The 69,424-nt window shown below is 53.3% G+C and overlaps 2 protein-coding genes across 9 annotated transcripts in view; both read right to left on the bottom strand.

The window, feature by feature from the left end:
- Window positions 1-35,076, bottom strand: part of Rara (retinoic acid receptor alpha) — a 36,927-nt gene extending 1,851 nt beyond the window's left edge. Inside the window, exons 1-9 of one of the 6 annotated variants that reach the window (XM_048365575.1) lie at window positions 34,856-35,076; window positions 21,013-21,556; window positions 12,256-12,349; window positions 6,269-6,417; window positions 4,889-5,030; window positions 2,775-2,935; window positions 2,411-2,587; window positions 881-1,085; window positions 77-235 (exon numbers count right to left, since the gene is read on the bottom strand). In XM_048365575.1, coding sequence (XP_048221532.1) covers window positions 77-235; window positions 881-1,085; window positions 2,411-2,587; window positions 2,775-2,935; window positions 4,889-5,030; window positions 6,269-6,417; window positions 12,256-12,349; window positions 21,013-21,141 — 1,216 coding nt within the window. In that variant the 5' untranslated portion in view covers window positions 21,142-21,556; window positions 34,856-35,076. Of the gene's footprint in view, window positions 1-76; window positions 236-880; window positions 1,086-2,410; window positions 2,588-2,774; window positions 2,936-4,888; window positions 5,060-5,197; window positions 5,280-6,268; window positions 6,418-12,255; window positions 12,815-21,012; window positions 21,557-21,787; window positions 22,588-34,855 lie in introns of those variants that run through there. The other 5 variants (XM_048365576.1, XM_048365577.1, XM_048365580.1 and 2 more) reach the window with 5 other exon arrangements.
- Window positions 35,077-53,320: 18,244 nt separating this feature from the next.
- Cdc6 (cell division cycle 6) lies at window positions 53,321-68,970 on the bottom strand. Of its 3 annotated transcripts, none has more exons than XM_048365519.1 (12): window positions 68,561-68,970; window positions 67,545-67,741; window positions 66,430-66,711; window positions 66,103-66,302; window positions 65,403-65,578; window positions 65,003-65,109; window positions 63,618-63,757; window positions 61,146-61,246; window positions 59,493-59,557; window positions 56,268-56,467; window positions 54,408-54,548; window positions 53,321-53,621 (listed from the first exon to the last, which is right to left on the bottom strand). In XM_048365519.1, the coding sequence occupies exons 2-12, from the start codon at window positions 67,726-67,728 to the stop codon at window positions 53,532-53,534; spliced, it is 1,686 nt and encodes a 561-aa protein (XP_048221476.1). In that variant the 5' UTR covers window positions 67,729-67,741; window positions 68,561-68,970; the 3' UTR covers window positions 53,321-53,531. The 3 variants fall into 3 exon arrangements, with proteins under 3 accessions (XP_048221476.1, XP_048221474.1, XP_048221475.1); XM_048365517.1 differs by lacking the exon at window positions 68,561-68,970 and adding an exon at window positions 68,202-68,335; XM_048365518.1 differs by lacking the exon at window positions 68,561-68,970 and adding an exon at window positions 68,220-68,335.
- Between the last annotated feature and the right edge of the window lie 454 nt (window positions 68,971-69,424).

Below are 69,424 nucleotides of genomic sequence, written 5' to 3'. Positions count from 1 at the left end.
CAGCCCGGCTGTGGGGGGCCAGGCCCTGGGCGGGGGCAGTGGGTCTTAGGCCAGGGGTCAGGACCAGGAGACTCACCCTTAGCACTGATGCTTCTCAGGTCCGTGATCTTCATCAGCATCTTGGGGAACATGTGGGGGCGGCTGGGCCTCCGTTTCCGCACATACACCTTCAGCGCCTCCAGCAGCGGCTCTTGCAGCATGTCCACCCTTTCTGGCTGTTCTAGGTCCTGCCGATCTGGGGAGCACAGAGCCGCCCTCTGAGCAGGCAGGCCGGTTCACTCAGGAACACCAATGCACTCCCAGCCGTGGCCACTGGAGGGCGCACCTGCCCAGGCCACAGCAGGGCAGGCTGGCAGCTCCTGGGTGCCCCCAGGAAGGGCAAAGAGTAGAGGAGGCCCAGGCTGTCCCAAGCCCTCCCCTACAGGCCAGTTGGTAGGGATGGAGCCAGAACACAGGAAGCGCCCCCCTTGCAGAGACCCACAGGAAAGCGGAAGCCACTGGCTGGGTCTTAGTCTGGGCACACCCTGCCTTATTTACCCCTCCCCCCACCTTTATGGAGAGGCCACTATTGATTCATCAGACAGGAACAGATGCTCCAAGCCCAGCAACCTGCTCAAGGTCACACGGCCACCCAGGACTTGAACCTGGGTGGTCTGCCTCTCACTCTTGATCTAGGCACCTAGAAGAACGCGGCCCAGAAAGAGGGAGCCAGAGTTCAGGCCTTGGAGTGTGGCAGAAGCAGAAGCAGATACTGCGTCCTGGACTTCCATGTCCCCTCTGGAGGGAGACCTGACAGGTACGCTTCCTCTTCTTCTCAGAAGAGGGTCTGGGGTCTGCACTCCCACCCTGGGCCCGCACGCTGTGCCAGGCCCCTACTCACCTCCACAAATGAGGCAGATGGCACTGAGCAGCCCCGTCTCAGCATCGTCCATCTCCAGGGGTAGCAGCTGGTTGGCGAAGGCAAAGACCAGGTCGGTGAGGGGGCCGAAGCCAGCATTGTGCATCTGGGTCCGGTTCAGGGTCAGCCCGTCTGAGAAGGTCATGGTGTCTTGCTCAGGCGTGTACCGCGTGCAGATCCGCAGGATCTGGGTTCAGGGGGAGCACAAATCGGGGGCTCAGTCCCACCCATCCCTGGCACTCCAGCCCCCTTGCCTCCCCAGGGCCCCTGGCAGGCAGCCAGAAGACGGCTGTCCAGCAGGATTTTCTGCAGTGATGGAAAGGTTCTGTCTGCACAACCCACATGGTAGTCACCAGCCCCATGTGACTAGGAAGCACTTGAGATGTGGCTAATGCATCTGAGCAACTGAACTGAATCTAACTGTAATTAATTTAGGTTTAAATATAGTCACATGTGGTGAGCTGCGACGGTGCTGGGCAGCGCTGATCTAAGTCACTGAGCTGGCTCCATGCAGAGAATTCAGAGGGAAAGGAATTTCCAGGACGGAGCCCGATCAACGGGGCAGCAGCCTGAATCCCGGGAACTCAATCGTGCAGGTCACATCTGTGCGCGGCCTGGACCGCACAGTCCATACCTCCCATCCCTAGCTGCGTCTGGGAGGGAACATCCCTTCCCTTCTCATGGATGACAGAGGAGAAGGAAGTCCTCCTTCCAACCTACGCTTGGGCAGCTTGTACCACCGGGTACCCCCATCTATCGCTCAGGTCACCCTGGCAGCTCCGAGTGCCATACTGCCCCCTGAATCTAGCATGGCCTCAGGAAGCAGACCTTTCTCCTGTTCCTAGGGGAGGGATGACCTTTCACCTACCCCTATAAGAACCCAAGAGGTTGGGCCTGGGAAGGTGGTTTAGTGGTAGAGTGCTTGTCTCGCATGCATGAAGCCCTGGCTTTGATTCCTCAGCACCACATACACAGAAAAAGCCAGAAGTGGCGCTGTGGCTCAAGTGGTAGAGTGCTAGCCTTAAGCACAGATAAGCTCAGGGACAGTGACAGGCCCTGAGTTCAAGCTCCAGGATAAGCAAAAAAAAGAAAAAGAAAGAAAGAAAGAAAAAGAACCCAAGAGGTACTCCTTTGAGACATCCTCTTGGGGCCCCAGCAGGGAGGGGCCAGCCCGCCCCCACCCCTGAAGTTATCAGCTCTACATCTGGGGCCTCCACCAAGGGGAGAGGCTTTCAAGAGAGGGAGGAGGTATTGTGTCCACACATTCAGCAGTGGGACTGGCCAGGAGACTCTCATTACGGACTACATGGAGGGACGGACAGAGAGGGAGGGTGGCCAGGTAAACCCACGCACACATGGGTCAGATGAATGGACAGGTTGATGTGGGAGGAGGAAGACAGCTCTTTGGGTGCTGGGCACGGGGCTGGGTAGGTCCCAGCCAGATGCACAGGAAGGTCAGATCTATGGGAGCCAGGACGGGGCGGGGGCCGGGGGACGAGGGCGGACCCTCACCAGGATGTCCAGGCAGGCAGCCTTGAGGAGGGTAATCTGGTCAGCGATCGTGAGGGTGGTGAAGCCGGGCAGCTGCTTGGCAAACTCCACGGTCTTAATGATGCACTTGGTGGAGAGTTCACTGAACTTGTCCCAGAGGTCAATGTCCAGAGAGACACGTTGTTCTGAGCTGTTGTTCTGGGGGAGGGAGGGGAGTGAGCGCCTCCTCCACGGCACCCATCCTCAGCACCCATCCTCAGCCGGGTTCCAGCCCTCCACCCAGCCGCACTTCCTGAGAGCAGCTTGGCGGAAGGGGCAGAGGAGCCCGGGAGCCCCTGGCAGGGGCGAGGGGGGCAACATGGAGGCGGAGGGCCCTGCAGCGTACCGTAGTGTACTTGCCCAGCTGGCAGAGGGCGGGGAAGGTCTCCTGGTGCGCCTTGCGCACCTTCTCGATGAGCTCCCCCACCTCCGGCGTCAGCGTGTAGCTCTCCGAGCACTCGGGCTTTGGGGTCTCCTTCTTCTTCTTGTTCCGGTCGTTCCGCACCGCTGTGGAGGGCACAGGGCCGCTTAGAGAGCGGCTGCCACACTACCCCACGCAGGGCCCACCCCGGGCCCAGCCCCAGCAACTCCCGCCAGCCCTAGCGGCCAGCTGCTGACGTCACCTGGCTGCAAGTGGACATAGGCGCACGAGTGCGTGCGTGTACACACACACACAGGCGAGGTGCCACCATTCTCTAGCCTTCCATGGTCTCCTGGCTCCTATGCCAAGCCCTGCTGCAGGGACCTCATGATCCCAGCTGTGACCAGGCACACACACACGCACACACACACGCACGCACACACGCACGCACACACGCGCACACACGCGCACACACACACGCACACACACACGGCAGCACCCATCTCTCCAGCCCACATGCCCAGGGCCAGGGCTCAGGGCCTCTTGTGCCCCCACCTGCCGGCCAGGCAGCGCTCTCCCTGGGGGTCCCTGGGACCGGCACAGAGCAGCCTCTCTGGCAGGCAGGCAGGGACTAAGGGCTCCACAGCCCGAGAGAGTGGGGGGCCCACAGGAGAATCGCTCGGCCCATTAGCCGGGGAGCTGACAAATCACCAGGGGCGCTGAGCCGCACACACCACTCGGCTTTAAAGAAGCGATGGGGTCGTTACCAGCCGATTATCCCAGACACACAATCATTCACAGGGCCGTGGTGGCGGCTGCTGACGAGGGAGGAAAGCAGGGTGGGGGTTGGGGGGCCCAGGGAGGGGGCAGCAAGGGGGGGGGAGCTGGCATAATTTGGAGATCACTCATGTCGATTCTGCAAATTCAATAAAGTGCAGGGGAGAGGAGGGAGAGGGAGAGAGAGAGAGTGGGGGGATAATTTGGGAAGAGAAAATTGCAGCTGTGACAAGACGTTTATCATTCGGAAGCTTTAATTCTATTGAAATGGCAGCTGCTCAGCTCCAGGGCACAGAGCAGCAGGGAGAGGGGAAGGAGGGAGAGAAAGGGGGAGTTGGAAGGGAGAGGGGGTCCCCACCCTGGTCCCTCTGCAGTGAAGGGAAGGTGGCCCTGAAGGAGAAGGAGGTGACAGCCTGGCAGTGAAGGGTCCCAGGCCTTCAAGTCTCAAGTGGGGACTCTGCCTGGAGGAGGCACCACTTTCTAGACTCAGCCAGGGCAGGAGGGGGGGGCGGCCCATCCCCCTCCACCCTTCCTCCTGCACGATCATCCCCCAGCCCCCTCCCCACTTACTTCCCTTTTTCACTGCTCTCCCCACAAGGGGTAGGGGGTCCTGCCGCCCCTCCCCCACCCCATCCCCCAAGGCTCAGGCTCCATGGCAACGGCCACGCAGACAAGGAGGCGTCTGTCAGCGTCATTTATCTCTGACATCATCAATCACCAGTCACCACGGCAACACCCATGATTCAACACAAGAGGGTCTCCCTGTCCGGCCTCTCCCTCCCACCCTCTCTCTCTCTCATTCGGCCTCAGCTGAGCCCAACTGGAAGTCCCTGTTCCTCTGGGGAGCTGAGAAGCCCAATTCTCTCTTCTGACTCCAGGTCTCACGCTTACCCCAACAATGACTTCTGTCTCCTGGTGCCAGCCCATGAGCACATAAACACAAACCCTGTACCCTGCAGAGATCAGGTTCCTGCCCCCACCATGAAAGATGGATGCCCCATCCAAAGAGACTCAAGTGCACCACTGAGCCTTACCCCAAAGGCAAGCAAGGGCCTGGAAGAACGCTGTCCTGAGTGTGGATACACACACACACACACACGTGCCAGCACACACAGCCAGGCGTACACGTGGAATGGTCATGCCCACTGCGCTCAAGCACTGACCCACACCTGAACACCCAGCCAGACTCACAAACAGGCTCTTTGTAGCTACACACAAACCATCACCACAATGAACCCACACGTTCACACACGCGTGCACACACACGTCCACATAGCCCTGCCCCCCCCCCCAGCCCCACCTGGGGCAGGTGCGCCACTTACACTCCTTGGACATGCCCACTTCGAAGCACTTCTGCAGCCGGCAGTACTGGCAGCGGTTCCGGGTCACCTTGTTGATGATGCAGTTCTTGTCCCGGTGACACGTGTACACCATGTTCTTCTGGATGCTGCGGCGGAAGAAGCCCTGGATATAGAGGGGGGGAGTCAGGCCACCCACACACGGGCGCAGTGCCTGCCCTGCAGCCTCTGCCACAAGCCTGGGCCCAACACCTGTCCAGGCAGAGGCGGGAGGAGGACTGACCCAGGAGGACTCCTCAGAACCCAACAGGGCAGCCAGGAGTCTTCCTCCACCAAACATCCACCTACCCAATTCTTCCCTGCTAGGGGAAAGGCTGCCACAACACCAGAGGCTGAATGGGAGGGAAGCAGAGTTCTGGAACCCACGGCCCAGGACTCAGAATGCAGGAAGAGAAGACAGCAGGAAGAGGCCAGGAAGTCAGAGATGGAGAGGCAAGACACACACATTCACCCAGATACAGAGGCCAGGACCAGTCAAGACCCGGGGGGGGGGGGGGGGGCAGGGCTGGGAATGTAGCTTAGCGGTAGAGTGCTTGCCTAGTACCACATAAACAGAAAAGGCCAGAAGTGGTAGAGAGAGTGCTAGCCTTGAGCAAAAGAACAGTGGGACAGTGCCCAGGCCCTGAGGTCAAGTCCTAAGACTGACAGAAAAAAAAACCCAGTGGCATGTGGAAAGACAGAATAGCTAGGAATAAGCCAGTAAGAACCAGAGAGAATCTGCAGACAGGCAAAGGCTTTGCCCTTGACCTTCCTCTCACACCTAGAGACAGCTACCGGCTGAGAGGTGGCCCAGAGCCCCAGGCCCTGAGGCTGCACAGCTCCTAGGCGCCTGTGTCTGGAGCAAGAAACCGGAATGGAGCAGCAGCAAGGACACCAGGCCCAGAGCTGCAGGGAAGATGCAACTACATCTGCACCTGGGACCTAGCATGTGGGTGGGAATCTGGCAGAATGGGGGTGGGGGGGAGGCTGCCCTCCATGTCTGAAGGGGAGGCCAAGGCAGGGTGCCTGTCTCCCGCCAGGCCGCCACAGAGGACCTCTTGGGTCCCCAGCCAAGAGCCAGTCGGCCGCCAGCTCACCATGGCAACCTGGGCAGCGGTGGCAGAGCCTGTGTAAGCGCCTTGCCAGCTGGGAGATGGATTCAGAGACAGCTCAGGCAAGAGGGGACCCTCTAGTCTGGGGGTGCCCTGCTCACCTTTAGAGGAAGCTCCATGACAGACACCCCTCTTCCACAGCGGCTGCCAGCTCATACTTGAGGGCCGCCCCATACCCCAAGGGCATTCCCTGGAGCTGGCAGCAGGGACCCTTCATGTATCCAGTGGGGATTCTGATGACTCTGGGGCTCACCTTGCAGCCTTCGCAGGCGCTGACTCCATAGTGGTAGCCTGAGGATTTGTCTTGACAGACAAAGCAGGGTTTGTAGATGCGGGGGAGAGGGGGCGGCGAGGGCGGGCTGGGCACTATCTCTTCCGAACTGCTGCTCTGGGTCTCAATGGCTAGGAGAGAAGAGAGCAGAGGTCACCATCCTTTAGTACTGTGCCCACCCTAACTCCTGGCCTCACCCAGGAGCCTCTTCCACCTCAATACCGAGGGTAGCAGGATCCAACGTCTGGGCAGAGACAGTATTAGCAAAGTCTCCAACCAAACTTGGGAGAGGGAGGTTGCCCCTAACACCTCCAGTCCCCCATCATTCCTGCCTGCCCCCCTAGGACCCACCTACAACCTCAGAAGGATTGGGCTGAGTACCTGTTGGGCTAGCAGGGGGAGGGTCCCAGAGCCCTGGCGCCTGGGCACCTGGCCAGGGCTCTCCCAAGTTAGGAAGGAGTTAAGACGCGAAGAGGGAGGGAAGAGGACATAAGCTGGGGACAGAGGAAACTGGGGTCAACAGGATATTCAAAGGCGGCCACTCCCTCGCCCCTCGGCTTCCGCTCCCCCTTCCACCCTCTCTGCCAGCAACCACAGCCCCTCCTCCACCCAAACAATCCACTGGCCAACGCAGGGTCCAAGGCGGGGTGTGCGAAGAAGAACCACAAATGTGGAAGCAGAGAGGGACAGAGCAGGCAGGCCCTCCCTGAGATGCGTAGAGGGATCCCCTTTAAGACAAGAAGAGTCCCCCATGGCCCCCAGAAGCCCATCACTCCACCCCAGGTTGGGGGGGGGCAAGCACAAAGGGGGTCTGTTCCCATCAATGCTCTGTCTGTCTGGCCTCAATAGTATGTCCGGGTTACTACCCCCTCCTCTCCTGTGATTCAGCTCCAAGAGGGCAGCTAGGAGGGGTAACCTAGCCAGCAGGGGCAGTGCCCCCCCATGGCCCAGGCCTTCCTTCCTAGTGTTCACTCCATGCTCATCACCCAAGACTGACGGGGGATGGGGCGCGGGGGGAGTGTCTGTATCAAGAGCCTAGACAGCCGGACATTCCCAAGAGGCCACCCAGCATCCTTCTGAGGCCTGTGCCATATACACCAAGGCCAAGGAGGGGTGAGGGTGCCACCCTGACAGAGGCCGCTTCCTCACACACTCTGCACAGAAGCTGGCACTGAAAGGACCCCAGCACCTTCCAGATGAGAGTGGCCCCCAAGGTTAGGCACAGAGGTAGGAAGCTGAGGGACACTGGGGCCTAGCTGCAGGCTACCACCTGCCCCCTTACCTAAAAACACACCAGGGGCTACCAGGTAGCTGATGACATGGGACCAGGCACCTCTGGCTCCTAGTAGGGCCTGGGTACCACTTCCCTGGTCAACGGGCTGACCAGTGCTGCTGAAGTCTCAGGTCTCCTTCCCTACCCAGAAACCAGCCTGCAGCTAAGGGACAATCTATGCCTGTCCCCCCAACCCAGGTCTAACCAATTCTCCACTGACCTCCAGTTCTCCACTGCTTTCCCCCCCCTCATAGTGAGTTGCCCTGGCTTTCTCTCCCCCACCTCGCTCTCTTGGGGCCACGCAAGCAAGCAAATCAGACAGGCGGGGAAGGCCTAAGAACAGCTGTTGGGGGGTGGAGTTGGGGGGCCTGGGTGAGGCCAGGAGGCAGAGGGGTGAGTGACAAAGGAGTCCTTTGTTGCACTAACTTTTTTCCAAGATGTAAAAGCAGTAACAATAGACAATGGGGGGGGGGGGCTTCAAGGACAGGGAGGGTCTGGCCTCGAATTCTGGTTGGCATTCCAACAAGCAGAGGAAGAGGCATCGACCTCCTTTCCCCCTTCACTCATCCTTTGCCCTGGAACCCCAACAAGCCCCCACCTCTAAAGTGAACCAGTTGAAGAGAACTAGAGAGCTTAGGGGTACACCGGAAGGAGGGAAGACTCCAAGGAGGAGGAGGAGGAGCAGTAGCAGTTGGTTCTAAGATCAGAAGAGCAAAGGCCTATAGAAATTTAGAGCTAGGGCAAAGTCCAGACGGTATTTATGGCACTGAAAGAATGTCTTTTAAGGGCTGGCTTAGTATTAGTAGAGTGCTTGCCTTGCATGCATGAAGCCCTGGGTTTGATTCCTCGACACCACATAAATAGAAAAGGCCAGAATTGGCGCTGTAGCTCAAGTGGTAGAGTGCTAGCCTTGAGCAAAAAGAAGCCAGGGACAGTGCTCAGGCCCTGAATCCAAGGCCCAGGACTGGCAAAAAAAAAAAAAAAAAAAAAAAGTATTTTAAAACTGATTTTTGGGGAGGGGGAAGGCAGGGGAAAAATGAGGAAGGAGATAACAAGTTGAACAAGAAATGTACTCACTGCCTTACATATGAAACTGTAACCCCTCTGTACTTCACTTTGACAATAAAGGGAAAATTAAAAAAAAAAAAAAAAAACAACAACAACTGATTTGGCCAGGCACTGGTGGCTCATGCCTGTAATCATGGTTACTCACAAGGCTGAGATCTGAGGACTGAGGTTCAAAGCCAGCTTGGGCAGGAAAGTGTGTGAGACTCTTATCTCTAATTAACCACTGAAAAGTCAAATGTGAAGCTGTGGCTCCAAGTGGTGGAGCACTGGCCTTCAAGCAGAAAAGCTCAGCGACAGTGCCTGCCCAGAACCCATGTTCAAGCCCCATGACTGACAAGAAAACTACAAAAAAAAAAAAAAAACACTGATTTTTTTTTAAGCATTCAACTACAAACTGAGTTTTGACAGGATAGGGGAGATCTGACTTTGGACTGACTGAGGCCTCTTTCTGGGTCAAACCCCTCCTTACCTTAGCCCCTGGCCACCTTTGAAGGTGTAACACAGTCTGCATCCACAATCACAGCATACCCAAACCTATCACCCAGGTAAGGTAGCTTGGAGGTTGCCTGCTCTGTGCTTTGAACGCAGAACCTGTGGCCCAGGCCCCACCTCCCCAGGCCTGGGGTCCCTCTCAGCCTCTGAAAGAGGGAAATCGCAGCTATAAACTCAGCACAGACAGGGGAGGGGATGCACCAGGGGAAGTATCACCCTGCCCCTCCCCCTCCACATGGGCTCCGTCCCTGAGGCCCCCAGCCACAAACCTCCCCTTTTCCAGAAGGACTCAAGCTGCAGAAGGACCACACCTTCTCAGCTCAAAGTTCTAGATCCCCAGCGAGGGCTGGCAGAGGCCCAGGAAGCCCTGCATCCCCTCTCGCAGCCCAGGCCGGCCGGGTGCCTCTCCTCTGCTCCCCCTCCTGGGCGGGTGCTCAGTGCTCCGGAGTCCCCACGCCCCAGAGCTGTTCGCAACCTCGCGCAACGGGCCAGTTTCCTGGAGGAGATCAGCAGGAAATCAGCCGGGCCCCAAGCCAGTGGCTGCTCCCCTCCCAATCCAGCTGGCGCCCGCTCCTCCGCAGCCCCTGGGGAAGCTGGGGAGGGGGCACAGGGCCCTCTCCACTGTCATTCCTCCCAGGGGTAGCTGGGGGGGGGGAGGATCACCCTGCCGCGGGGGAGGGGGGAGGGCAGAAGAAGCCCACAGGCTGCCTGATAAGCATCTCTCCCCTCCCCCCACTACGGGCATCCACGTGCTTCACATTCTTGGACGTCTGGGAGCGGGTGGAGGCGTAAGTGGCTGAGAATGGTGGGGGACAGATGGGGAGCTACATCCTGTGCACCCCTTGTCCTCTAGTGCACCAAAATGGGGACCGTGGGAGGGAGACAAGATCCCGGGGGCCTTGCAGCCCCACAGGTCCTCCCACAGCCAACATGCTCTCTTGCTATCGGTGGTAGAAGCCCACGGCAATAGGGAATTCTCCAGGAGGGGCTGGAAGGCACCTCCAATTACCAGAGAACGCCCATGCCCCAAGGGGCTCCTTTCAAGACAGACACGGGCCCTCACGCCAGGCCTAGTGGCCACCCTCAGACTTCAGATCCTTCCTATTGGCCTCAGAGAAAGTCATGGATGCTGGGTGGAGGTGGACACACCCCCAACCTACTGGGGGAACTGTGAGCCAGGGCCCCCATCTCTCTATTCTCCACCCCAGGCCAGGTGTGTGTCCAGGTCTCTACTTTCCCAGTTCCTGTGTGGCTAGGGGCTAAGAGAAGCACCCCATGGGCCGCTGGCCCTCTCACAGCGATCCTCCCCACCACCCCCGTTCTGGGCCAGGAAGAGCTGAGCTGTCCTGTGGGCTAAGGAAGAGCAGGGCTGGAGCCCAAGGCTCAGAGCCCAGCTTCGCCGCAGAGCCCCAGTGGAGCAGAGGGTCTGGCAACTCTGCCTCACTATCCCAGGGGTGGGGGGAGCAGCAGGAAAAGTCCTGGTGTCAAAGGCTTCACCTCTCCCTACTTGCAAAGCCCGTGACTGCTCACCCCATCCTCAGCAGCCTCACACTCCGCCCCAGGGAAAGGTCAGGGGGCAGGACAAGGGGAAAGGCTGGGGCTGAGGTGGCTCTGGAAGGCTGTCTACCTCAGTTGTCCCTCCCTGAAGCAAGGAAGGCAGTGGTAATAAGTAAGTCCTTTGCCCTTCAACCTTCTCCAGCCAACCAATTCCCCCCCCCCCACCCCCAACCTCCTCCAACTCTGGCAGGCAGGAGGGTGGCAGCAGGTCTGGGAAAGTGGGAGAAACCCCTGGGAATAGCTGAGCACAGGGCAGAGGGGGAGGAAACCTGAGCCCCCTCACAATAACCCCCAAGCGTCTACTTTCCCACCTAGAGCACGGCACCTTGCACCTGGCACAAACACACCCAGGTGTGCACCCTGCCCTAGGTGTGCATGAATCCTCTCCTTCCTTCCCAGAGAACCTGACCCTAGGCTAGAGAAGAGCTCCGGGGCTGGGACAGCAGGGTTCTCACCAGTGCCCCTCGCAGACAGCACAAGGCCTGGCCCTACCCCCTACACTAGGTAACAAAAGGACTCTGTGAGCGGTGGGGTTCCTCACTTGCAGAGCAGCCCCAGCCCCACAAAATGCAAACATCCCCAGAGAACAAGCCCTCTTAAGAGTAAGGGGCAGGGGAATCTTCCTGCCTGGGAAGTTTCTCCCCTCCATTTCCAGTACTAAAGCCTCCAGGATGCCAGCCACAACAACCCCCAGATGAGCCAGGTGCCCTTCCTGAAGATGTACAACAGCCCGGCTTCTGGTGAAGTTGCCCCTTTCTGCTACACTCCACTGTCAACACCAAAGTCAGGAAGCCCTCCCCTGACACCCACCCTAAAGACTCAGGGCTAGGGGCAGCAGCTGCCACATTGGGGGGGGGGGGTGAAGAACCACTCTCTTTCCCAGGCTTTGGCAGGGGTGGCATTTAGAGAAGTGGGCCCTCCTCCTACAATGCTGACAAGCCCACAGACAGACCTGAACCCCACCCTCCAGGCTGCTGCGAAGCTCTGGGATCCTAAGGAAGAAGACACAAACTGTGGGCAAGAGGCTGGGGCTCAAGTGGAATAAGTGGAGGAAGAGGTGCATACGTTTCCTGAAAGAAGGAACCAGAAAAGTTCCCTGGACCTAACACTACAGAAATGGAAACTGAGGGTTACTGGGTCAGGGGGCACTGTCCAGCAGGGCTGGTGGCTCAAGCCTGTAATCCTGGCTACTCAGGAGGCTGAGATCTGAAGATCAGGATGGAGGTTCAAAGGCAGTCCAGGCAGAAAAGTCCGTGAGACTGTTATCTCCAATTAATAACCACCAAAAAGCTGGAAGTGGTGCTGTGGCTCAAGTGGTAGAGTGCCAGCTTTGAGCAATAAAACTAAGGAACAGCAACCAGGCCCTGAGTTCAAGACTCAGTACTCTTACAAAAATATATATATGTATGTATACACACACTCATATATGTATGTGTGTGTGTTTCCCATCAAGAGAGATGGGTGTAAAGTGGGAGACAACCCCTCAGCGTGCTGGCCTGGTCCCTGGGTAGGACGGGAAGCCCACTGCCACCCTCTCCCTGGCTGCCACAATAGCAGCGCGCGCGCGGCTGGTACGTACAGTGGTTTGAGCCATTCCAACCCGGAGTCCGGAGCGGGGTGGAGTAGGGGCCGGGGGCAGGTAGCCCCTTCTCCGGGAGCAAACAGGCTCGGTTCTGGTTATAAAAATCCACCACGAGGAAGGGATTAGGGGTGGGAGCGAGTCCCCCCACTTCCACGCTCTCGTACATCTTCCCCCGCGAAGACAGGAGGTCCTGGCGGGGAAGTCCTGCGCGCCGCCCCCCTCACTCGGCCCGCGGCGCCATCCGAGCCGGGCAGCTGGGGGAGAGGGGAGGGGGTCCCTCGCCCTGTCCGGCGGTCCGGGCGGCGGGGCGCCCCCGCCGAGGGGGGCCCCCCCAAGTCCAAGTCCGTTGGCCCCACCGCCAGTCCCAGGTGGAAATCGGGAAGTTGCGTGTGCAAGGATGGGGTTCCTCGGTGCTCCCGGGGAACGCCCGGCGGAGGCCCGGGAACTCGGCGGCTTCACCTCGAGGGAGCTCCGGGCTCGAGACTCCCGGTGCAAGGCACAGTCCCGCGACTCCCCAAGTCGGCCGGTGGCAGGCGAGGTCGGCACCGGGCGGGCGCGGGGGGGGGGGGATGGAGGGGGGTGGAACACCGAGCACTTCCTTCTACCCTCCGGGGGCTCCCGGGCTTCTCCCCAGCGAGGATTCCGGGCGGGGGTGGAGATCCCGCGCGGCCCCGCCTCCCCCCGGCCAAGGCGGCTCGCTGGGTCTCTGGTGATCGCGCCGCTGGCCCCCCAGCCCGCGCGCCCCCTCCCTCTGGCCCCACCCCGCGCCCGATCAGACCCCGCCCCTCCCGGCCCCGCCCCGTCAAAGCCACGCCCATCTGTCAGGCCCCGCCCCTGTGTTAACCCTTTCCCCCCCACGTGTCTGGCGGAAGCCACCCAAACACGGGGAGGCGGTGGCGAGAGGCTGCGTGGAGTCGGCAAGTGGGGGAGCCCCCGACGGGGGGGGGGGGGGAGAGGGGAAGAAGAGGAGCAGGCACCGGAGGAGGAGCACGGCGGGCACAAGCCGAGGCAGGACGGACGGGGGAGGGGGGGCGTCCCCTCCATCCCAGTCCGGTCACTGGGCCTAGACAGAGCGGAGCTCCCGGGAGGGGGGTGGTCCCGGGGTCCTCCCCCGAGCACACCCCGACCCAGCCCCGGCTCATTTGCCTAATGCAATGCGGCTGAACTCGCGCTGAACTCGCCAGGCGGCGCCTCACCTCCGGGTGACCCACCCACCGCTGCCCGTGACATCACCCGCCGGCCAGCCCGCCCGCGGGGTTCACCCTCGGGCCCCCCGCCCGGCCGGCCGGCCCGGGCCCGACCCACCGCCCCTGGCACGCGGGGCGCGGCCGCCCGAGGCGCAGGGCCGGGGTGCAGGTGGCGTCCCAGGTGTGCCGGGGCGCCGCTCGGCCGTGTGGCGGAATGAGGCACCCTGCTCGTGTCAGCCTGTGACATCATGTGTGTCTCGGGCCGCCCGCCGGAACCCGGCTCGGCCACGCCGCCCGGCGGGCACACACCCGGCCGGGGAGAGCCCCCCCGCCCCCCGCCGCCTCGGCGCTTCCGGCGAGCCGAGCCCCGCCCAGGGTGTCTCCCAGCCGGGGAACCCGCGGACGCTCCAGCCACAGAGATAAAGCGAGGCCGCAGCCTTCCAGCCGACCACTTCCTCCCGGAAGCCCTCGGGATGCTGGGGACGCCTGTTTCCCTGGAAGCTTTGCAGAAAAACACGGGATACCCACGGGAAAGAGGGACTCTCCTATTACCCTGGGATGGGGAATCACACGATATCGAAGGATTTCCTTCTAGACCCCAGGCTCTTTACAGATGGCGTCATTTGGTTTACAGAACAACTCCAAGAAAACTTAGAAATAAACTGCAGCCTCAGCAGGCTGGGTGGCTCCCCCAAGCTCACGGTACTATGAACGGGTTGTAAAGGGAACTTTATGCCACCAGAGCCCACACTCCCACTAAGGAAAACTCATAGATAATCGCGCTGGTCCTGGGGCTTGAACTCAGGGCCTAGGTGCTGTCCCTGAGCTTTTTCCACTCCAGGCTGGTGCCCTACCACTTGAGCCACACCTCCGCTTCCAGTTTTTGGGTGACAAGTTGGAGATGAGCTTCTCAAGGACTTTCCTGTTCTATTTGGCTTCAAACCACAATCCTCAAATCTCTGCCTCCAACCACCAGTGACCCACTAACGTGTATTTTCCGAGTGTCATCTGTATGGCTATCCTGGTAAACCTGCCCTTGGAGACCTTATGTAGTAACAGCCTTTAAACAAATAACCACATGACAGATAAGATGGAGGACTGCAAACTGAGGTAAATGCTATGATGGCACAATGATAGTGTGCTCAGTGGGGAAATGCTATGGTTCAAGGGTCACAGAAGAACTCAAATTAGAGAAAAATCACAAAGTACAAACTCAGAGTCAGGCAAAAAAAGAAAAGAATAGATTTCAGGCCTAGCCCCCCCCCCAAAAAAAAACAAAAACACGCCTGTGTAGAAAGCTCTTGGGGCTACAAAAATTGGTGAGTTCCTACAAGGTACTGACAAAAGACTAGAATGGATGGAATATACAATTTCAGAGGGGAAGGTATGCAAGGCCAGGTTGGCCTTGTAGGCTACATTTGATAAGGATTTTGCCTTTATCCTAAATGCAAGGAGAAGCCATAACAAGATTGCAGGCAACAGAGAGGGAAGTTATATAAAAACAATTCTTGAGGGCTGGAAATGTGCCTTAGCGGTAGAGTGCTTGCCTAGCATACATGAAGCCCTAGGTTCGATTCCTTAGTACCACATAAACAAAAAGCCAGAAGTGGCTCAAGTGGTAGAGTGCTAACCTTGAGCAAAAAGAATCCAGGGACTGTGCTCAGGCAGGCCCTGCATTCAAGCACCAGGACTAGCACAAAAAGAAAAAGATGGCAAGAGTGACCACTTAGGAGCTTTGGCAGCCAGTACAGACAGCTGATGAGGCTGCTGCTAACCTAAGAAAATGACAGAGGTTACAGACAGGTGATTCACAAGATAGGTGAAAAGTAGAATCAGTGGGGGGAGGCAGTGGCACCTGTTGTAAGGGGGTTTTGTTATTTTGTGCCAGTACTGGGACTTGAACTCAGGGCCTGAGCACTGTCCCTTAGCTTTTTTGCTCAGGGTTAGCACTCTACTGCATGAGCTACACCTCCACTTCTGGCTTTTGAGTAGAGATAAGAGTCTCCTGGACTTTCCTGCCAGGGCTGGCTTCAAAGTGTGATCCTCAGACTTCGCCTCCTGAGTAGCTAGGATTACGGGTATGTGCCACCAAGGCTGGCTGCTTTTTGTTTTCTGAAGTACTGGGGATTGAATTTATAGCCTCATGTTTGCCCTTTACCACTTGAGCCACACTCCAGTCTGTGTTTTGAGGTTGTTGTGTTTTTGTTTTGAGATAGGGTCTCCATATGCAGCCCAGCCTCCATCTACAGAGAGTAGCTAGGATTACAGACATGTGCCCCTGTGCCCAGCTGTGATATACAACTTATGCAACACTGAAGTTCCTGATGGCAAAATAGAGAAATCCACCTGCTGCTAGGCAGGTGAATGTGGGCAAGCGGGGGCTATAGATGGAATGCTGGGGTCTGGGCCAAGTAGGCAAATCTTGATGTCGATGAGGCTGCCAGGGAAGAGGGCAGAGAACTTAAGGACATGAGACTCTTGCCCCTGTCAGAAAGATCTCTCAGATGATTATAGTTCACTGCAGGAACAAAGGAGAAGAACTTTGTGGTAGAGATGAATGTTGTAAGAGAAAAAAACTATGCCACAGTCATTGGAGAAGGAGGGAGAGTGTGGCAGGGAAGGGGAACATGGGTGGAGGGTTCTGAGAAGAGGCAGCATTCAAGATGTTCCTTGAAGGATGGACAGGATTTCCGAAGCTAGAGAGAAGCTAGGGTGAGGTGCCCTATCTGGGCAGCAGCAAGGTCATGGAGCAGGTCAAGGCAGAACATGATGTTCTGGAGCAGTGGGAGAAGAGGGAAAAGAGAAAGGCTCTGGCCAAGGGCAGGGGGTGGGGCCTCTGGTGGCTGCTGTCTGCAGGCCTCCTCCCCATCATACTCAGCCTCAGCCCCACAGCTCCAGATCCTGTAGACCTCTGTGCTAAGCAAGCCCTCTGCAGGTAAGGGCTGATCTGGCCCCCACGTGTGCCAAGCAGGGCTCCTTCCTATCCCTACCCTCATCTGGAGAGTACAAGCCAGATCCTGAGGCTCATTGCCAGATGGACATCAGGTCCCAATATAGGGTGGCCAGTCCCCAAGACAAAGCCTAGCTCCAGTCTGTCCCTGTCATCACGGCTGTTGCAGCAGTACTTGAGGCTCCACAAGGCCATCCACAGCAAGTGGGTCACTGTGGCCTCTAAGCAATTAGCCCAGCCCCAGGCAGATTAGAAGTTTGGCTTTAAAAAGGAGGAAACTGTTTGAGGGGGAGGTTGGGTGACCTGCCTAAGGCTATGCAGGAAGAAGGGCTTTCTAAGACCTCTCCCTGTAGGCAGGGGGGGGGGAGGGAGGCAGGAGTGGGTAGAGTCAGGGCATCTTCAGGCTGGCAAGTATTTCCAGAAGCCCAGAATTCCAAATAGAATTTGGATTTTTTTTTTAATCCAATCAAGAGTTAAGTGTCCTCCACACTATCCTGACCACTGAAGGGGCAGAAGGCACAACCCCAACATGATTTGGAAGAGGGCACCACTTCCCCTTTCTGCAGATGCTGCCCCACCTCCCACCCCAGAGGGCAGTCCAGGCCTGCTCTAGCTCAGTCTCACGGGCACATGGCCCTTGGTGTGGAGAGGACACCATGCCTCAGGCCCTGACTTGCTTAAGAGGAAGACAGACTTCCTTCCGAGTCCCCTCCCCCTCCACCCAGTTCTGGCTAGGATCTTGCCCTAAGGGTGTCTGTGCTCTATCCAGGCTGGAAGATAAAAGGTGAGGGGGGAGGAGAGGCCCCCGTTTTCACTCCAAACCCCAGTGCAAAGGCCTTTTGGCTGACTGCATTTTGGACTGTAGGAAGGCTTGGCTAAGGCAGTGAAGCCTCCCCCCTCGGCGGTCCCTCCCATTGTCCAAGGGAAAGAGGGAGGAGGCTCAGACTGCAAAGAGGAGGAATGGGCAGAGAGAAAGGGAAAGGCGCTTTCCCCTCCTCTCCTGGGGCCCAGGCACGCCCACAGCCCCGGCTCACAGGGAAGATAGCAAGCCCAGCATCAGCTACACACTGAGGGGGTCTAGAGACCCACCCGTATCCAACCAATAGGTGGGTGGAACACTGGGAGCCACTCTCTTCCATTAACTGCTCCCAGCTTGCCTGCCCCCACCCCACAAGTTGAAACAAAATAGGCATAAGAACTGGACTTTTACACCCTGTTCCTTCGGGGGTCGGTCAGCAGCCGGGCCGAGGGGGGAGGCCACCCGCGGACTCCCAGGGCTGCGGCTGCGGCGGTGGGGCGCTGGGTGGGTGTGAACAGATCGCATCCACAGCTTCCAGCACGGGGTGACATCTGGCCCCGGCCTCTCACCTCTCTCCCACAGCCTCCAGGATCAAAACACAGGCGAGGGGGCGTGGCCAGGGGCTCCCCTGCGCCCCCTGCCGGGGACGCCCGGAGGTCCTAGGGCACTGGCAAGCCTCCCCGCCCCCAACCAGGTTCCCCACACCAGTGGTGCCTCCCTTCCTAAAACGGAAAGCAGCCCCCTCCCCTCCTCCTGAGCTCCCCATCTATTTCCTCCTAGGTCCACGCATAAGAAGCTCAGCAGCCTCCCATTTGGACTCCTACCTAGAAATGTCCCAGGCCCCGTCCCTGGCTCGGGATCAGGCGCCAGGCAACATTGCTTCCGTGATTCTGTCTAAAGCCCTCCGAGGTGGGTACTGGTAGAAATGGGGGAGGGGCCCGCCGGGGGAGGGATTGGCACACGGTAATTTCCTTGGACAGAGAAACTCCAGCTCCCACTCCACAGCCCCGACCGGGTCAGACCCCTCTGCCCATGGATTTCCCAGAGTCTGCAACCACAGAGGCAGGCTAGCTCTCCCTCCAGCCAAGGAGAGGTGCAGAGACTCTCCGCCCTAGCAGGTGCTCTCTGAAGACAATCACACCTCCTCACACCTCTGTCCGAAATCCTGCCCCAGCCCCAGCCCACATGCTGATAGCCTCTTCAGTCCTGGAACCCTCTCACCCAATATACACAAGTCATTAATCCCCTTCTCAACACATACTCAACCTTGACCCCACCCCTAAAACACACACAGGCCTGACCCTCCACATAAAGTACACGGAATCCCAAACCTCAGTAAACACCAGCCCTCCCCTGCCAAGCACCAAAGGGAGAGGCCTGCCCTATCTCTGGGACCTCCTACCCATAGTGACCAGGAATGGCTCTCTCTCCTCCCCCAGGGCACCTGAGCTTCTGAAGGGTACTGCATCTTCTCCCTCTACCCTAAGAGGAAGAGGCGGGGAGGCCCCATCTCCACACCTTTGCTGGGTGGTGAGGGGAGGAGGAAGGTTCCTCCAGCAGGCTTACAGAAAGGGTGGCAGAGGATCAGAACATAGCACTGCTGCCCACAGGAACCAGAGGAAGGCTGCAGACTCCTCCCTCCCTTACCAACTGTCTGACTCCTGCACTGGCCCGAAAGGGAGGCTGAGCTGTTCCAGCTCTAAGGCAGATTTGTGAATTTTTGTTGTTTTCTGTGCCAGTACTAAGACTTGAACTCAGGGCCTTGGCTAGTGACACTCTATCACTTGAGCCACCGCTCCCCTTCTGGCTTTTGGGTGGTTAATTGGAGGTAAGAGTCTCATGGATTTTGCTGCCTGGGCTAGCTTGGAACCTCAATCCTTGGATCTTAGCCTCCTCAGTAGCTAGGATTACAGGTGTGAGCCACCAGCACCTAGCTTAGGTGTGTGAAATTTGTATCCCTCTAGCTTCCCCACCTAGAGCTGACCAGTACCTCCAGCCCTGCAGGAGAAGGAGGGGCATGTGTGGTTCTCTTGGACCCAAGGCCATACCTCAGGTCCCAGACAAAAGTGGACCAGAAGCTCAGAAGCAGGTGATGGATGGGATAAGCAGAGGAGTTGTTTACCAGGAGGGGTGGGAAACCTATAGGCTCACAGAGGAGGGCACAGGAAAAGGGCATTGCCTAAGCTGGGTGGGGAAGCCAGAGAAAGCTACATTTGCCCGAAATGTGGGCACCCCACCCTGGGAGAAGGTTACCAGGGTAGGAGCCCTCCCCACCCACCTCTAAGAAAGAGGAACCAGCTTGCCACACTGAGGAGAGGGCAAAGCATTTGCTCTGTCTAGCACAGAACAGGCAAGAATGAGGCCACACCCCAGGCCCTACCTCCAGTCTCCCACCCTCAGACCCTAGGTGAGAATTCTGTTCCCAGTACATGGGGAAGGACAAATTGTCCACAGTTCTGAGTTACAGGACAGCCTCCCCCCCCCCAAAAAAAAACAACTGCTTTTCTCCTTAAAATTCCCCCCTGGCTCCAAGTGACCTAAGACCAGCAAAAGAACCTTGCTCCTTTCAAATGCATTGAGTATGCCACCCAGGCGCACCCACCCTTTCTCCAGTCACGCTGTGCCCCGAAGGCTGGCCACCCCTCATCACAGCACAGACTAGGAGACCAGATCAGAATCGGGGTTCTCCAAATCCATCTTCCTCACATACCTATGCAAGGCAAAGACAGCAAGGGAAACTGAGGCAGCACCTGTCTGCCTCCATGACCCCGGGCCATAAAGTGGGAGTTGCTGCTCCCAGGCGGCTGGTAGGGCCGGGGAGGGAAGGGGCTGATCCAGGAAGCAGTGGTGGCGGTGGGCAGACAGCCAGTGCGGGCAGTGAGGCGCCCAGCCAGGGCCTGCCCTAGGGACAAAGAGACTCCCTGGCTCCGGGGAGAGAGCACTGCCCCCACACTGAGAAGGGGGCACTGACCCAGCCCAGCCGGGCACACAGGGCAATGGTGCCAGGCAGCGTGCCAGTGGCTGTGGGAGGAATAGTGGGTGCCCAGGGCAGGGTGTTCAGTCCGTGCCAGCCAGGAGAGGTGGGACACGTTTCTCAGGTCAGCAGCTGACCAGCCAGCCAGCTAGCTAGCTGTCCATAGCCCGTTCTGCTGCTCCCAGCCCCTCCCGCCCCAGGCCAGGCCCAGCTCCCTCCTCCCCAGCCCTGGCCTCAAGCCCAGCCAGGCCCTGGGGGCCAGAGTTACTGTAAGCGGCCTGGCAGGCCCCAAGCCTGGACTCTGCCAGCTGGCCACAGCCGCCGCCACCTCCCACTACCTGGCTTGGCTGGCCAGAGAAGGGTACTGAGACCCCCACCCAGCCAACACGTGACCCTCACGGCAGAAAACAAAGGCCCTGCCAAGGTGATGCGAGTGGCCAAGGCTGGAGTCCAGGCCAAGTGTCCCTTCCCCACCAGGCTCGCCTGTGGGTCCCTCCCTCTCTAGCATCCCCACAAAGGAAAGTGGGGGGAGGAGATGGCAGGGGAGAGCAAGGGGCTCCAGTGGCCCCAGCCCCTGCCCTCTTCCTTGAGGAAGCCCTTTCCCTCAGGAGCACTGGGTCCGGTCGGGGTGGGCAGAGGTGGGGTGTGACTTGCTCTCACTCCCTAGAGCTGTCATTTCCACCCACTGTCAAGAGGAAAAGCCCCTCCTCCAGCCTCCACATCCAGTCCTCACAGCCAGCACCAGAGAGCCACCCAGGACAGCTCAACACCAAACACACCCCGCCCAGGACAGCCCCCCCTCCCAGGACGCCCCCCTCCCACCACGGCCCCCAAACAGACTTACTGGCTGGGGATGGTGTGCTGTATCCACTAACTGGAAGCTGGTGCTGGAGAGTGGTGAGCGCTCCTGGCGGGGAGAGGCCCCCCAGCATAGGGGGGAAGAAGAAGGCATAGGGGGGCACTGGGTAGCCATTGAGGTGCCCACCCCCAGGTGTCGGGCAGGAGCTGCTGTTGCTGGCCATGCCAAAGGGCCACAGTCAGAAGGGCAGGCAGGCAGTCTGCTGGGGGGCTGCAGCGGGCTTCAGGCTGCCCCTCCTTGGGGCATGGGGCCTAGGCCCAGAGGGGGTTTGTGTGGTCAGCCCACACCCCCTCTTCGTCCTGGAGCTGGCCGTCCAAAGTCAATAAACTAATGTCAGCCTTCTAGAGCCCCCACCCTCGCGGGGGCTGGGTAGCCTGGGGAACGTCCCAAGAGTTGGTCCTTTGGTGAAGCAGTTCTGTGAGCTGGCACTTTCCTGGGAAGGTCCAGGGCTGGCTTTCAGGGCACCAAAAGGGCTGGCACTCCTAGACGGACCCCAGCCAGGCAGGAAGGGGGGCCATGTCCTGTGATGCTGCAGAAAGAGGAGAGACAGGTGAGTGGGCACTGAAGTGCAGGCACCCGGGATTCCCTGTGGAGCTCCGGAGATTTTCCCGTGGCACCCAGCTGAGCAGACGGCTGGCACCTTGCCTGGTTGGCAAAGGCAGCCTGGGAGCAGGGCCCAGGCACCGCTGGGGGTGGCAGGATAGCTCAGCCAGGCTGGAGAGATGAGGACATAACCCAGACCCATTGGGAGGCCTCTCACCCATGAGAGTCCTCAGGGAAGAAAGGGTCCAAGGTGCCACCCCAGAGATCACTGCATGCAGCAGAGGCGGCTGCTGTCTCTCCTTCCCCCAGTGTGGGTCACCTGAGGTCAAGACGCAGAGACTGTGCTGGGGGTGGGAGAGAGAGGAAAAGCCGCTTCCCTAAAGCATTGGCACTTCTCAGAAAAATGACTCCTAAACTGGGGGTGGGGGGGCTCTCTTATACCACTTCCCCTCAAATCCAAGCTACAGCACCCCAGATAGATTGGTTCCCATTGCATCCATGGGAACAGCATGGATGAGCCACGGCTGTGATTGTTGGAGTCTCCCACCCCCAGAGATGAAAAGGCGAGAGAGGCTGATCTCAGAGTTCACCATACTTCTGTCTGCAAAAGCAACACCCTCGGAATGGGGTGGGAGGTGGGGAGAAGATTAAAGGACCCATGCCCCCTCGCCAGTGTGTATACAGACCCACACCCTGTTTGAACAGCTGGGAGCAGAGGATATGCACAGATAGCACCATGGGGTACAGAGGACAGCGATGAACCCAAGAGATCCCCCAACAGCGAGACACAGGCAGCAACAGAGACAGAGAGAAAATGAGAAACAGATCCACAAGAGGATGCTTCAAATCCACCAGGTATATATCTGTAAACAATGACTACATATACAAATACATAGAGTTTATACACAGGTATGCACACCCATATATCACGTGTGTGTGTGTGTGTGTGTCTGTGTGTGTGTGTGAAAAGAGACCCTGTAATCCAAGCTACTCAGGAGGCCGAGATCTGCGATTCACAGTTCAAAACCAGCCAGGGCAGGAAAGTCCATGAGTCTCCTATCTCTCTCCAATTAACTACCAGAAAACCAGAAGTAGAACTGTGGCTCAAGGGGCTGGGAATATGGCCTAGTGGCAAGAGTGCGTGCCTCATATACGTGAAGCCCTGGGTTCGATTCCTCAGCACCACATATATAGAAAATGGCCAGAAGTGGCGCTGTGGCTCAAGTGGCAGAGTGCTAGCCTTGAGCAAAAAGAAGCCAGGGACAGTGCTCAGGCCCTGGGTCCAAGCCCCTGGACTGGCAAAAAAAAAAAAAGAACTGTGGCTCAAATGAGAGACTAGCCTTGAGCACAAAGGCTCAGAGATAGCACCCAGGCCCTGAGTTCAAGCCCCAGAACCTAATCAGGCAAAAAAAAAACAAAAAATCACACCTATCGGGTCAGGAATGTGGCTTAGTGGTAGAGTGCTTGCCTAGCATGCATGAAGCCCTGGGTTCAATTCCTCAGTACCACATAAACAGAAAGAGCTGGAAGTAGTGCTGTGGCTCAAGTGGTAGAGCTCCCGAGTACTGACAAAAACAATCACACCAATCAAAACCACAATGAGCCAGTTCTGTAGCTTGAGATTAGCTGGGGGGGGGGGGGGGAGGGGAGAAACAACTGTTAATAGGCCCATCTCAACCAATAGGCTGAGCACTGAGGTTCACACCTGTAATCCAGCTATGTACCCCTACATAAGATCATGGTCCCAGACTATCTGAAGACCCTATCAAAAAAAAAAAAAAAAAAGCAACAGATGAGGACGTATGGGTCAAGTGGCAGAGTGCTTAGCCAGCAAATGAAAAGCCATGAGTTCAAACCACAGTATAGGGAAAGGAAAATGAGACGACAATGATCAACTCTGGTTCTGTTTTCTTCCCTAAAAAGATGTCTGCCCACTAGCATAGTGGAGCACATCTGTAAAGCCAGATACTCATGAAAGCTGAGTCAAGAAAATTGAAAACTCAGGGTTAGCCGAGGGCAATTTAGCAAGATTCTGTGTCAAAATACAATAAAAAGGGCTAGGGGGACTGGGGATGTGGCCTAGTGGCAAGAGTGCTTGCCTCATATACATGAGGCCCTGGGTTCAATTCCCCAGCACCACATATACAGAAAACGGCCAGAAGGGGCGCTGTGGCTCAAGTGGCAGAGTGCTAGCCTTGAGCACAAAGAAGCCAGGGACAGTGCTCAGGCCCTGAGTCCAAGCCCTAGGACTGGCCAAAAAAAAAAAGGGGGGCTAGCGATGGAACTCAGTGGTAGAGTGCTTTCTTACCATGTACAAGGCCCTGGGTTCAAACTAGTGCCCCCAAAATAAAACAACAAATATTGATGACTATATGAAGAAATCAAACCTTTATGCACTGCTGGTAGGAATGTAAAATAGTATAGCTACTTTGGAGAACAGCTTGGCAATTCCTCAAGTGATTACACATTCAAGTTATTAGCCCATGACTTAGGTATATTCAAGAGATATATGGATGAGTCCAGAAAAAAAGACTTATCAGGGCTGGGAAGGTGGCTTCATGGTAGAATCCTTGCCTAGCATGCATGAAAACCCTGGGTTCAATTCCTCAGTACCACATAAACAGAAAGAGCTGGCTCAAGTGGTAGAGCTCTAGCCTTGAACAAAAAGAAGCTCAGGGGTAGTGCCATTCAGGGTTGCCCACACTAGTCAAAAAGTGGGTCTCAATGTCCATTAACTGAAAAATGGACAAATAAAATAGAGATCTACACTACAGAATATTATTCTGCCCCCTAAAGGGATACACCAAAAAATATCCTGATATTTACTAACATGAGTAAAACTGGAAATCATGTGACAATCACAAAAATATGTATGTTATATGATTTTATTTGTATGAATGTTCAGGAGAGGCAACTTACACAGACAAAAGTACATTTGTGGTTACCAGGAGCTAGGGTGTGAATTCTAGGGAAATGGGAAGTGACTGCTGATAGATATGGGGCTCCTTTTAGAGTGATGAAAATGTCCTCATGTCTAAAACTGGTTGCGGTAGTGGTTGCAGAACCCTGTGAATATATGAAAACTGCTGAACTGTATACTTTCTCTTATGTTTGTGTGTGTGTGTGTGTGTCAGTGCCAGGGTTTGAACTCATATGGCTTATTTACTAGGCTGGCACTGTACTATTTGAGCCATGCCTCTAGCCTGGCTTTTTGCTGGTCATTTTGGAGATGGAGTTTTGCAGACTTTTCTGCCTGGGCTGGCTTCAAACTATGATCTTCCAGATCTCAGCTTCCTGAGTAGCTAAGATTACAGGCGTGAGCAGTGGTGCCTGGGTCTCCTTGGTTTTTTTGAGACATGGTCTTCCTATGTAGCCCATCCTGACCTCCAGCCCGCAATCTTCTTGCTTCAGATTCATGCGTGCTGGATTACAGGTGTACATTACTATGCCCAGCTTGAATTATGTACTTTAATGGATGAATTTTATGGTATGTAAATTGTATTTCAATAAAGCTGTAGAAGAGGAAGAAGATGAGAAAAACCAGGAAAAGAGAAAACAGGGTGATAGAGACCCAAAATAAGTTCTGTCTCTTTCCAACCTCCTCTGTCCATCCCCACTCCCTAAGCTCAGTATATACCAGGCTCCAAGCCTCAGGCTCAAACCTGGAGACCAGGGAACACATACACAGACAGCCTTTGGCTGGGGACCAGGCCTAGATGGGGGGAGTTCCCACCCACGCCCCTGTGGAAGAAGCCAGGACTGGGCCCGGCTGGACCAGCAACCAGGCCCTGTCAGACTGAGATAGGGAGAGAGAGCAGAGGTACTGGTTAGGGAGGAGACAGCTGCCCCCCACCCCCCACCCCCAGTGAGTTCTGGAAAGTTAACTCATCATCGCAACAACCACAGAGCCAGCCTCGCCCCTTACTCCTGCATGGCACACCCCCTGTCTCTCCTCAGCCCCCTGCCGTTCCCTCCCAAGGCTGAGGGGCTGATGTCAGTCGAACAGGAGCCCCACCCGCTGGACCAGCTGCCATAGTGCCCCTCCTTGCCCCTGTGGGCCCCACACAAAAGGAACTTGAGCTAGGGAGAGCCAGGCAAGGGGAGGAGGGGCTGACTGTACCTCACAAGTGTCTACCTACCCCCCCTCCCTTACAGGAACTCATGCATGCAGGTCTACAAAAAAACATCTGGGTGGGCAAGAGCCCACTTGCAGCCCCAGCCTGTGTGTGCAAGCACGCACGTGAAAAACAGAGAGGCTGCAGATACCATCTCTCCACACCTGGGATCTGCCATGCAATGCACACAGCTCAGAACTTGTGTGCACACACCCCCATATATGCTCCCAGAAGATGCACAACCTCAGTTTCCCACACTGTGCAGTCGCTGGCTCTCACACATAAGGCTGGCCCCTGTACCTGCCTCCCTCCTGCCACACTAACGCACATCAAGATGGAGCCACATACACCAGTTCCCAGCCACACAGAGGCCTCTCCCCGGCAGGGCAGGCCCAGCAGGCACCTGGCGTGAGCCAGGGCACCATTCACACTCCCATCTCAGGCATCCTGACCTAGCCTAGCTTTAGGGATACAGGTAGGGGACGCCCAGCCTGGACTTTCTAGAGTCCAGCCTTGTCCTTCGAGAAGAAATAAATTACAGCCACCTGGAACCAATGCTTCGATTCTGTCCCTGATGAAAGTTTGAACTCTTGGATGAAACTTGGACCCTGTCCCCCCGCTCCCCCCACCCCACATTCCCCAGGGAGTGGCTCGAAGGCCTCAGAAACTCCAAGAGCCTAACCCAGCTCAATCTGCAAACTTCAACGAACACACTCGTGTGCAAAGTGGCTCAGCTCCCAGGAAGGAGGGGTTTCCACTGAGGGAGAGGGCAAAGGTCACAGAAATGGGCCAAGGGCCAGGTTAATCAGAGAACAGGGATGGGCAAGGGTAGAGATGATGGGGGTGGGGCACAAAGAGCACAAATCCTGAGGCAGAAGATTCTAGGTGAGCCACAGTGCCTTGCACACAGTGGTAGAGAAAGCCCCACCAGAGAATTGAAACCAGTACCAGAGAAAGGGAAAACATAATACCCACATCCAACCCTCTGTGCCAGCAACCTCCACTGCAAAGCACCAGAGAGATCCACAGGCCTGCATCTCCAATACACAGCCCAGAAACAAAGGGGGGAGGGAGGTGAGAAGGTGGGCCCTGCCAGTGACTCATACCTGTAATCTTAGCTGGTCTGAGGACCATGGTTCAAAGCCAACCCAGGCAAGAAACTATGAGAGTCTTATCTCCAATTAGCCACTCCCTAAAAAGCTGCAAGTGGAGCTGTGGCTCAAGTCGTAGAGCAGAGCTTTGAGTGAAAAAGCTAAGCAACAGTGCCAGGCTCTGAATTCAAGCCCTAGTGACAGCACACCAAAGGGGGAGAAGGGGGGAGATGGAGAGAGTAGCTGCCACCAGTCATTGTCATGAGCACTGGGGTCTCTCTCCTCGAAGGTACCAGGATTACTTCTCCAGGGTCAAATATCCCCAGCTTCCCACACATTATTCCTCAGAGCCACACTGTTGAAAGAAAAGCAAGAGTTGCCAGAACCGTGAAGATGGTAGGGGTAAAAAAAAAAAGAAAAAGATCTGAAGAGTTAAATCTCAGCTCTGCCACTGTAGATGACCTTAGGCGAGTCACTTAACCTCTTTAGGCATGTTTACTCGCCTGTGAACTGCCTACCTCCACACTGGCGGTTGAGGCAGTTGAGCTGAAGGAAGAACCTCACCCAGTCCCATGTAGACGGCGTGGACACCTGGGCACCCACCCCCTCCTCCCCCACGGCTCACCACCACCCTGGAAGGGAGCCAGGCTGTCTGCCTTCTTTTTCCCATGTCACCCCCCAAGCAGGTCCCGCATCTGTGGCCAGAACGAGGAGGGAACCTTACCCCTGTTCCAGGGTCTGCTTCCCCCCAGACAGAGGAGAGGGATGTGGGGAGACAGATATTATGGGTGTGGGTGGAGGCCTGACCACAGCCCTTTCCCAAATTCCCTTCTTGCAATTCACAAACCAAACCAAGAAAAAAAAAGGAAACCTTTGGATGTGGAGAGAGGAAAGGGGGAAGAGAAATACACCATTTCCTCCCCTATCCTGGGGTGAGGAACCAAGGGTCTCCAAGCCCACCTGGGCCCAGTCTCCCTTCTTCGTTTATTACCTCTTGTAACCCTGCCTCCCGCAAAAGAGCAGTTCCCCACAAACTGAAGCCAAGCAGTCCCTTCTGGAAGGACTGAGAGAAGGAGCTAGGATCCTGGAGCTTAAAAGAAGGGGAGACAGGGGGTTTCCTAAACATTCTAGACAGTTAATGAATCATATGCAAATGACACCCAGAGCTCAAACTCCACTTGGGTGGGAGGGACTCACTCAGCCTTGGCAGCAACAAAGCCCTGCCTCCTTCGGACCCCCTACCCTGCCAGGAGTTGGCAGAGCTGGCCAAGCAGGGGCAGGGCGGGACAGGGCCGATTTCAAAGGAGAACAGTGGGCTGGAACTATTTATAAACTTTCCAGGAAAACACACTCACACACACAAAGCCGCAACCTCTCCCCTCCTCCCCGCTCCTTCAACTACAGGCAAGCGGGTTGGGGAGCAGTAATGGTCACTGCCCTTTTTCCTCCTTTTTCCCAGGGCCCCTCCTGGCCACAGCTCTTACTCCTCTCCTGCTGGACAAGCACAGCCCCACTTTGAAAGAAGGAGGCACCTGGGGGAGGCAGGGAGAGATGGAGGTTCCTCCACCTATCTTCTCCACCAGCCCTACCCAATCCCAGCCTGTCTCTGCAGCTAGGGCTGGTTTGAAAACCTGCCCCGGTAGGTGCTGGCCCACAGCAAGGTCCTCGTGGGGGTGAAGGGGGTGCAGGTGCTGCATCTTACTGATGAGGGCTGTGCTACCACTGTCATGGCCTTGGGATGCAGCCTGAGGCTCACATCCATAATCTTGACTACTTAGGAGGCTGAGATCTGAGGATCTTGGTTCAAAGCCAGGAAAGTCCACGAGAGTCTTAATCTCTAATTAATCACCCAAAAGCCAAAAGTGGAGCTGTGGCTCAAGTGATAGAGTGCTAGCCTTGAATAAAAAGTTAAGAGACAGAGCCCAGGCCCTGAGTTCAAAGCCCCAGTATTGGTGGGAGGCTTGGGAGGGGGGTGGAGGTGCAGGTGGATCTGATGTCTCCCCACAACCCAAAGCTTAGTACCACACAGCGCGAAGTTCTACTCCAGCTCTGGAGTTCCAGAGCTGCCTGGCTCCTGGGCAGTGTCAACAGTGACTGAGTGAGGGCGACTGGACAGACAACCCAATCCATGACAGGTCAGGCTTCAGGAGAAAGAAGTGGGGTCTTCACTGGGTCCCCCACAAAGCAACCTTGGGGGACATGCTCCAAAGCCCAGGGTGGCTAAGGGACACACCCAGAAAAAGAGCCACCACCTCTCAGCAGATCTTCTCGGGCGCAGAGGCGCAGAGAGTAGGTGAAAGGGCAGGGGGCAACCCAGGCCTCAAGAAGTGGACCAAGCCATGAGGAAGGAAGAAAACAGGAAGAGGAAGAGATGAGCCTGCAGAGGCCACAGCCAGACCACAGGAGTGTATGGACCGTACACAGGCAGCTCTGTTTTTGGGGCACCAAAGGGGCACAACGGGGACCCCCCAGCTTGGAAACCACCGGCCTCACCTCCAGCCTGACACGGGGCTTTCCCCACCCTCACCTTGGCAGCTGCCCCCTCACCACTGTCTGCCTCCACTCCACCATGCAGGAAACACAAGTGAAGGGAGGGGGTCATCCAGGCCAGGGACAGGGCAGCAGGACGGGGCCCACTCATCCCCTCAGCTCAGCCCCAAGCCTGAGCTGAATCCTAGGGCAAACTGCCAACAGCACTGGATGCTACCAGCCCCCCTCCCCGGGGACCCAAGCTGCAGAGAAGCCAGGAACACCCCTCCTACCTCAGGATATCCTTTTGGCTCTAACCCCAGACCAGGCCTGAGTCAGACTGTGACCCACCCCAACCTCCCCCCACAATCGTGGACCCCCCAGCAACTTCCTACTCCACACCCAACCACTCCAGTTGGGGCTGATTATCCCTAGATAATCAGGGGAGCCCACAAGGGAGGTGAGGAAATGGGCTCACCAAACCTCGTGGTCTCCCCTTAAAGAATAGGGCGGGCAGGGAGAAGCAAGCATAACACACACACACACACACACACACACACACACACACACACACACACACACACACACACGATCCTCCTAGAGCCCTGTCTGGGTTCCAAGAAACCACAGAAGCTCCCGGGGTAGGTACTGCCCATGAGGACACAGGCCGGAATGGGGAGAAGGCTCTCACACCAGGGGGAGGGCGCATGTGAGATCTAGGATCTTACAAAGCAGAGGGACCTAGGCTAGAAGGGAACAGGGCTGCCGAATCGATCAGCCTCACACAGTCAAACACAGCCAGACGCGGTGGGCACAGTCTCTCCAACACTCAGTCTGAGTAGGTGGCAATGACTCCTTCCCACAGACAGAGGTCTAGGGAGCCCCGAGGGACCCAGGGCATCAGAGACCACACACAGCCTGAAAGGGCCCCCTAGCCAGCCTCCCCCACCCCCCAGTCTCCCTCTCAATTGTGGGTCTTGAGGGGAGGAGCAACTCCCTCCCCACAAGAACCAGGGGTAGTGCCTACAGCGCCATCCCCATGGTAACCAACAACAAACATCCCAGGAACCACAGTGGGACAGGAAGTGACAGCCACGTGACAGGAAGATGTTTTTTTCACCCTGTTGGTGGGTGGGGTGGTGATCTAGATAACTCCCGGCTTCTAGGGAATCAGCCATTCCCCAACATTCTTCTACCTGCAGCTGGAAGGAAGGCGGACCGCTGACAAGGTGTCCTCACACCACTAAGAGCACGGTCAGTCTGTGCGGGGGCCTGACAGACCTCCCTCCCCACCTGCCACTCATGGTTCCCTCCTTCAGGCCCCCTCCTCTCCACTTCCTGCCGTGACTGGAGATCAGAGAACTCCCCACCGCAGCTTCCCCTTCTCAAGTCTCGATTCCTGGGCGGAAGGTTTCATTGTGGGGCAAGGGACTGAGGGAAGAAGGACAAGCGACCTGCAGTAGGACCCAGAGGACAGAGGCTCCAGGGGGAGGGGTCAGAAGGAAGCCACTCCGAGGTAGGTGTGTGTACACACAGGCACACAGCGAGTAGGTCACAGTGACATACCACCGGATGGGCGCAATGACACACAAAGACTGCCTGACCTCAGGCAACTCCAGGGGGTGGAGGGAGAAGGAAAAAGGCCAGCGGATCCAGTCAGCGCACCCCACTTGGGCTCTGTCCTAAGCCTCTGGGTTCATCTGAGGTGTCTGCTGACTTCCAGGCAGCCAAGGCCCCAATTGCTCAGCCTGCCCCCCCCCCGCCCTTTGTGCTGAGGATCCCCCTCCCTGCTCCAAGGTGCCCGTCCAGGCCAGGGCACCTTGGTTGGAGGTGGGGGGGAATGGAACCTCCCTCTACCCCCTCCCCTTCTCTGCAGATGTCCCAGACTATATTTAGCCCAAACCGGGCGGCTAGCCAGACCCAGACTCCCCACTGGCCCAGAGCTGAGCTCCCAGTTTTTATGCAATTAAAACATTAACCGAGAACCACCTCCATCTACGCCCCCCTAACACACACACACACATACACACACACACACACACACACCCCACACACACACACACCACACACACACACACCTTGCCCAGCCAGGACAGCGGAGCTCCGGGAACTTGGAGGACAACCCAGTGTGCAGCCAGTGATGGGGGTGAGGGACCACAGGCAGGACGCGGGCATCAAGGCTGAGATCAGGTTGACACTTCGGGAGGTCGGGGGTGGGGGGGGAGCTTTCCTAGTTCCGGCTGGAAGGGAAAGTCATATCTACTTAGGGACGGGAGTTGCCTGGCTGCAGCAATCCCACCTGTCATTCTGCAGCCCCCCTCCCTGGCCAGCTCCGGTTACAGGGATGGAGATGGCAACAGGTGCTGGCCAGGCTGGCAGCAGCCTAATCCCCCCACCGGCTCCCCAGGCTGATGGTGGTGCCTGGAGGTCCAGCAGGGGGCCTCTGGGGCAGGATGCCCTGAGGGGTGGGCAGCCCATGGCCCTCTGTCTGTAAGAGCTGGCTCTTATGTGCTGGAGAGTCTGGGGAAGCCAGAGAAAACTTAGCTCTATAATACCTATTTCATTTCCCCACGATGCCAGGCGGGCGGGCTAGCGTGTGGGAGGTCTGTCTGCCTGCCTGCCTCTTCCTCCTCCTTCTTTCCAAATTCCAGGAACAGGCAAGGGAGGCTCCAGTTGCGGGGAGAAGAGAGCAAGTAGGCAGTCCCAGCTGGGGGGGGGGAGGGGGGGTGTTGGAAGAGGAGTGAGGACCAGAGCAGGAGGCGCGAGACCCAGACAAGCAAGAGACATCCACACCCAAGCCAGACAAGGACAGACACACCGACGATGACGACGACGACAATGCTGACAAATTCTCACACTCTGGGCCAGGTCCCTACAGGCTGCCCACCCTGCAGGGACATCCAGACACCATCAGCCAGTTCTGCCAATTCCCAGAACACTCCCTGGACACACACAGAGATCCAGGCCCTGTCCCCCACCTCACATGCCCCCACAAACCGTGTGGGCTCGCCAGCAGCTGGAGGGTGGAGAGGGGAGCAGAGGGGTAAAGACTGCAAGCATCACAGAGGATGTGGGAGCCAGGGCTATCAGTGCTGACGCGCCTTTCCCAAAATTCCGTCAAGACAACCCTGGTCATTTTGCCAGGGGCCCTGCCAGCTTCCCACACTCCCCAAACCACCGCTACCACCACCACCCACCAGACAGGGGTGTGGGGTGCTAGGAGTGGAGATTACCCTGCTTACTTGTCACAGGGATAGGATTACCTTCCGCAGATGCCCTCACCCTAGATCCCCAGGCAACGCTCCCAAACTGATCCTACAGAGGCCCCAACACACACCCCCTCCAGCTGAATCTAGGTCCTGCCCTGCTTATGCTTCCCAGAGGAGGGGGGCCTGGGCAGTGAGGCTTGTATTTAGAGGCAGGCCCCACTCTCCTATTACACAGTTCCAAGGACCATCTCAGCCATAAGAGCCTACAGTCTGGGCAAAGAGTAGCTTGGGAAAAAGGTCTCAGAAGCCAGAGACCAAATGGCTTAAGGGAAGGAGAAGTCACTCATTAGGGTCTGGGTCAATGTCCCCCAAATAGAAAACAGACCTGAAGGCCATTGAATGTCCTTTCCACCACACTAGACAGGGGAGCAGGAACCACGTCATGGCATGTGTGGGTGACTGTGCCTAGCGGGGGAGGCCCTCGGGATGGGGCTGCTGCCTACAGCTAGCTTCCTGCCAGGCTACTGCTGCATGGCTGGGAGTGGGAGGGGAACTAAGAGGTGTCCCAGAGTGGCGGCAGGGCTAACAGGGTCACTCTGAAGAGCCAGGGATTTAGAGCTGTAGCAGGACTAGGCTGTTTGCAGCCCGGGGTCTTTCCAGAGCTGTCACAGTGTCAGTCTGTGCAGCCTGTGCAGCCTTGGGAGTCTGGTGGTGAAACCCCTGCAGTGGCAGCCTCAGGCATTTACACCCTTAGCATCCTTAGGGATCCACCCTCCTCGGATCCACCCTCCTCCTTGGCTCCCAAGGGCCTACTCCAGATTGACCCCACTGACCTCTCTGCTTCAGGCCCAGACGCTCAGGCAGGACTGCTGTCCCAGCCCCTCCCAGTGCACCATCGTTCACAGCCACAAACTCCCTGACTCCACAACCACCCTCTTCTTCCTCCAGAAGGATGAACGAGCCACAACTCTGTATACTCTTCCTTCTCTTCCATCATCTCCGGGCTACTCACACTCCTAGCCAGTCTAGCATGGAGGAATTTGGGGCCCAGTGCCCCAATTTCCTAGCAAGAACTGAAAAATCTTTCCTGAATCACTTCCCTTCAATCTTGCCCTGTGATGGCCACAGCTAGGAGGTCGACATCCCTGAATCCCTCCCCCACTGGTGTGTGTTGGGAGGGGGTGTCCAGGAGCAGAATGGAGGGGTTGAAATAGCAGCATCCTATAGAGGTGGAGAAGTGTTCTTAGGAACAATCCCCTTGGAGAACATATACAGATACATGTGTGCACAGGCAGAGGGCAATCAGGCTGCAGAAGGGGGTACTGGAACCAGGTGTGAGCAGGGGGTACCCTTCCATTGCAGTGCACTGGGCATCCATCCCACTCAAGACAGGATGGAGGGTGAAGAAACTTCTCCAAGGCTGGGGGCAAGAGGAAGGGGGTGGTCATTAATCTGACTGCCATATGAGTCAGTCCCTATCTCTAGCCCAGCACAACTGGGGGACCGTCCCCCTCTCTCCTGGAGCAGACTTGACAGGGCAGTGCCCAGAGAGAAGGGACAGGACCAGGACGTAGCTAGCCTCCCCGCCCCCCCCCCCCAAAACCAACACACACATACACACATCTGGCTAGCAGCTTCCAAGCCTCGTGGGTGGCACTAGGTCCCAGACATCCTTAGCAAAGAGAGGTCTGCCAGTCTATTCTGTCCTCCCCTCACCCCAAAAGACTTCCACAACCCCCATGGTAATGAGATCCAGGGACATCCCACCCAAAACGGCATCCGTTCAGGCACCCAATACTGGTGGCTCCCTCGCTCGGCCTGGGACACCAGCTAAGCGGCCCCGCCCCCCCGGCCCCCCAGCAAGCTTCCTCGGGTGGCAGGGGTACGGCCGACGCCCCCCCCCACGCTGATTCTCCCCCAAACCACAGGGCGGCTCAGGTAACAAGAGGGCGGGAGGAGGCCAGTCCGTTGGGCATCCGATCTCTCCCCAAACAGGTTTGAAAGTCTTTTTTGTTTGATTTTTTTTTTTTTTTTTTTGAAGAGAGAAAAAGGAGAGGAAGGGAGAGGGAGCAGGAGTTCCCGGCGGCGGGTCCGCCGGGGCTGGAGCGCCGGGGACACGCGCGGCCGACGGCCGCAGACGCCTCAAGGCTGCGCGCGGAGACGCGGGGCGGCGGGCGGCGACAGACGGGGCTCCCCCACCCCGGGACGCGGCGGCGGCGGCGGCGGCGGCGGCGGAGGCGGAGGCGGCGGCCGGCTGGGAAGCCCAGGAAACCCCTGGGCTCCGTCAGCAGCGCCTGGCACCGGTCCTCGCCCGCAGCGCCTCCAACGAAGCGGGCGCCATGGGTGCCCCCAAGGCGTGCGGGAGCCCAGCCCGCCCCAGGAGCTCCCGGGGAGAGGTTACCTCGAAGCAGCCAGGGGGGAGGTAACCCGTCCAGGTGTCCGTGGGCCAAGCGTCGGTCCTAACCCAGCGCCTCGGCGGCGGCGGGGCCTGGCGTCAGGGGTGCGGGGGTCCCCGGAGAGGAGCCGTCCGGGGGGCCGCGGCTCAGGGGCGCGGGGCGACGGCAGCGGCCATAGCGAGTCACGTGCGGAGGCTGAAACTTTACCCGGAGCCCCAGACTGGAGGGGGGGGGCGGAGGGTACGGAGCGGGGTGGGGGGGGGAGGCCCCCCTCCCGAGGGTCCGCCCCGGCACGCCCACCGACCAATCACAGGGGAGGGGCGGGCCCTCGGGACCCGGCCACGCCCCTTTCTCCTCAACAGACCCAGGGAAAGGGAGAGTCTTAAAGGAGCCGCTCCCAGCTGAGTGCTGGACCGTGGGAATCTGGGAGAATCCCTTCCCTCGGCACCAGAATAGATTCAGAGCGAGGAACGGGGTACAGTTCTGTGGAAAGAATAGAAACACGGCTTCGGTGGAGAAAGGACCGCAGTGTGTGGTATCCTGCAACACTCCCTTCCCCCAACTACACGCCCACACTCACAGGAACACACACACTCTCTTTCTCTCTCTCTCTCACACACACACACACACACCACCACCACCACCACCACCACCACCACCACCACACCTAAACCTGGGAAGAGACGAGGTGGTGTAACGCGGAAGTGAACCGAATGCAGTGACTCCTGCCCCAGCTGTCAAACCCTTGGCTCTCATAATTAAAATCCTCCAGGGACCAGATGGGGCTGAGAGCTTTGCGACCTTGAGCGAGTCACTGCGCTTCTCTGGATCTTAATTTCCTCATCCAAAAGGAAAAAAAAAAAAAAAAGGCACAAGAGCAGCTCTTCCCCCAAACACCTCTCCAGCCCCAAGGAGTCGAAGGAACTCTGACCCAATCTAACCAACCCACACCCACCCCACCCACCCACCCTCCTCCAAAAAGGCAGCTCTTGGATCTTCAGGTAGGGGGACCTCGGAGCACCCCTCATGCTGGAAAGACTTCTCCAGCTCAAGCGTCGCTCCTAGCCAAGGCTGGAGGAGCCAGGAGTGCTTTCATTCATGTTCTGACTGGACGGGATCGGAATCTCTCCACCGACAGACCCCAGGCGGTAGCCAACCCAGCCACGACCCCCCCCCCCCCCCACCAGGCCTGCCGCCCCGTTTGGGAGGCTCAGGGCTCCACGGCTAGCTGCCACTGTGGGGCAGATGGCCCCGATTCACCATGGTACACCCCCTCCTCCGAGCTTCCCCCGGCAGAAAAGTAGCCACAAGTAAGTGGCCACAAGTGTCCCCACAGGACTTCCCGCTGGAAAGGGAAGTGCCACACTCCCGGCCTGGCCCGCGGCGGCGTGGGGTCCTACCGCCCTCGCCTTTACAGACAAGGGGAGGACCGCGGGGTCCACAGTGTGTGTGCCCAGAGGAGGCGAGGGTTTAAGGATCTGATGGTCTTCTCTTTGGCTTTAGCCCCCTCCCACCTTCCCTCCCCCCCCGCCCCCCCCCCCCCCCGCCCCCAGCCTTGGAAGTCAGCCCAAGGCCGGGGTCGCGGGATGCTCTGCCCTGAGGTCCGACACGACGAGGGGAGACTGCCAGGTAGTGAGGGGGCACAAGGCTTCCCCAAGCCCCTTCCCACCCCGCCGGGCCAGAGCTGTCTCCCGCTCCGGTCTGGATTTCCGTCTGCCGGTGCGAACCGCCCGCCCGGCCCCTCCCGCCCCGTCCCGTCCAGATCCATCCGCAAACATGCGCTCAGCAGGCTGGAATGCGCCAATGGCTCCCAGATGTGAACGCGGGCGCTTAACCCCTTCTCCCCCAGCGGCCTCCCCCCCCCCCCACCCCAAGGGCTTTCCAGACTCAGCCCTACCACGGGAGAGGTCCCACCCCAGTGAGGAACCGACCTCGGGGCCCTGGCCACCAGCCCACCTCTAGCCCTCACTGGTCTCTTCCTAGCCTGGATTCTACCAGCTGAGGCCAGCCTGGCCGGTTACCGTTCTTGTTTGGAAAAACCAGCACTCACCTCCACTGTCTACCACAGACACCTGCCGGCATCTGGATCCCCGGCTTTTGTTCCTTTGTTTTTGTGTACCAACACTAGAGCTGGGACTCAGGGCCTGGGCAGGGCCCATTCGCTTCTTCACTCAAGGCTAACATTCCATCACTTGAGCCACAGCGCTACTTTTAGCTTTTTGGGTGAGTAATTGGAGATAAGGAAGAGTGTCATGGACTTCCCTACCTGGACTGGCTTTGAACTGCAAGCCTCCAAGTAGCTAGGATTACAGGTGTGAGCCACCAGCACTGGCTAGCACATGGATTCAGTGATAGCCAGACTCCTGGACTGGAAGTCGCTCTAGTCCAAATGCATACTATTCACATACACCCCAAGACATCTGTGTGCACACTCAGCACGGACACAAGTAAGGGCATGAAGCAAGGGTGAGGCACACTTCTGGACAGAGCAATGGGCCCATGACCACAGGAAGGAAGAAATGGATGCACACAAATCCATCTCATACAAGGCTGGCACCTCTGTGTATACACATGTAGCGTGCACTCCCTTCCTAGCCCAGGCACCCACCCAGTACCACCTGCTCAAAGTCCAGACCTTCCCAAGCTTAACGCCAAGAGGCAAGAGCTGGCCCTAGGGGGCTGGGGCACAGAAGTCTTCAATCTACAGCAGCAGCTGAACTCCAGCTGCACTGGCCTCACAATCCAGTTTCCACTCTCCTATGCCAGAGCCCCTGATGCAGGAGGACAAGAGAGTACTCAGGGCAGACACAGGAAGAGAAAAAGGAGAGAAGATCTACGACTCCTGGGATGCCTTGCTCTGTATGAAAGATAATCCTTCTATCCTCTCTCCCATTCACAGGAGAGGTTGGGGAGGAGCAAGCCACTGGATTCCCAAAAGAAGGATCCCTCTTTTTGTTTGGTCAGTCACGGGGCTTGAACTCTGGGCCTGGAGCTCTTCAGCTCAAGGCTAGTGCTCTACCACTTGAGCCACAGCACCACTTCTGGTTTTTCTGGAGGTTCGTTGGAGAGAAGAGTCTCACAGCCTTTCCTACCTGGGCTGGCTGTGAACCGCGATCCTCAGATCTATGAGCCACCTGGCAGGATCCCTCTTTTATAGTACAGGAAGCAGCTAGAGAGCAAGACTCTGCAGTGACAGCAGTCAGTCATCAACCAAGATACAAGTTAGCCCAGGAGAGTCTACAGTTAGAACAAAATAACGCCTCCCTCTCACTGCCTGTGGGATATCCTTAAGAACAGCCTTAAAGCTGGGCACTGGTAGCTCATGAATGTAATCCTAGCTACTTGGGAAGCTGAGATATGAACACTGCAGATCGAAGCCAGCCCAGGCAGGAAAGTCCATGAGACTCTGATCTCCAGTTAACCATCAAAAAGCCAGAAGTAGAACTGTGGCTCAAGTGGTAGAGCCCCAGCCTTGAGTGAAAAGCTAAGGAACAGCATTCAGGCCCTAAGTTCAAGGTTCAGTACTGACACACAAATGTGTGTGTGGTGGAGGAAGAATAGCATTAAACAGGGCATAGTTCAGCATGCCTATAATCTTAGTACTCAGGAGGTTGTGGTAGGAAGATGAAGGGTTAGAGAACAGTTTGGGCTACATAGTAAGACCTTGCCTTAAAAGAAAGAAAGAAAAAACAAGGATCGTAGGGTGCAGGTGGCTCAGGCCTGTAACCCTAGCTACTCAGTAAGCTGAGATCTGAGGATCAAAATTCAATGGGTAGGAAAGTCTGTGAGACTCTTTTCTCCAATAAACTACCAGAAAATCAGAAGTGGAACTGCAGCTCAAGTGGTAAAATGCTAGCCTTGAGTAGAAGTTCAGGGACAGTAGCCAGGCCCTGAGTTCAAGCTCCAGGACAGGGAAGTGGGAGGGGAGGATTCACCAGAATCTGAAGAGGGGCTGGGGAACAGCTCTCCCTCCAAGAGCACCTGGAGGTGGGTTGGGTTGGGAGACCTGGGAACCAGCCTCAACTTATTCTTCCTCCTCATCCTCCCAGCTCATCACAACAGAACAGGAGCTCCCCCCACCAAGTGTCTCCCATGGCTCCACCCCATGTGATTCTCATCCAGAAGGATCAGGGATCTTGTTTCCATTGCATGGAGTAGTAAACTGAGACCCAAAAGTCAATTGTCTTGCCAAACTTGTACAGTTTATCGATAACAGAGCTGGGATTTGAACACCCAGTCCTCTCTCCTTCTCCATTTACTTTAAGCCAAACATACAAGCACACAAGAGAGAGGCATCACCCTGGCCTGGCTCTGCAAGTTTATGGGTGGGGGTTGGAACATGCCAGAGAGATCAGAGAAGGTACTGGGGGCTACATGCATAACCCTCCACTCCCACCCCAAGCACGGTGCCCACCTGCCTAGCAGGCATGGCCGGGTGACTCAGCCGCATCCGGGGGAGATGCCAGGGCAGTGACTCACCTACCGAGAAGAGCTGAGTCTGGCACTTTGCCAGCCTCAGGACAGAAGCGACTTAGTCACCACCCCAGGACTGCACTGCCTGGCAGGCATGGCCCAGTGATCAGGGACAGGGGCAGGCTGTGCCCTTTCTCTCGCTACCTGTGCCCCCTAGTGAAGACAGGGCTCAGAATCCTCGAGTGAACCCGGGCTAAGCCTGTCCCTGCCCCCTCACCCCCCCTCCGCTCCCAACAGACCAGGCCCCGCCCCAGTGCCAACAAGTTTCCTGAGACCCCTGGGCTGCTCTGCCCCCTTGCAGCCTGGCCCCTGCCCATCATTCACCACCCACTCTATACCTGCTCCACCTCTTCCTGCCACCCAAGTTGTACCCAGGCTGTGAGTCTCCTTTAACATGTCCTGGCAGCACCCCTGCCCCCACAGCCCCTCTCCCCGCCCCCCCCCCCATGCACTCACACATACACACACTTCTGCCAGCAGCTGCTGGAGCTGTTGAGCAGGAGGGAAATCAGGAGGGTGGGGTGCAGGGATTGAGTTACCAGAGCCGATGGGGTGGGCTGTCACCCAATCCTTCCTCTAGCTAGTCTCCCTCCACCCCTCCCCATCGCCCTCTCCCACCTGCCTCCCTCCCCACCTCTGGCTGGCAGCCTACTGCCCTTTGAGCCCCTCCACCCCCACTCCGCCCAGACTAGGAAATAAATGTTCAAGACTATTTGTCATGCTTATGACCAGCCCAGTATATAAGAGATTGAAAGAGACAGAGACAGACAGAAAGAGTAATTCCTGCGCTCAATGCTCTGTCCACAACCACTAGGGGTGAGTGTGTGTGTGTGTGTGTGTGTGTGTCTATGTAGATGAAGGGACTGAGTAACTCCACAAGTCCCAGTGGAGTTGGTGGGGCCCAAGGGGAGTTGACAGACTGAACAGCCTCAATCCATTTGCACTATTGATTTCTCACACACTGCAGCAGGCCTGATGCGAGGGGGGGGGGGAGGAGGGCAGACCATGATAAATCAGCCCCCCCCCACCACTGAGAAACTGAGTGGAGAGGGGGAGGGGCTCCTGTGCCATAATTTGTGGCCCACTGAGAGCTGCTGGGGGGGGGGGGGTTGGGGAGCAGCAGAGGAACAGGAGAAGCTGAGTGACAGGAGACAGGGTGGGGGAGAGGGTGTTGGATTAAGGCCTGTCTGGAACACCCCATCCCAGCTGGATTTGAAGCTAATTTGAAGGAAGAAGGTGGAGACAGAGGCATGACATCTGGCTACACAGACAGGACCGGGAACAACTCCAGTGGGCACTGGTTTCTTCCTAGACCAAGAGTGGCTTCCTCCACGGCTCAGTGTCCTGTAGTGACCCTCTGGGAGAGAGAGGCCCACCGAATTCCCCCACTGAGGTTTCTCCCCACACACTGGTCCCTGCCTCCAGGTCTCAAAGGAGAGCTATTCTCCCCCCACCATTCAGCTCTGTTCCTTTCCTTCATTGAGGTCTGGGCCCTGCATATGGAAGGAAGGAGATCATAAGGGGCTCTAGAGCCAAGAATGGTGATTTACACCATTTTTTTTTCTCTCGTTGCTGTTTTGAGTTTTTTAGGTTTGGTTTTTGTTAATCCAGGGACTTGAACTCAGAGCCTGGGTGCTGTCCCTCAGCTCTTTTGCTCATGGCAAGTGCCCTGTCACTTTGAGCCACAGCTCCACTTGCATTTTCTGGTGGTTAATTGGAGGTAAAAAATCTCACAGACTTTCCAGGCTGGCTTCAAACCAAGATCCTCAGATCTCAGCCTCCTGAGTAGTAGGAGCACCAGCCCCCAGCCTAGTGGGTCATACCTTTAATCCTAGCTACTTGTGAGGAGACCATAAAGGTCTCTGTTTAAGACCAGGTAAGTAAGAAAGTCTTTGGGATCTCATCTCAACCAATAAAAAGCTGGGGCATGGTGGTGCAAGCCTATTATTTCAGTGACACAGTAAATATAAATAGGACAATCTCAGTCTAGACCAGCCTGGACTTAAACACAAGCCCCTACTCAAAAAAATAACTACAGTGATCCCAGCACTGGTGCCTCACACCCGTAATCTTAGTTACAAGGATTACTAGGAGGCTGAGATCTGAGAATCTCAGTTCAAAGCCAGTCCAGGCAAGAAAGTATGTGAGGGGCTGGGGATATGGCCTAGTGGCAAGAGTGCCTGCCTCATATACATGAGGCCCAGGTTCGATTACCCAGCACCACATATACAGAAAATGGCCAGAAGTGGCGCTGTGGCTCAAGTGGCAGAGTGCTAGCCTTGAGCAAAAAGAAGCCAGGGACAGTGCTCAGGCCATGAGTCCAAGCCCCAGGACTGGACAAAAAAAAAAAAAAAAAAGTATGTGAGACACTTATCTACAATCAACCACCAAAAAACCTGGAAGTGAAACTATGGCTCAAGGGGTAGGGCACTAGCCTTGAACAAAAAAGCTCAAGGATAGTGCTTAGGCCCTTCAAGCCCCAGAACAGGCACCAAAATACATACATATATGTATGTACGTACATATGTATGCATACAATAATAACTAAAGCAAAAAGGGCTTAAGGTGTAGCTCAATTGGTTGAATGCCTGCCTTGCTAAGGGCAAGGCCCTCAGTTGAAAACCCCAGTATCATCAAAACAAACAAATAAAAAAAAGCAAAGAGGGGCTGGGAATATGGCTCAGTGGTAGATGCTTGCCTCCTATACATGAAGCCCTGGGTTCGATTCCTCAGTACCACATACACAGAAAAAGCTGGAAATGGCGCCGTGGCTCAAGTAGTAGAGTGCTAGCCTTGAGCAAAAAGAAGCCAGGGATGGTGCTCAGGCCCTGAGTCCAAGGCCCAGGACTGGCAAAAAAAAAAAAAAAAGAAAAGAAAAGGGCCCTGAAGAGTCTGGAGACCTGCCTTCTTGTCCTCCATCTGTCCAGAGCTCATACCGCAATGGTGGACAAGTGCACGGCTCTCTTTGGGTCTCTAAAATCAGGCAGCTGGACAGGATGTCCCTTCTGTAAGGTGTCTGTCAGCCCCACCGCTTGCCAGCCTGTGACTGGACTGGAATCTGTCCAGAGTCTCCATTCACACCCGTGGCCACAGGCCGCCCAAACAAACCCCAACCTCAACCTCCTTCCAGCCTGGACGTTGACTCTCCACATAGTGGAGACTTATAAACAAACCAAGCCAGGGTTTTTGGAGGCCCTGCACCAACAAGAAGAGAGGGAAATGGGCTGTGTGTGCCTGGCCCCAGGCCCTCCTTGCTTCAGTAGGGGAGAAGCTTGAGGAGCTGGGATGAGGGACAATGACCAGAGAAGAGTGATACAAGGGGTCTAGGTCAAGGTCCCAATGCAGCCAGTGACCAGTTGAGGGCCATAGGGTAAGCCATATCCAACTTCTAGGCCTCAATTTCCCCCTGCATGAAGGGAAGGGGTCGGCTGAGGTGCTTTCCAGTTCTGAGAGAAGTTGGACAGAGAGCCTAACTTTAGAAGTCTCAGGACTCCTAGACCCAGGGTAGCCCATCTACCTGGTGTGGCTCCTACCAGCAAGGTCCTACCCCTGCCCGTCATGCCTCCTTGCTCACCACTCCTCACTCCTGCCTTACTTCTCTGCTGCCCCTCATCCCTTCCTCACATCTCTGCCTTCCTGCTTACCCTCACCTAGGCCAGCCCCTCTGCCTGCCCCGTGCTTTTCTGCACGTCCCTCCTGCCAGGGGACAGACCAACTAAAAATAGTCCCTGCAGCCTTTCTCGCCCACAGCTGCCCAAAGAGCAGGAAATGAGGGGGGTGGGGAGGCCCATGCCCTGTCCTCCCCCACCAACTCCCAGCTCAGAGCCATGCCCAGCACTCCAGCCAGGGGCGGATGCCAACTTGGCCATTTTGGGGGCATCCCACACCCCTTCCCTAGGGGGAGGCTTGCCCAGAAGTGCCTGCAGGCACAGAGCTGCCCCAGCCCTGCGGGAGGAGAAAGGAGGCAAGCGGTCAAGAGGGAAACCTTCCCAATTTCTGACAAATCAGTGCCAACCACATTGTGGGCACAGAGAGGCAGGGCCTGGTTCCACTGGCTGGTCTTTTGAGGGCAGAGGGAATTGGTACAGAGAAGTTTGTGCCAGCTTCTTTCATCCTGGTTTAGCTGGAAGACAAACTATTGCCCTAGCCTCAGTGATGTTAGCCCCCTGTTTTCCAGAACATGTGGGCATAGATATAGGGGTTTCAATAGTCATCTCCAGATATCATGGGGGGGGGGGATAAAATAAAGGGCACAGTAGAAGATGTCGGCCACCCGCACGTAAAGATAGAAACAAGAATAGGTCATGCTTATCAGTCTGGCATGAGTTGTCTTTGAGCTGAGTCAGAGGCTAGGAGAGAGAAGCCCGGGTGCTATGGTGCCAGGGGCTACGGTGCCCTCTCCTCATCCCATCTGGGATTCCTGACACCTCCCAGGCCTGCGGGAGAGCCTCCCCATACAGGAGGCAGGAAACCAGCCTAGTGACTCTTCCAGGCCTGCAAGGGAGCCTGCTCTTTGAGGCAGGCGGGAAACCCAGGAGTCCTGGCACCCAGCCCAGAGAGTAAATGAGAGAAGCACCTTGGAGAGGAAGCAGCCTGAGATACAGGCAGACACATGGCGCCCCCAGCAGCTCCCAGATGTGACCCAGAAGGAGGTTGAGGCCCAAAGGGCTTGGACAGGAAAAGGGAATAAGAAGGCGAGAAGAGCTGGGTGCCGATGATGGCTCACACCTATAAACCCTAGCTACTCAGGGAGGCTGAGATCTGAAGTTTGTGGTTCAAAGCTAGCCAGGACAGAAAAGTCCTGTGAGACTGTTATCTCCAATTAACTACCAAAAAATAAAAATTTAAAAAATGGAGCTGTCGCTCTGCTAAGTGATAGAGCACTACTAGCCTTGAGCACAAAAACTCAGGGGCTCTGAGTACAAGCCCGAGGACTGACATTAAAAAAAAAAAAAAAGAGGGGAGAAGAAGGGGAGGCGGTGGGAGTGAGGAAAGAGAGGAGCAGCAGAGCTCATGCCTGGCATCCCCTCTTTCCCATCAGTCAAAGGTGCTGGCATTAAAGCCATCAAGTATCAATCAGGGCCGCAGGTGCTGGGTGTGTTTCCCCTGCCCTGTTCTCTAGGTCCCAGCTGGCTCATTCCTGAGCTTCCTCTGGGAGCAAGCCAAGTGAGGAGTCAGCAGGCTCAAGGTGGTGCTCGGGAGGCCTGGGCAGTGCCAGGGGCAGCGCTCACGCCACCCTCCCACTGGCTTCCCTCCCCCTGCTCTCAGCCACCACACATATCTCAGCTGTCCAATCCGATTAGGGCTGCTGCCCAGCGAGCCGGACAAGGAGGCCACTGGGTAGGGGAGAGACAGAGACAAGGACGCGGAGCAGGGATGGCAGAAAGAAGGTGGAGACAGAGCTCAGGGGAGAAGCTGCGGGTCCTCAGATGAAGGAAGCACCTGATGGAAAAATTCAGACTCTCTGACCACAAGGGTGCTGGTCCATCTGTGTTGGGTGAATTCTACAGTCCTCAGGGGAGCAACAACTCTGCTGGCTTCCCCCATGCCTGATGGGCAAAGGAAAGGGAGAGGAAACCGAAGGCAGAGACTGACCTAGATTTAAGAAGAGAATCCCGTTCTGGAACCCTCCAGCCATAACTACCATTTGCACTGGGCTTTACCATATATTCCCAGGTGGGGGGTCTTTATGGCAGTGACCCCAAATGCAGGCTCAGCTTGGTACTGATAACATTTTTACAAGTGAGGAACGAGAGTGAGGCGTGAACCACCCCCACCCCCATTCCAGCTGAAACTCAGTCAGATTCAAGCCTCTGGTTCCCAGTCCTACTGTTCACACTCAGAACCCCCACTTGCTTCCTTAGATGAAGAGCAGAACTAAACCTGAAAGCCACTCCATCACCTGCTCTTTCCTCCAAGACTGATGGGAGTGGCTTCTGACAAAGAGAGGAGAAGAAAGTAGGAGTAGGGAGAGGAGGGCTGGCCTGGCTCTCGCCCGCTGCCCCTTCCTTCTAGTCAGTCAGAGGTGCTGACATTGGCATCAAGTTATCAGCCAGGGCCTCAGATGCCCGCCGTGTCTTCCCTGCTCTGATCTCTAGGTCCCTGCTGGTTTATTCCTGCACTTCCTTTGGCACCCCCAGCCCTCAGAGGACCTTGGGAGCCATGGAGGAAGACAGAGCACCATTCCATAGCTACACAGTTTACCACACTAGTAATGTGCTAACCACCCCCACCACATACCAACAGCCAGAGGAGGGTGTCTCTCCAAAAGTGACTGGTCTCTTCTATCACCCTTTCCCCCAGTCTGCCACCCCCCCTCCCCAAGAGGCAAGAGACACACATGGTGATTCAGACAATAACCACTCTTCTTATAAATGTACCAAACCAGAATGAGATGCCCCAGATCTTTAGAAAGCAGGGCTTGCCAGCCAGCCCACCATGGGGAGTGGTGGGGGGGGGCAGGGAGGGAAATAAGTCGCTGTAAACAGTAGGTGCACACATGCAAGCCCTCACCCAGAAAGTCTGCAGGAAGGCAGAAGCTTGGGGACCTCCCAGCTCTGGGGTAACACCAGGAGCCTGAGGCTCTGAAAGCCAAAGAACCCAGGGAGCTGGCATGGCTGGTAGACCTCCCCAATCTGATCCACACCCCCTTCCCCAGCCATCTGGACTGAGCCTGTTCTGGCCTGAGCTACAGGGATCCCTCGGATGCATGCAGAAACTCAGAGATCCCAAACTCATACGGATCTTCCAGCCACACGTCCGTGCATGCAGGCATATAGAGGGAGGGGGCTTATCCCATTCAGGATTGAGGTGTTAGGAGGGATTGGGGGAGGGGGGAGTGTTCAGTTGGAAGAACTTTCCCCAGAGGAAAAGGTCACCAAAACACTCCTAATGTCCCTTACCCTCAGGCAAAGCCCTCGCTGCCCCCCCCACCCCCACCCCGCGCCAGGGTGCAATGAACCCAGAAAGGGACATTAGCTCCCTACAAGGTGAGTGAGGGAGTAAGGTAGAGTCTGGGCTCTTTGAGCTTGGAAGCTGAGAGGAAGCCAGAGAGAAATCCCTGGGGAAGGCTCCGGTCCCCTCATGGGCTTCCCCCCGCCCCCCCTTGCTCTATCACTTGACAATTCTCTAGTCTAGGTGAGTGGGGGAAGGGGTACGAGGCAATACAGCAAAGGAGGGTACAAGGGCGCAGGGCCTGAGAAGACCTCTCCCCCACACTTTGCATTCTTAGCTAGAGAATGGAGATTGCCTGAAGGGAAATGCAGGAGGGGGTCCTGGAGGGCCCAGGGCTGGGCGCTTGCAGACACCCCACTGTTCTCAGGGTCCCACCTCCCCGGACTACAGTGAGCCATGGGGGAGGAGGGATGGGGAAAGCCTGAACTGAGGAAGAGGAAAAAAAAAAAACGGCAAGATCAGAAGCAGAGGGGCCAGGTAAAAGGCAGCCAAGGGGGAATTGGGAAAGGGGTGTGTGCGTGTCCTACCTGCTCAGGTGTGTGCTGGCAGGGGGGCGATGGGGTTCCCAGGAGAACCGGGGGAAGCCCTCTCAGCTCGATTCAGGATTCCCCCCAGCTTCTGGGTTAGGCTGCTGTAAGAAGCACAGGCTCCCGTTGGGTCCTAAAGCCCACTCTCAGGCTCTCCCTGCCTTCCACTGTCAGCCCTGGGCCAGTGGGTGCAGAGCTGATGGATGGGGAGAAATAATCCTCGGGAAGGGTAACAGGAGTCTGAGTCACAGGGTATGGGCAGGAACAGGACCTGGCCTTCAACACACAGCATGTTTACAGATGCCATGGGACAAGAAGAAAGAGATATTCCTTCCAGCCTGCCCTAAAACCAATGGATTGGGGCTGAGGTGCTGGAGATGGGGTTAAGCTTTCCCTAGCACTCCTGCTGAGCCGCTTAGCTATGAAGAATTTGGGAAAAGGAACATCACTTCCTTCTAAAGAGATCATCACCAGGAGAACCCCCGTCAGCTGGTAAAGAGTGCAGGGTGAGCCAGGTATGGGAGCTTATGCCTGTAATCCTAGCCAGCCCAGGCAGGAAAGTCTATGAGACTTTCATCTCCACTTAACCACCAGAAAACTAGAAGTAGAGCTGTGACACAAAGTGGTAGAGCACTAGCCTTGACCGAAAAGCTCTCGGAACAGCACCCAGGCCATGAGTTCAAGCCCCACTACCAACAACAACAAAAAGAGTAGGATGATTTAGAGGGTAATGTGGTAAATGAAGCCCCAAGTTCAATTCCTCAGTACTACACACACACACACACACACACACAGACAAAAGCCAGAAGTGGTAGTGTGGCTCAAGGGTAGAGCCTTGAGCAAAAGAAGCTCAGGGACAGTGCCCAGGCCCCAAGTTGAAGCCGCAGGACGGACAAAAAAAAAAAAAGAGGAACCCCACCTAGCCCTTTACAGGGTCCTGAATCCTTTTCTTTTTGTTAGTATTGGTACTTGAACTCACAACCTAGCCCTCTCACTTGGCAATTTTGCTCAAGGCTTGTGCTCTACTACTTGTGCCACATCCTGACTTCTTGCTTTGTTGTTTTTGTGTTGCTTTTTTTTTTTTTGCTGGCTAGCTGTAGATAAGAGTCTCTTGGGGGCTGGGGATATAGCCTAGTGGCAAGAATGCCTGCCTCGGATACACGAGGCCCTAGGTTCGATTCCCCAGCACCACATATACAGAAAACGGCCAGAAGCGGCGCTGTGGCTCAAGTGGCGGAGTGCTAGCCTTGAGCGGGAAGAAGCCAGGGACAGTGCTCAGGCCCTGAGTCCAAGGCCCAGGACTGGCCAAAAAAAAAAAAAAAAAAAAGATAAGAGTCTCTTGGATTTTTCTGCCTGGGCTGGCCTTGAACCAAGGTGCATCAGATCTCAGCTTTCTAAGCAGTTAGGATTATAGGCACGAGCCACCAACTTTTGGATGGAGGACCTGCTGAAGAGTTGCGCTTATCTCCAGCAGCAGAGAGGGAAAGTGTCATGGGGTGGAGGAGGGCCAGAAGTCCAGGACAAACTCCAGGGAAGGGAGACAGCATAACCTCTTCCTACAAGGGGAGAGGGCATTGGCGAGACGCCTCCACTCCTTTCCGTCTTGCAGGAACTGGGGAAAGGAGCTAGGTGGCAAGGGCGAAGATGCAGAGCCCTAGGGCGGAGTCCTCGGGGGGTGAGTTCAGGTCAAGCCTTTCGCCCTAATGTGCCTCAGTTCTCTCCCAGCTGTTAAACAGGGCTCTGGGTGCTTCCCAAGCAGCTAATGAGTGTTTACAAAAGGGCTTGGAGATCCTCAGATCTCAGCTGGGCCACCACTACAGTTATAAAGCTCACCAAGGGCCCAAGTGTTATTTGGAGAGGGGCAGAATGAGGGGAAGGGGGAGAGAAGAGCGCTCTCACTCTCTTACAAACGAAGGATGGCCCAGCTGCTACAGGATATCTTGTGCCCAGGATGGAGGTCACCCTCCTCCCCCACCTCTAACCACCACGAAAGGCTGGCTTCCAGCGAGCTTGTAGGCAGAACCCAGACAAGCAGCTGGTCTTCATTAACTGCAGCTTTTCACCCCCCACTGTGAACCCACAGCTTCTACAGGCCTAGGCTATAGGGGGCTGCCCTAGCCTGACCTTGCAGCTGACACTGGAGTGAGGGGTAGGGGTGGGGGTGGGGGGGGCGGCCACACCAAAGGCCAAGTTACCACCTGAAAAGTCAAGCAAGCTTCCTTTTCCCCATAGGGAACAAGGAGAGGGGAGAAAGGAGTGTGGGGGTGAGTGAGGGTGGAGGTGGGGAATTTAGGGCAAACAGCAGGCAGTGAAGTCAGCTGGATGGAGGCCCAGAAACCCCCACACCCTGGGGCCAAGTCTTACTCTAGCTTTGCTTTCAGCTAGAGTCTTGGCCAGGCCCCAAACTAGGGAAGGCCCTGGCTGCCCCCTTCCGCCTCCCTACCCCCACCCTTATTAAATACACATTTTATCTCTCAGCATCTTCATTATCTTAACTGAAGGAGACAAGCAGTGGATGGCGGCAGCAGAGAGCGTCAGGAGAGGGGGGGGCCGGTGTGGGGAGCTAGGCGCACCCTTGTTATAAAATGCTGATCTAGCTCTTCCAGGCAGTGTGGGAAACAGAGGAGGGATCAAAGTGAGTGAGGCTGATTCAGAACTCAATTAGAGCTTAAAAAAAAAAAACAAAAAACAACGGAGCGGCTCTCTCCTTTTGCCAGTCTTCAGTCTTTACCCAGGTCTCTTGCACCCAATTAGCTTCCACTGCTACTGCCTTGGGGCTGGCATCAAGGGGAGGCCAGAAGGCACACACCCCTTCCCCCGCCGCCGCCGCAGAAGGTGCTTCCTCTGCTGAAGTTGACAGCTTCGGAGACTGTCTGAGAGCACACTTCCTTCTCAGGAAGCACCAGAGACCACAACTTTCTCCAAGAGCTAAAAAGTGGAGACATCAAAGGTGAGCTGGGCTCCTTCCCGAATCCTTTGTCACTCATGGGCAGTTTCAGTTTCTGGCCAGTCTCTAGGGGACACTAGAGAACACCCAGACAGGCCTTCCCCCCCTTCCTAGCCCGCAGGTAAGTCTCACTCCCCAGCCAAAGCTTCCTCGAAGCCACATGGAGACTGCCTCAAGCAACATCTGACATCAGAGGGAGTGATCTCCACGCATCTGAGGCCAATAAATGCTTCCCAACGATGCCACCATGGTGAGGTGAAGCGCCCTCCTTTGCAGAAGCCTGCTCTACCTCAGTGCGAAAGTACTCGGGTTTACCTCCACCCTAGAGCAGTTCTCAAGATGGCACAAAGGCAGCAGCACCTTGCCTGGTTCATTTACCAGCTCACTGAATAGATACTGAATACTTAGGATACGAATGCAAATAGGGACTAGGGACATTGTTCAGTGGTGTTTCCTAACACACATGACACCCTGATTCAATGTCCAGCACCAGGGAAAAAAACCCTTAAATCAATGCTTTTTTTCTTCTCCCACAGTAGTCAGGATAATACCTTTCTGTCTCTCTATGTGCTTGGATGTAAGTATGTGCCAGTATTGGGGTTTGAACTCTGGGCCTTATGTTTTACCACTTAAGCAAGCCATACTTCTTCCAACTTCTTGCTGGTTAACTGGGAGATAAATCACTTGAGGCTGACTTGGAACCTCAATTCTCAGATCTCAGCCTCCTGAGTATCTGTAAGGTTGTAAGCATAAGCCACCAGTGTTCAGGTTCACTATCTATCCTCAAATCTCAGTTCTGAGTAGTTGGTACTGATATAACTCACAAATATTAATATATACCCCAAGGGCCACACTTGTAATCTAAGCAACTCAGAAGGTTGAGATCTGAGGATCAAAGCCAGTCAGGCAACCAAGTCCATGAGACTCTACTATTCTCCTAACTAGCCGTGAGCAAAAAAGCTCAGGGATAGCACACAGGCCGCGTGCAAGCCCTAGGACCCACAAAAATAAAACCTGAGTCATTAATCACATTACTTTTTTTTTTTTTTGCCAGTCCTAGGGCTTGAACTCAGAGCCCAAGCACTGTCCTTGAGCTTCTTTTGCTTAAGTCTAGCACTCTACAAGCTTGAGCCACAGTGCCACTTCCAGTTTTCTAGTGTTTATTGGAGATGTGTTATGGACTTTCTTGCCCAGGGTGGCTTTGAACCATGATCCTCAGATCTCAGCCTCCTGCGTAGCTAGGATGACAGGAGTGTGCCACCAATGCCCAGTCACATCTTGGCTCTTACTGTGCATCGTAAAAGAGAATTTATTTAAAGGCAAGCAGTTAATAGGGAAGAAAACAGGACTCTTAATTTTTCTGCTCTCTGGCTAGCCTGGACCGCACACACTCTTACAGTTAGCTAGCCACAGGCAAGTCTTCAAGCCAGAAATTTGTGTCAACCCACTCTGGGGTTGAAGCTCACACATTCTATTGGGTTTATGTTTTTTCCATGGCAATACCCAATATTTTACGTTCCCCCCCCTCTTTTTTAAAGATAAATCAGGACATAGACACACACACCCCACCACCTTCAAAAGGAAGAAATGTAGGTCAGCATCTCTGCCGCTGCTCTAAGTGAAGCAGCCTACGGTCCTGGCAAAAACTAGTAACCACAGGCCCATCCCATCCTACTAAAACTCCCACCAGCTTCCCATAGCTCTCAGCTCCGGTGCAGTAAAACCAGCCAGGAAAGGACTCTCTTCCTCCTTTCCTCTCCAGCTGTCTGAATTACACTGAAGACTTTACTGACAAACATATATCAGCTTTTGCTCCCACAAGGGCAGCGGAAGCCAGGCGGGGACTCTAAGTCTGCTTCACGCATCATTGACAGAACCAGCCCTGTTCCGATTGCTACAAGTCTTAAGAGCAGCAATGACCTAGAAATTGAGGGGGGTGTGTGTGTGGGGGGGGAAGAGAGCTGAAGGAAACAAACAAACCAGTACACAGAAAGCCCTATTTCCAAATACCAGGGGAAGGAGAGAGAAAGGAGGTAGAAGGGAAAGAAATTGGGCCCCTTTGAATCTGCCAATGTGATCTTGGCTGGAGGCCAGAGAGGATACACAGCAGCCCAGTGCGAGTCAAGCCATGTTACTGACTGAAGCCCTACAGTGAAGAGGAAGGCGCCAAGCCTCAAACACCGCGAGGTGGGGAGGCAGCTCCTTTCTGGGCAGGATCTTACTGTGGACACAGAACAGACAGCAGCTGCCCACAGTGTGGAAACAAACTGTAAAGCAGTCACGTCTCTTAAGGCTGCAGCATCCAATAAAATGTAATTTAAATCAAGCCTCGCATCTGTTCTCAATCCCATTCAGTCTCTGCTTTCTATCAGCCTTCGGACAATCTTTGCAATTACGCTGGTTAACCCTTCACAAGCCCCAGATTCTTTCCAACCTTCCTGGTGGAGGTCTTGTGTTCCCCACTTTTGCAAACTGCCCTCAGAGGGAAGCATAACAAAGGAGCTTCGGACCCTCCTCTACCACATACACAGGTTGGGAAGTGTTCATTTCACAAGGCTCTCCCTGTTTGCCCTTCTCCCATCCCACCCCACCTGCGGTAGCGCAGATCACTTTACAGGGAGACAGTGCACAGAATGAATGAAACTGGCCGACAGATCACTGGCACGCCTATCAAGTTCCCAAACTGCAGGTTGCACAGGAGAAAGGCTGGGAGGTAGCAGAAGCAGACTGCATCACTGGATCTCAGACCATGCACATTAACCCATGACTTGTAGCCGAAGCATTTGCCCAGTAAAAAATAACAGCCCTCTCCCAGAGTAATCAAACTTAAGTACCTTCCTGACCCTCCCCTCAAAATTACCACACCCCCAGCCCACACCTTCAAAGCAGCGTTATAATGGTGCCCTCTGCTGTTCCTGTCACATAACGCCACCTCACGTCACTGGAAAACCAAACCCAGGAGTCTTGAGCAGCCATATGGCTTAATTTATCTAGTAAGAGTGGAAAAATATGTGTTCGGATGCAAATCCAACCCTGAACCGAGGCATCTTGAAAGAACAGCTGCAGCTGAAGGCAGCTTAGACTCAGGGAGGGTGGGTTTGGGAAAGAATTTTCACACAGTCTTCCGAAAGCCTGATCTCTTAAAATATGATTGCTTTAAAGGAAAAAAAGACACCAAAGAACGTAACTTGAAAATAAATACATTCACAATCTGTAGAGTTACAGTCGCCTTATCACCTTCAATGTTTCAGGAAGTCCCAGGGAGGAAACTCAATGAGTCTTTCAAAGGTCATAGCACGAGGGCAAATGCAACACGAACCCAGTAAAACTCCAAAGTGAAATAAGTTCTTGGGCCAAAGTGTCCTTTGAATATCCTTGTGGCTAGTCTTGCTTATTTTTTTTCCAGAGCCTTCTTTTTCATTCTTCTTAACCTAACCTTAAAGTTCTCCACAAAACACTGTTTGAGAAAAATGTTGAGATAAATTATATACACATTCACAACATAAATCTATGTACTTGCAAACATGTTGTAATTGGCACACAAATAGGAATAATTTAAAAAATAACGGGTCATTTCTATAGATTAAAAAAATAATAAAACCCTAAGATATTATTCAGTATCATCTTCATGAGCTTATAGATTAAAATCCATTGGTTTCAAGTTTAAAATAAAGTTGTATGTCTTCAGGAGACTTGAACATATAAATGATACCGAAGATTCCACAGCTTACTAACTAAATGGCCACCTGAATGGTTTGAGGTGGGATGTAAAGAAAGAATTTAAGGCAATCCAGTAGCTAAAATATTTCCAATTAAAGTTTTGTCTTTCAGAGCATGCTCTATTTCATTTTCTTCAATCTTCAAAGACACCTGGAAAGAGAAAAGGATTTTTCATGGCACAGAACATACACTAAATATCTATCATATTAAGCTTTTCGCATGAAGAAGCGAGCAGATTAAACACTGCTTTTTTCAATGGCTGGCCTTAAAAAAAAAAATCTATTTATATCACGTGCCCAATCTCCCCACACCTTAAGTTGTACCTAACAGAAAAACTGTTTAGGGGGAAATTTTCATCTGTGTGTGTGTGTGTGTTGGCCCTAGGGTTTGAACTCTGTCCCTGAGCTTCCTTTAGCGCAAGGCTAGTTAGTGCTCTACCACTTGAGCCACAGCTCCACTTCAGGCTTCTTTTGTGATTAACTGGAGATAAGTGTCTTACGGACTTTCCTGGCTAAGCTGGCTTTGAACTGCAATCCCCAGATCTCAGCCTATGAGCTGGTAAAATTTTCATTTTTATCAAAAGACAAGCTCTCTAAAACAGGACAACTAAAGATAGGCATGTCACAAAGAAGCAGTTGATGTCAGACGCTGGTGGCTCACGCTTGTAATTCTAGCTACTCAGGAGGCTGAGATCTGAGGATCATGGTTTGAAGCCACCTTGAGGAAGGCAAGTCTGTGAGACTCTTATGAACCACCAAAAAGCAAGTGAAGCTGTGGGCTCTAGCTTGAAGTGAAAAAAGCTAAGGGACAGAGACCTGAGTTTGAGCCCTCATACTGGCATGTGTGCACAGGCGGGCACACTTGCGAATGAGCATGCACGCATGCACGCACGCACACACGCACACACACACACCACACGCACAGAAACAGTTGTACCTTTGTGAAGCGGATTTCCTTGTTTTTCTTTAATCCTAAAATGCCTCTGGACTCCAAGAGTCCTGAAAGTGACAAACATTCTGACTGGTCCACGGCTCCCAACTGCTGTTTCCGACAGACAGTACTGTAGGCTTCGTATAACTAGAAGGAAGAGAACAATTATTGCTTAAAAGTCAGAACATTCAGCTGAACCATACTTGTAATATTAGCTACTCCGGAGGCTTAGATTGGAAGGATTGTGGTTAGAGGCCACACGAGTCAGAAAAGGTTACAAAAAGTAAAACTAGAAGCCTGATTCAACTAGAGTGCCAGTCCAATAAGAGATTTGAGTTCAAATACCAGAAACACACACACACACACACACACGTTATTCTTTCAAACCTCAATCTTAAAAACAGGAGTCATGCCAGGAGCTCATACCTATAATCCTAGTTACTCTGGAGGCTGAGATCTAGATTATGATTCAAAGCCAGTCTAAGCAGAAAAGTCTCTAAGACTCCAGCTCCAAAATAACCAGCATAAAGCCAGGATGGAGACTTGGCTCAAGTGGCAGAGTACCAGCTGAGCAAGCAAGTTGAGCAATCATAAAGCTCAGAGTTCAAACCCAGTATTGGCCAAATAAAAAAATGTGTCATTTTGGGCTGGGGATATGGCCTAGTGGCAAGAGTGCTTGCCTCGTATACATGAGGCCCTGGGTTCAATTCCCCAGCACCACATATACAGAAAACGGCCAGAAGTGGCGCTGTGGCTCAAGTGGCAGAGTGCTAGCCTTGAGCAAAAAAGAAGCCAGGGACAGTGCTCAGGCCCTGAGTCCAAGCCCCAGGACTGGCCAAAAATAGAAAAAGTGTCATTCATTTTTATGGCATTCTGTACATGAGCACGCTACCACTTTAGCCACGTCTTCAGCCCTTTTTTACTATAGGAATTTTTCAGTCCTTTTTTGTTCATGACAGCCTAGACTACAATTCTATTTATATCTCCCAGATAGTTGAGATAAAAGGCACATACCACTATGCCTGGCTGTTTTGTTGGGATGAAGGGCTCACCAATGTTTGCCTGAACTAGCTTCAAACCCTAATCCCAAGTAGGTCAGGGGCTATAGGGGTAAGCCACTGCACCCAGACAATGTTAGTCTTAATTCGGAGAAAGGGGGAGGGAAGTTATCCACACATCCGATCTCCTCCTTCAATAAAATCCTTAAGCAGAAATTCCAAATATTCCCCAAACTTACAATGTAATGCAAGAAAGCTAAGATGAGTGGATCACAGGACTTGGACACTATCCCTGAGCTTCTTCACTCAAGACTAGTGCTCTCCAGGTGCTGGTGGCTCACACTTACAATCCTAGCTACTCAAGAGGCTGAGATCTGAGGATCATGGTTGGAAGCCAGCCCACGCAGGAAAGTCCGTGAAACTCTTATCTACAATTAGCCACACAAAAATGGAAGTGGCTCAAAGTGAGAGTGCTAACCTTGAGCAAAAGAGCTCAGGGACAGCTCAAGCCCCATTACTGACAAAACAAAACAAAAGAAAACTAGTGCTCAACCACTTATATCACTCCACTGCTGGCTTTTTTGCTGGTTACCTGGAGACAAGTCTCACGGACTTTCCTGCTGGCTTTAAACTGTGATCCTTAGATCTCAACCTCCTGAGTAGCTAGGATTATAAGCATGAGCCACTAGAGCCTGGTAAAATCTATTTTTATAGAGTGCCTGCCTAGCAAGCATGAGGCCTCAGTACAACCCCTCCCCCCACAGAAAATCCATTTTTAATTTCTATCAGCCAGACCATGATAGTTGTTTCAAAAACATATCTGCATTCCAAGCAGATTCTCATCTCTACTTCAGCTCCATCTGCTTACCTTCCCCAAAGTGACCTCTTTGATTTTCAGCTGCCTGGTCAAGAGCAGCAAAGAGCACACCAAGATCTTCTGCTGAAGAGGCAGGGACTCTTGCGCTCCTGCGCTCAAAGTCATCCTGTTTCCATCCACTTCAGAAATGACTTGGGCTATGTGAGCAAGTCCAACACGCTTAGGGACCAGAGACTCGGAGGGTGTTTTACCTATAAGGCAAACATGAAACATATCATTGCATTTAAACAATATTGCTCAGAAGTAGGCTAGATAGATGACACGAAATTGTAGCTAAAAGCAATTTAAATGCAGTTACTTGATGGCAAAGTAGAGATTCCAATCCTAACTACCAGTCAAAAGATGAGACAATGCTATCTTCAGGAAGATGCCAAAAGAATGGAGACTCAGCTACTGTAGGAAGTGTAAATAGGAAGATCACAGTACACACTGGCCCAGGAAAAAGTGGGATCACAGCTCAAAAATAATCAGAATAGAAAAGGCTGGAACTGGGAATGTGGCTTAGCGGTAGAGTGCTTGCCTAGCAGGCATGAAACCCTGGGTTTGATTCCTCAGTACCACATAAACAGAAAAAGCCAGAAGTGGCACTGTGGCTCAAGAGATAGAGTGCTAGCCTTGAGCAAAAAGAAGCCCAGGGGCAGTGCCCAGGAGCTGAGTTCAAGCCCCAGGACTGGCAAAAAAAAAAAAAAAAAAAAAGTCTTTTAAAACTAGTAACTAAGAAAGGGAACAGGGGCAGAGAAAGTGAGGTACTAGTGGCACATGCCCCTGATCCAAGCTTGGGAGACAACTGAGGCGCTCAATGTACATGACCGGCCTAGGCACAAAAGTTCCCCTTCTCAACCAAGAGTGTCTATCACCCAAAGTACAGCAGGAAGCCCAAGATAGGTGGATCACTGTGCAGGCACATGACTGGATAGGAAGTGTGAGCCCCCATCTCAAAAGGAAAACTTAAGCATCCAAAAAGGGATGGAAGCGTGATGTAGTGGTAGAGTTTCTGCCTGGGAAGCGTAAGACCCTGAGTTCAAACTCTACTACCTCTACTCCCTCAAAAAGGGAAAGAACAGCTAGGAAAATAACCTAGTATTCTAAGTCAAAGGAGGGGATAAATGCACCCAGTCAGGTTAGTCCCACAACAGCCCTCCAGATGGCCTCCCCAAATGACCTTTCAGGTTTGGTTTACTTGCCCAGGCTGATCTGCAGGAGAGCAACACTTGAGAAAATGTCACTGGATATCCTAGCAGATAGCATCCTCTCAAAGGCGGGAGCTTGGGAAGCTGCCAAAGAGCTACAGAGACTATGGCCTTATTGTCTGCAGAAGCATGACTGGACAGACAGAGGAGGGCCCGCTCTGTAACAACCTTTGCCTGAAGTTACTTCCTGAGACCATCTGCAGTTGCCCCACAACAATTTGCTTCTATTTTGTTACCACTAAAGGGAAGCTGCAGAGGACTAATGGAGATACCAGAGCTTACAGATCAAGTACCGGAATCTTCACGTGGAAGGGCCTATTCGTTCTCTACCCAAATGCCAAGTCCTGAACCCCCAACCGGTGCTCGTTTGCTGAGCCTTTCTTTGCATATCTTCAATGCTGGGGAATCTACTACATGTTTTAAATGACCTCAGTTATTTCTAGGTACTAGACAGTTCCCTCATATTTAGCTGAAGTGTCCCCATAGTTTTATAGAGCCATTAAAAGACAATCCTACCAGGTGCTGGTGCACACACCTGTAATCCTAGCTATTCAGGAGGCTGAGATCTGAGGATAGCGGTTCAAAGCCAGCCCAGGCAGAAAAGTCCGTGACTTTTATCTCCAATGAACCATCAGAAAACTAGAAGTGACTCAAAGTGGTAAAGCACTAGCCTTAAGCAAATGAGCTCGGGGACAGTGCCCAGGCCCTGAGTTCAAGCACCCACCCCCCCACCCCCCACCCCCGGAAATCCTGCCGGGTGCTGGTGGCTCACACCTGTAATCCTAGCTACTTAAGAGTCTGAGATCTGAGGATCCCAGTCCAGGCAAGAAAGTCTGTGACACTTTTATCTTAAAAACAACAACAACAACAACAACAACAACAACAAAAAACTACTCAGGGCTGGGAATATGGCCTAGTGGCAAGAGTGTTTGACTCATATACATGAAGCCCTGGGTTCGATTCCTCAGTACCACATATATAGAAAACTGCCAGAAGTGGCGCTGTGGCTCAAGTGGTAGAGTACTAGCCTTAAGCAAAAAGAAGCTAGGGACAGTGCTCAGGCCCTGAGTCCAAGGCCCAGGACTGGGGAAAAAAAAAAAAAAACTACTCAGAAAAAGCCAGAAGTGGTGCTGTGGCTCAAGTAGCAGAGTGAAAAACAAACAAACAAACAAAACAAAACTCAGGGACAGGGCTGGGAATATGGCCTAGTGGCAAGAACGCTTGCCTCGCATACATGAAGCCCTGGGTTCGATTCCCCAGCACCACATATAGAGAAAACGGCCAGAAGTGACGCTGTGGCTCAAGTGGCAGAGTGCTAGCCTTGAGCAAAAGGAAGCCAGGGACAGTGCTCAGGCCCTGAGATCAAGGCCCAGGACTGGCCACAAAAAAAAAAAAAAAAAAAAAAAAAAAAACTCAGGGACAGCACCCAGGCCCTGTGTTCAAGGCCCAGGACTGGCCAAAAAAAAAAAAAAATAATAAAAAAAAAATAAAAATAAATAAATAAAAATAAAAAATAAGCTGCCAAAAAAGAAAAAGCACTTCAAGCAGAACTGCAAATCTAGAATCAAGTCAGACCATCCTGTTTCCAAAGATAAACACTGCATATTAAACACAAACAAAATATGTAGTTCATGGCTATTTTACACGTGTCACAGCTGTAAGAACAAGGCCGAGGGAAAAGAAAAACAAAATCTATCACTTGTGATAGATAACCTTTGGTTTGCTGTAGCAATCTGATCTCTGTACCTCCAACTTTCCTAAACTTGTTTAAAGGCCTGAGATATTCCAAGATAAAGTCACAATTCTTTCAATGAACTCTCCCCTTACTTATCCTAGCCATTTACGTAGCACCTGGGAGAAGTCATTTCCAGTAGTAAGTGGACTATGGTAGAGGCAGGTTGGGATAAAAGTGACTAAACACACACACACAAATTTGATTATATTAATTTCACCTTTCTCTTTCTTTGGAAAAGCTGAACTTCTGATTATAAATAAAGGAAGACAGGAAGGAGATAAAACTACTTACATTCAGACAGTGGTTTGAGGATAGTCTGGCTTCTGACATCCGACTCTACAATTTCAATAGCTCTCCTAGTTAAAAAAAAAAAAAATCTAAAATTAATTTGGTCTGAGCCAAACCAAATACCACATGTAGCCACCAAACTCAAAGTTAGGCCTACTAGCTAAAAACATGTTTTGTTTTGTTGTTTTTTAATGTTAAAATCCCTAAACAAACTAGATTACGTCTCAGTCTAGGGAGACATAATTGCCTTCAGATAATTTATGGACTAGGAATCTGAGAAACTTTAACACCACATGGTTTCTTCTCATAGATACCAAGTAGACCGTCATCCATGGAGTCAACTAACATTCTGGATGAGAAGAATATTATGGCTAGAAGAATAGGAAGTGTGAGTAAGGAGAATGAACACATCACACACAGCAGACCAACAAAGGCCTGAGGGACATATAGACGTTTAATCACGACAGCCTGTGCATGGCTACAGCCTTTCTGTTTTGTTTTGTTTCTGTTGGTCATAGAGCCTGGAGCCATAGCTCCCACTGCTGGTTTTCTGGTGGTTAATTGGAGACAAAGAGTCTCAGAGAGGAGTGCCAGTGGCTCATGCCTGTAATCTTAGCTACACACGAGGCTGAGATCTGAGGACTGCAATTCAAAGGCAGCCCAGGCAGGAAAGTCCATGAGACTTATCTCCAATTAACCACCAGAAAACCAGAAGTGGCACTGGAGCACTAGCCTTGTGCTGAAGAGCTCAGGGGGCCATGTCCAAGGCCAGAGTTCAAGCCCCATGACCAACCAAAAAAAAAAAAAGGCTCAGGACTTATCTGCCTCAGCTGGCTTTGAACCGTGATCCTTAGATCTCAGACTCCTGAGTAGCTAGGATTAGAGGGTGTGAGCCATCAGCACCTGACTACGGCTAGAGTCTTTCTTTACTCATGGAGTTTGCATACTAAAAAAAAATTTTGAAATTGAGGACCATGCAAACTAGCACTAGGAAGAACTTATTCTCCCACTGCTCTCTCCAAAGTGCTTTGCCCACAGGAAGCCAACAGCCAGACCTGGATCTTCTGCCTGGCAAGAGGGGGAGGTTGGACCAGCAAGCCAACACAGCAAGTATCATTTTAATGGACCCAGCGTCCCTACTGGGAGAGAAGAAATTTCATCAGTTAGCACAGAGGCTTTCCCCAGCAGGAGGGGCTGAGGGATGGAAAGGAGAAAGAGGTCTAGAGTAAGACTTGGGGGACCACCAACTGGAAGCAAGAAGGGGTGCCCACAAAAGGAAAGGAAAGAGAAAAAACAGTCTAAAGGAAGAGATGGTTCAGGTCCATAAATAAACCTGCTTGAGATCAGCTAATGGAAAAGTAAACTGGAGTCTTTTTTAATACAAATGTAATTAACCAATCTATAATCACCACAGGGAGTGCCAGCAACATCTCATTTGTTTCTCCCTCCGTAGGTAATGGACTGATAATGTTTCAGACATTAACACGGTGGAAATCCACAGCTCCCCACTGAGACACAAGTCCTCCTTTCTCAGTGTAAAAAGTAACAGAATGGAGCCTCTTAACTCACATTCACTTGAGTTACATGAGACAATTAAGAGCATTATTATTATTATTGTTTTTAAACATCTAAGCAGTCATCAGTGCTATAACTCACCTGCAAACATCCAGCGCTTTGCGAACATCTCCAGAAACAGCAGAGACTTTGCGAGCACAGAACTGGATTGCAGCATTGTCCAGAACCTGGTCTCTAGACACCTTCAGATAAGACACAGAAGACACGTTCAGTACCAGGACTCAAACTCAGGCGCTGGTCATTATCCCTCAAGCCTTTTTTGCTAAAGGCTAGTGTTCTACCATTTGTGCCACAGCTTTACTTCTGACATTTTGGTTGTTAGAGATAAGAGTCCTATGGACTTTCCTACCTGGGCTGGCTTCGAACCATGACCCTCAGATCTCAGCCTCTTGAGTAGCTAAGATGATAGGCATGAGCTACGAGGTGTGAGCAGAAGACAATTTTAATTATAAGATTCTCTTTTATGATTTGGGTTCTAGAAATAAATATTTTCACAAACAAGTCAAAACCTGATTGGCCTTTTAGGGTCTAAGAGGTGGCTTTACTGCTTATAAATAAAGATCTTTGAGTTTTCACACATTAAAATATTTTGTAGAGCTGGTGGCTCACGCCTATAATCCTAGCTACTCAGGAGGCTAAGATCTAAGGATCATAGTTTGAAGTTAGCCCAGGCAGGAAAGTCCATGAAACTCTTATCTCCAACTAACCACCAGAAAACCAGAAATGGAGCTGTGGCTCAAAGTGGTAGAACACTATCCATGAGCAGGAAAGCCAGGGACAGGCCCTGGGTTCAAGCCCAACAACCAACCAACCAAAAATAAATAAACACACACACAGACAGACACACACTGAGGAATATGGTAATAGTTCATGAACGAAGTAATTGGAAGCCAGGCACTGGTGGCTCACACCTATAATCTTAGCTACACAGAAGGCTGACATCTGGAGGATGACAGTTCAAGTCTGGCCAGAAAAGACCATGAGGCTCTATCTCCAAAATAACCAGTAAAAAGCAGGGCTGGAGGGGCTGGGGATATAGCCTAGTGGCAAGAGTGCCTGCCTCGGATACACGAGGCCCTAGGTTCGATTCCCCAGCACCACATATACAGAAAACGGCCAGAAGCGGCGCTGTGGCTCAAGTGGCAGAGTGCTAGCCTTGAGCGGGAAGAGGCCAGGGACAGTGCTCAGGCCCTGAGTCCAAGGCCCAGGACTGGCCAAAAAAAAAAAAAAAGCAGGGCTGGAGGCATGGCTCAAGCAATAGAATAAATACCACCTGAGCAAGCACAAAGCCCCAAGCTCAAACCCTAATACTACCAGTATCACACACATAAAAAGAAGCAATAAGAAATTAAGTTAGAAAAGAAAAAGACCCAGTCATTTTTCAAAAGAGAAACTTCCTTTCTTCTTTTATTTTTGGCCAGGCCTGGGGCTTGAGCTCAGGGCCCGAGCACTGTCCCTGGCTTCTTTTTGCTCAAGGCAAGCACTCTGAGCCACAGCGCCACTTCTGGCTTTTTCTATATATGTGGTGCTGGGGAATCGAACCCAGGGCTTCATGTATGTGAGGCAAGCACTATACCACTAGGCCATATTCCCAGCCCAAACTTCCATTCTTCACAGGCCTTATTATTAGTAAGGAAGCATTTGAGTGATTCCTCTTATTCTTTGATTTCAATACTGAGGGATTAAGTGGAACCAGGTATGGAAATTCAAGTAATAATGTTCCCCCTCACTATGGTACCCTATACCATTAAGAAAAACAATCAAGCCAGGTGCTGGTGGCTCATGTTTGTAATCCTAGCTACTTAGGAAGCTGAGATCTGATGACTGCAGTCTGTAGAGAACCTGAGCAGGAAAGTTCTTGTGACTTCTTTTTGTCAGTTATGGGGATTGAATTTAGGGCCGCACGAGCGTTGTTCCTGAGCTTCTTTGCTCTACCACTTTGAACCATTGCACCATTTCTAGTTTACTGGTGGTTCATTGGAGATAAAGAGTCTCACAGACTTTATTGCCTGGGCTGGCTTTAAACCCCGATCCTCAGATTTCAGCCTCCTGAGTAGCTAGGATTACAGGTGTGAGCCACCAGTGCCTGGCTTCTTGAGACTCACCTCCAACTTACCACCAAAAAAACCCCCAGAAGTGGAGCTGTGGCCGAAATGGTAGAGAGCCAGACTTGAACACAAAAGCTCAGGGACAGCACTCAGGTCTGAGTTCAAGCCCCTGACTGGCATCAAAAAAAGAAAAAAAAAAAAGAGAAAGAAAGAAGAGATCAAAATAAGATATTTTAGAACAGGGCTGGGAATATGACCTAGTGGCAAGAGTGCTTGCCTTGTATACATGAAGTCCTAGGTTCAATTCCTCAGTACCACATATATAGAAAAAGGCCAGAAGTAGTTCTATGGCTCAAGTGGTAGAGTGCTAGCCTTGAGCAAAAAGAAGCCAGGGACAGTGCTCAGGCCCTGAGCTCAAGCCCAGGGCTGGCAAAAAAAAAAAAGATATTTTAGAACTAATACTTGTTTTAAAGGAATAGAATTTGGTATAATAGTTGGCACTCACCTGATTAAGCCGTTCTTGCAAGATAGTGACTATCTGATTCCTGGTATAAGGTGGGAAGTTCAATAACTGTGGCTTATATTTCTCTCTAGCTTCAAGCCTTGGCAGAATTCTGTCAGTGAGATCCAGAGTATTAGCAATACCTGAGAAGACACATAATACTAATCAGTCAAATCATCCTGCCAGGAAAACTAAACACTCTGAAAGGTAAAAAATAGTATTTCCAGGCTGGGGATATAGCCTAGTGGCAAGAGTGCCTGCCTCGGATACACGAGGCCCTAGGTTCGATTCCCCAGTACCACATATACAGAAAACAGCCAGAAGCGGCGCTGTGGCTCAAGTGGCAGAGTGCTAGCCTTGAGCGGGAAGAAGCCAGGGACAGTGCTCAGGCCCTGAGTCCAAGGCCCAGGACTGGCCAAAAAAAAAAAAAAAAAATAGTATTTCCAGTTATAATCTAGCTTTCCAAATTTTTACTTCTGGGCTGGGAATATGGCCTAGTGGTAGAGTGCTTGCCTCGTATACATGAAGCCCTGGGTTCGACTCCCCAGCACCACATATATAGAAAACTGCCAGAAGTGGCACTTTGGCTCAAGTGGCAGTGTGTTAGCCTTGAGCAAAAAAAGAAGCCAAGGACAGTGCTCAGGCCCTGAGTCCAAGGCCCAGGACTGGCCAAAAAAAAAAAAACAACAAACCACAAAACAAAAACCCACAAATTGTTACTTCCCACTTATCTTCCACTCTAAACTGATAAGATGTGTCTAGCCATTAGGCCAAGCATGGTAGTACACACCAATAGTAAGAACACTTGGGAAGCGGAGGCAGGATTGTAAATTCAAGGCCAGCCTTAGTTGCATATAAGAGACTTTGCATAAAAAGACTAAATAAGATATACATATATACATACATAGAAGCCTTGAGCAAAAAGAAGCCAGAGATAGTGCTCAGGCCCTGAGTTCAAGCCCCAGGGCTGGCAAAACAAACACACAGAAGATATATATGTGTATACATACCTATACATATTATATATATGTACATAGACCTCCATATACGTATATGTACATCCATCTACACACACACACACACACACACTCTCTCTCTCTCTCAGGCTGGGTGCTCATGCCAAGCTACTCCGAAGGTTGGGATCTGAGGACTGAGGTTGAAAACAGCCTGGGAAGGAAAGTCCACAAGATCCTTATCTTTAATCACCAAAAAGCCATAAGTGGAGCTGTGGCTCAAGTGTAGGGATAGAGCCCCAGGCCCTGAGTTTAATTAAGCCACAGCACTAGCAAGCACGCAGATGCGGGCACACACCACATGTGCACGCACACACACAGGGGTGGGGGGCACCACTACAGAACCACATGTGATATTTACAAGTGAGCACTAACCAATTAGCACCAATCGAGAATTGCTTAGCCAGGGCCATTCAAACAGCGTGTATAAAACATCCTGCCCTTTGCTGTCCAGCTGATCCATCTCATCCAACACCAACACACTACAAGTGAAAAAAAGAAGCGGTTAGCACCCATGGGCACCTTCCTAACCTTTCAGTGTTTGATCTGGGCCAACTTCAGGTCATATTCCTAAAGCCCTGTTTCTAGTCACTGTTAGAATGACACTCGCTTCCCCTCCCCCATCATAAGCAAGGACGTTTTCAAGCTGTTGTTTTCAAAACCACTTAAAATTTAAAACATTTAACTTTCTCTCATAGAGAAACTGAGTGTTCTTTTTGTGAGCAACAGACCTTGCGGATTTTTGCCAAGCAACATGAAGCAGAGAAATACTTACATCATAGGGCCTTTCTCCGAAGTCATATGTTTTTCCAATTTCCTCACCATGTCCTTCCCAGCTGGCCTGGACACTTCTTCCTGACAAATCTCCTGAGCAATAGCTGGGAAGACAGCTTGGGCATTCCTCAAGGACATGCAATTCAGCATGATCGTTTTAAAGCCTTTCTCTTCCTTCTAGAAAAAAAAAAAAGTTTTAATGTAAACATGGGAGTTATTGTGGCTTCGGAAGATCTGATGAGACTTGAAATGCTTTTGAGACCTAACAGCATATAAGAGGAAGCTCTATGTTCATTTGAAAAGATTTAGACCACGTAATATCGACAAAATATTGACAAAAACCTGAATCTCCTAAACATCTATTCATTCTGTCCTTAATAACCAAGTGTTACTGGGCACTGGTGGCTCACACCTGTAATCCTAGTTGCTCAGGAGGCTGAGATCTGAGGATCACCATTCAAAGCCAGCTAGGAAGGAAGGTCTGTGTAACTCTTATCTCCAAGTAACTAAAGAGCAGGAAGTAGGGCTGCGGCTCAAATGGTAATAGTGCTAGCCTTGAGCAATATTTAAGGGACAATGCCCAGATCCTGAGTTCAAGTTTCAGTATCTGCCCCCCCCCCCAAAAAAACATACCACCACCACTACCAACAACAAAAAGTATACTTCTAGAAAAAGCATTGTCATTCAGATTCTCAATGCACCTCGAGGTCTTGCAGAATTCGGCTTAAGCAGGCAGTTTTTCCAGTTCCAGGAGCACCAGAAAGGTAAAGACTTCCAGCTTTTTTCCCACAGATGTGTTCCCTCAGGAAATGCCTGATGACATCCATCTCCTTCTCTCTGGCAGGCAGCCGATCTGGGACAGCTGTATTTAGGACAAGCTTTGCTTGCTGATAGCAAGTGCCTGTGCCAGACATAAAAGGACAATTAGGCACAACAGAAGGTGACTGGAAAAACCCAGTGGGCTTCATTCAGAGTCATCAGCTTTGCATCACGATGGCTGAGCCCACAGCTGCCAAGTGAGAACGTACCTTCTTGCCTAAACAGTCTCACACATGCAGATTCTTTCTCGGGTGGATATTTCTGTTCAGAATTTGTTGCAATTGCTTGATCTTTTTGAGCGGAGGAAAGTGTCCTGTTTTGGGGAACTTTGGCTTTTTCTGTTTTGCCAGGAGACTTAACTGGCAGCTGATCGTCAAACACCAATCTGCGTCCCTTGGGGTTAAGCGAGCGAGGAGGACCATTCTCTTTCTTGCCTTGCTTTGGTGGAGAACAGGAAGGTAGATGGGGAGTGTTGCATAGATTGTCATCACCTGAAACATAAAATCACAATAAAAGGACATGCAGAGATCTCTGCCTTATTAAGAGGCCAATTTCTTTCTCTCTCTCTCTTGTTTTTTTGGCCAGTCCTGGGCTTTGAACTCAGGGCCTGGGTGCTATCCCTTAGCTTTTTTGCTCAAGGGTAATGCATTACCACTTGAGCCACAGCTCCACTTCCTTTTTTGTTGGTTAGCTAGAGATAATAATCTCAGACTTTTCTCTCTGGGCTGTCTTTGAACTGCAATGCTCAAATCTCAGCTTTCTAAACAGCTAGGATTATAGGCCTAAGCCACAGCAGCCCACCAAGTCCATTTCTACATCAGAACCCCAGAGAAAGGCCTTGTCACCTAGAAGTCGTAAGGCCACCAGATGGCACCACTGAATCTTATTTGGTAGAAATCTAATGGGGTGTAGTGGGATAAAATTAAGAGTGCTCTAAAATAGGATTTCTCAGCCATGACACCACTGGCTAAAGAAGTAATTTCTGAACAGTGTAGGATGTTTAGCAGCATCATGGCTTTCACACATTATGTCAGTAACACCCCATGGCTGTAATATGGCCTCACTGGTAGAGGACCTGTCTAGCAAGCATGAGACCCTGAATTCAAGCTTAGTACTATACCTCATAAAAGAATTGAAAACATATTCTCTTAATTTCATGGCCATGGTAGCAAATTTGAAAAGACTGCATAATTGCAAAGTAATTTTTAAATGACAGAACTGACTGAATTATGCACTTTTAACTTCAAAAGCATCGTATCATTAAGAAAAGATAGGTCCAGAACTACTAGTCAAAAAAGTTGTATTTATATAATGTAATGCTTACCCAGACGTTTTCTGGGGCTAAGAGGCAGAGTTTTTGTGTTTATACAAGGAGAACAGGGAATAGCCCGGCCACTTGTCGGTTCTAGTTTCGTATTGCATGAGTTTTTCGTTTTGTTCAATGTCTGAGATAGCTTTTTTTTGGGAAAACTGATTGTAGCTTGTGCCTGGGATCGGGTTTGAGGCATGATGTCAACACAGCTAGATACAAAAAAAAAGAACAATGAAAACTGATAGGTAAAGGCCAAGTGAAGATACCATGAAGTTATACCTAAGTTGTTCTTAACCACTAGAGCGATGCAACAACTGATTTCTGTAGTACATCGATTACTCGGGACCCCTTTATCACCAGCCTAGCCCACGACCGCCACGCCGATCAGTCTCCCAATCCCTGACCCCCGCAGCTCGGCCTTCCCTCCTCCCCAGCACCCGAGTCCCCGCTGCACACAGCTCTCCACCCTGGAACACCTCCTTCCCCCAGCTTCCAGTTCCTCCTCACCAATACCAGACTCCTTTCCAGGGCGCATGACCTTCGTCCCCAACCTCGGCCCTCCGACTACCTCGGCTCCCTCCCCCCACGCCTTTCGCCTCCGGCCTCGACTCTTCCTAACCCGCTGGCTCCCAGGCTCCAGACCTCCCCAAGCAATCCCCAGGTTTTTACCCTTCAGAGCTGTGTCACCTCAATGCAGGTTCCTTCTCGTGTCAGGCACGGCCTCTGGGACCCCCAGCCACAAGCTGCGCAAGAACTATTGCAAACCAGCAGCAGGAAAACCCACTCGCGCCAAATCTGCTCCGCCCCGGCGTTCCCGTCTCGCGCCAAAGCCAAGCCGCGTTTCTGATTGGCTGTCGCAACAGCGCCGCGAGCCTTAGCCACCTCCCTTTCCCCCGCCCCCGCCCCCGCCCCCGCCCCCCGTCATTGCAGCGCGAAGGTCCACAGCCAATAAGACAGCCCTCAAGTCTCAGAGCCAACGTGAGGCCACGCCCTCTAGCCGGGTATGGTGGGGAAAATGAGCTACCTACATCCGGGGCCTCCATGGAGAGGCGCGCGGTTACATCAGAGGCGACTCGAGTTAAAAGAGACCTTGCCATACCGCAATGCCTGGTGGGAGACGTAGTTTTCCTCCACTCCACGCAACTTCCGCGTTCTTCCACCTCGGAGACCTGGAGGTCAAGATATCGTCTCTTCTTACTGCCATGCGTTACTCATTTTCATTGTCCTGATGGATAGAGTTACTACTTTAGGTGAGGTTCTATATGCCAGGCACGATGCTAGGCACCCTTTTCTCTTCTCAAATGCTCACGAAGCAAATGAATGCGCAGGTCTAGAGGTCGCAGGGTCTTGGACCCCCATCTCCTGACCCTGAACCACTGTTTGGTAAAGTTAGATGCATAACAGATTCTACCTCATGTGCAAAAACAATGTCATCCCTTTACTTTTACTTTGTTTGAGGTCAAAAATATGTTTATGCACCTTGCCATTAATCCACACGTTGTAGGGAGTGAATTATGACCCTTTAACTAAAAAAAAAAAACAAAAACAAAAACAAATACCAGGGTTTCAGAGGCAAGGAAGATAGTTATAGGAGAGGCAAGCTGAGCATTTAATGAAAAATATAATTTGGACTGGGAATATGGCCTAGTGGCAAGAGTGCTTGCCTCCTACACATGAAGCTTTCCGTTCGATTCCCCAGCACCACATATACAGAAAACGGCCAGAAGTGGCGCTGTGGCTCAGGTGGCAGAGTGCTAGCTTTGAGCAGGAAGCAGCCAGGGGATGGTGCTCAGGCCCTGAGTCCAAGGACCAGGACTGGCCAAAAAAAAGAAAAATATAATTTGTAGTAATTTGTAGGCTAGCTTCCAAGGCTAATAATCCTAAGTTTCAGG

This window comes from Perognathus longimembris, chromosome 17 (assembly GCF_023159225.1).
Source record: "Perognathus longimembris pacificus isolate PPM17 chromosome 17, ASM2315922v1, whole genome shotgun sequence".
Lineage (NCBI taxonomy): Eukaryota > Metazoa > Chordata > Mammalia > Rodentia > Heteromyidae > Perognathus > Perognathus longimembris.
This window is presented reverse-complemented; position numbering and strand designations above follow the sequence as displayed.

Coding starts and splice junctions, on each gene's coding strand:
- Cdc6 (XM_048365519.1), bottom strand. CDS start 67,728: ATGCCTCAAACCCGATCCCAGGCACAAGCTACAATCAGTTTTCCCAAA. Junction 65,110..65,402: donor TCGGAGAAAGGCCCTATGAT/GTAAGTATTTCT, acceptor TTTCACTTGTAG/TGTGTTGGTGTTGGATGAGA. Junction 59,558..61,145: donor AAAGCGCTGGATGTTTGCAG/GTGAGTTATAGC, acceptor TTTTTTAACTAG/GAGAGCTATTGAAATTGTAG.